Source organism: Rhinichthys klamathensis, unplaced genomic scaffold (assembly GCF_029890125.1).
Source record: "Rhinichthys klamathensis goyatoka isolate OS25496 unplaced genomic scaffold, OSU_Roscu_1.1 h1tg000042l_1, whole genome shotgun sequence".
NCBI classification, from domain to species: Eukaryota; Metazoa; Chordata; class Actinopteri; order Cypriniformes; family Leuciscidae; genus Rhinichthys; species Rhinichthys klamathensis.
The window spans coordinates 152,146-224,234 of record NW_026606589.1 but is presented as its reverse complement, the minus strand read 5'-3'; positions in this window follow the sequence as shown (position 1 = coordinate 224,234).

Here is a 72,089-nt window from a genome sequence, read left to right as displayed (position 1 = left end):
ATGTGTGTCAATTCTTGGAATATGTGACCTTTATTGCATGGGCTTATCTTACATTTGGAAAGTTGCGTGCATTCTTCTAGCCATTCTTAACTAGGCACTAAGTTTAGTTTCACAAACCATACTGGGAAAAGCAAGTAGTGTAACCATAAGTGTCATTGTGAATAACTAAATAAACGGTTGGTATTATTTTCTGTAAAGATTTAAATATGCAACAATGGTGCTTTAAAATCACTTCAAAGGCCCCCTCTAATTTGCTTACTTTATCCAATGTGCTAAATGGTATTTAAACTAAAAATAATCGTTATTTTTAATTCACATTTTTATCACCTCTCACAATATTGTTTCTAGGCAGCATAAAAAAAAAAACTTAATTGTACAAGACATTATCAAAGATGACTGTCAAAGTAATGTACTTGTAGCAAAAATATAGGTTACAGTTGCATATGGCAGTTAACCCATGTAATTCCAATTTCTTTTCCCTGAGATAACATGTATGAATACATAAGGATATTAAACAATCTTTAACAATTACGTCAAAAATATATATCAAAATCCATACAAAAAACTTGATTATTCGTCAGGTCACAATTGTGACCATTAGTAGAACAAAGGGAGGCTAGGTATATGGTGTTAATGGATTTATAAACTGACAAACTTCTACAGTTTAAAGACCAGGTTCAATAATTGTTTTAAGCTTTAGTTAATAGTGTTGTATTACATCAAAGACACACCATGCAAAATTTCCATTTGTCAAACAGTGACCCCTAGAGTCGCTGTGGAGTACTTGTATTTTTTCTGAATATTAACTTAATGACCTAATATCTAATATGCCCATGACAATTTAGAAACTGAAAATAGAACATAAAAATATGTATTAGATCTAATGTAACAAAATTACAAGATTATAAAATGCATTGCGTGAATTCTTGTTTAAAGAGAAGTGTTTAATCTACAATTAAACTAGGAATGTTTGACAGAATAGTGAATATTATCAGGAAACCTGCTCCAGACTTTAGGACCCACATGCAAAAACAAAACATTCTCTCCTTTAGTGCAGTTCAATATCCTAAGTAGTACCAAACGTCCAGAATTGTAAGATTCTTACAAGAACCTGTTAATCTTAATGTTGTAAAATAATATTTTATTGATCTATATACTGCATCTTGGACTAACTTTATTTGTTAAAGGTGCAGGACAACCACCTAACAGTGAATCACAATAATATCAACTAAACTCATTAAACGTAACATGCTGTCCATTTAAATACTAAATCTTCATTTTGAGTTATTTCTCATTTGAACTATGGAACTTCTACATCTATGGAAACACATGACTTCCCAGGGGCTCAATGAGTGACAGGCATATGACCCAGAGATTGTGGGTTCAAGTCCTTTGTCTTACAACTTTATAAAGTTGTGTCATTTCAATTTCTTTATCATACTGAAAAGCATTGTACTATTCTTTCTTCCTATTAAATACAACGTGTGTTTCATTTATATGCAAAGTCTTTATTTTGAGTTCATTCTCTTTTTTACTACTGAACCTCGGCAGCTGGATGATCTCATTTCTTTTGTGAGGTAAGAAGTTAATGAGTAAGAACACTTTGGTTATTAAAGTTTCTTTTAAAGTTTTGAAAGCAAAGTATTTTTAAGTACCTTTTGAACCCATGGAACCATTGAAGGCTTGGCCCCGTAAGGCTGCTTGCAGCTTTAATTATTATTATTATTCTTCTTCTTCTTCCGCAAATGGAAGTCTATGGCAGCCCTATGAACCGTACATAGGAAAATGATGAAATTTGGCACACTTGTAGTGATGCTAATGAATAGTAATTGGACCAATTTTTGACCCTCTAGGACCATCTCTATAGCGCCACCACCAGTTCAAAAATTCAACATTGAAATGGTTATAACTTTTGAACCCTTTGATCTAGAGACATGAAACTTAGTACACCTGATTCCACTCATCATGCTGATCACAACCAATACCTTACATTAAGACCCCGCCCATTACAGTAGTGGCCATTTTGAAATGTACAGTATTCAGTTATTTCGCTACTCCTCCTTCAAATTTTGTCCAATTTTCTCCAAACATGCACTCAAATGATCTTCAGACTGAGCCGCATAAAAGTACTGTTCCCGATTTTTTTGTTATACTGGAAAAAAAAAGTTATAATGTCGCAAACTTAACGAGGTCCACCCAAAATTGGCTAAGAGGCTGTATCTCGGCCAAAGTTTGATCAATCGAAACGAAAATTGGTACACTTCATCGGAAGCATGTTCTGAGGTCCCATGCCAAAGTTGGGAATAGCGCCACCTACGGGTCATGAGATATGACAAATTGCTATTTTGGCCAATAACTTTTGAACAGTTTGTCAGAAATTCATAATTGTGGTATCTATGGATTCCTTGCGTCATGCCGAATCCGTGGATATCGATTTTGCCATGATGGGATGTACCACGTGTCCGCCATTTTGAATTTTGTCATAAATTGCAATATCTTTTAAACTATTTGACATATCAGCACACAATTTGGTAGGGATGACCGACACCATGTCCTAAAGCGACATGAGAAGTTTGATCACAGCGCCACCTAGTGTTCCAGATATATCATTGTTTTTTGAAAAAACGCTTATAACATTTGAAAATATTGTTCAAATTTTGAGTTCTTTATGACATTATGTTCCTTGGTTTATGCCGATTTAGACGATATCTCATTTGTCATTTTCCAACAATGTGACTGGCCGCCATATTGGAGCGAATGTAAAACAGTTTTTTCGCTACTCCTCCTTCAAAATTTGTCCAAAATTGTCCAAAATTTGCTCAAATGATCTTCGGACCGAGCCGCATAAAAGTACTGTTCCCGATTTTTTTGCTATACTGTAATAAAAAAGTTATGATGTCACAAATTTAACAAGGTCAACCCAAAATTGGCTAAGAGGCTGTAACTTGTGAACAGTTTGTCACAAAATCATAAAATTGGTGTCTATCGATTCCTTGCATCATGTCGAATCCGACGATATCTATTTTGCCAGGATTGGATGTACCACGTTATAAGCTAAATTAGCATTAAGCTAGCTTAGCATGCTTATCTGGTTAACATGTCATGGAACTTTTTGTGAACTCATTCTCACACTGAAACCTCTACTCAGCAGGCTGGTGAACGTGCATGAGTGATTAGCTCAACGTGTTACACCACGGATCCCGATGTTCAGCGTCGTGGGTTCGCCACTCAGTGTGACATGTGCCCAGACTGCATGAGGTACTGTGGCAGGAAAAGATGCAGAAGTTGCATCTGTTCCAGGCATTGTGCATAAGAATGATCTCATCTGAAGCTGCCACACACAACATGCAGTGCTTTTACGTCCAATTCATTGTTGTTCTTCTTCCAGAAGGGTAGTCAATGGCAGCCCTATGAACCACAAGTTAGAAAATTGGCACACTTGTAGTGATGGTAATGAGTAGTAATCTGACCAATTTTGGATGATTTAATCTAAACTTTTTAAATACAAAATGTTCTCCATTTACTTCAAAATTCTTAATTTTGACTTGATTCTCTCTTGAAAATATTGAATTTCGGCAGCTGTGTAGATGCATGTCTGGCAAGTGGCTCAACGAGATGAGTGACAGGCATCTAACCCATAGATAGTGGGTTCGAGTCCCGTGTGGGACAACTTTAAAATTGTGTATTATGAAATTAATTGATTATGAAACACTTGTAGTGAGTAGTCCAACGTGTGATCAGATGATCTTTGGACCGAGCTGCACAGAAATGATGAACAGGTTTTTGATAGTAGCCCCCATACCAAAGATCTTCCTCTCTGCAGTTGACCTAGCCTGTGTTTGTTGCCTTATCTTAGTTAGCTTAGCATACTAATTGGTTAGCATGCTAGCCAGATGCCATTCTTTCTAATGTGGCTCTTCAGTTATCAGGCTAAACCATAAGGCTTTAAGTGGTGGACAAGTTGCTTCTGTTCCAGGTGAAGGAGCTAGTAGAATAGAACACACAGATAATTTATTTAAAAATTCTTCATTTTGAGTTGCTTCTCACTTGAACTATGGATCTTCTGCATCTTGGCCAAAACACAACTTCCAAGTGGTGCAATGAGATGAGTGACAGATATCTGACCCAGAGATAGTGGGTTCAAGCCCCATGTGGGACAACTTTAATTTAAAAAAAAAATGTGTTAAGTTGTCATTTCAATTCCTTTATTATCCAGATAAGCATTGTTGTAATCTTTCTTTTGGGATTAGAAATGTGTTTTTGTTCATTCTATGTTGATTCTTACCTGAAGTCTTAAATATCCAGAAAGGTTTGTGAACAAATGAGCAGTCATTGACTTTCAACTATTCTAATTGCATTGTAAGCAGTTACATAAATTGGTTGTTTTCTTCCTATGTATAGTCGTATCCTCTTTTTTTTTTTGCCTCCATGTGTTAATTCTCAACTTCATATATGTGTTTGTGCATTGTGTGTAAAGTAGTGAACTGGAGAGCAGAAGGGTATGATAAGATGTTTGTGGTGGTCTAGGTAAACCTCTATTTTTTTAAATTGTGCTGCCTTTTTTACATTTCAAGTTAAATACATAAAGCTTCAAACAGAACACAAATGCCTATTCAATTGATCAACCACTGGCAACATTTTATTGCAAAGTATATAGTAAAGAATACTTTCAATTCCATACAAGAAATGGTTTGACCAACTCCACAATATTAACTGATCTGACATTAAACATTTGAATGTGTACATATGCATATCTTTTAATTATTTTAAGTCCCATAAACATTAGACTTACTTAGTGACTTGAATATCAGTTTTTCCTTCTCGTCATGTGGACAATAAATAAAAGTAATTTTATCATAATAGTAAACCATAAAATCACATTAAAATACATGAACATTTTTGTATTATCTAACATTAAGAATTGTTTTAAAAAATAAATTGTAATTGTAAATAGAAGTTAATTAGTTACTACATGAATGTTAAATTACAAATAGTTACTATTCTAACAGTACATTATTTGGATCAACATCAATTAGTTGAGGTATATTGCCAAAAAGACTAGTAAAAGCTAACCTAAAGAATTTACATAATGTATACAATTATTTATTCTCAAATAAGCAACAAAATATCATTACACATCAAACAATACACTATCATTATACACAGAGCTGCACTCCAGGTTTATTGCTGCTCCTGATGCTTTGAATATTTTCCCAAAACAATCAGAGTAAAGCTTAATTAAGTTCAAGAGGCTTCATTTCTCCATCCCTAAAAGGCATTATACAAGTAAATTTACCTTTCAATTATTTCCAGCAGACTTTCAGATCCATTTCTTGCCTCCACTAAACCAAGCTTCCCAATTCTAAAATGATTAACTCAGCAATTTGATGAATGTATTACTAATTCCTGCAATCACCCTAATTGAATCGTTTGTTAATTGCATACCAAGCATTGTCAATTTCTGTTCTAGTAGGCCTAATCTACTATAAATCACACCACTTGCAAACCTCTTTTTTCATGCAACAGCAAAAATGAACAAATATTTAAATAGACCAGAGACCAGTGAATCTGACAACTGCATTTATGTTTACATTCATGCAGTTTCCAGAGTGCAACTGTCTAGAACAAACTCAAAGTTTTTTAATGCAACTTTGCAAACAGGTCGCAGTGAATATCACCAAGCTGTCATCTTTGCGCACGAAAAACATCAAACTTGGACAACATTAGCATTAAATCGGACAGCGGTTAAACTGTCAAACATAACAAAAAAGCCAAGTAAGTGGTAGTCTAGCTATTTAATCCTGTTTTCTATCTGATAAACTTTCAGTAATCGTATTCCTTTCAAATTCATTGTACAAACAAGCCCATATCAATTCTCACTTTTTTCATTCTTTAGGCCTCAATAATTCTGAATATTTCATTCAGTGTGATCGGAGTACTGCTGTGGAAGTCGCAACATCTACATTTCCCCACAAACCACCAAAAGAGATAGAAAAACTCACTGTAGAAGAAGCAAAAACTCTGGGATCACGACAATTGGTAAGCTGTTTTTTTTTCAACCTTCTCACTGTGTAAATAGCCTACAGGGTTGTTTACTTGTTGTAGTAATGCTCTGGAGAGTAGTACAATCACATATATTAGCCCTCTGTAGATTGTGCAAAATCGTTTTTATGGGGAGAAAAACATTTTAAAGTAGCCTGACGTTCAAAAAAATGCTAAAATGTGAAAGATTTTTCAGATGCACAGGCAAAGATTACTCTGCTTCTCAGTTATCTTTGCTAGATGCTTTACAAACATGATTAATGCGTTTCAAATTGGTTAATGTGTGGAAAAGTTTGGCTATTTCCTCTTCTTATGACCACAACAGCAGTTGTATACATTTCCCTTGTAATCATGTTTATTGATGTATATTTTTGATTGTACATGTACGATTTTCTTTAAATTTTCAGATCACTAAAATATCTGCAACAGTATGCAAGCTAAACAACGCAACTACTGTAAAGGCCTGGGGTACAGACTGTGAGATCCAAGAATGTTCCTTGCAAGATCCATCTGGAGAAATTCAACTTACTCTTTGGGAAAACCAAGTTTCAAAACTGCAACTAGGTAACTCCTACACCTTTACCAATCTTAAAACTAGACTGTACAACAGCCTTAAGAGCCTCACAACAACCCTGAAAACAACCATGGAACCTATTGCACAGGACCAAGTTTTCCCACCTGGTCAAGGCCCTAAAATCAGTAAAGAACCCTCTCTACCTAATACAGTGGTGAAACAAAAGCCAATAGGGGTGCAAATAAACATTAAAAAACAATGTCCAAAATGCCACAAATCACAAGAACAATTCAACATCAAACAGCAATTTCACCGTTGCCCGACTTGCAAAATTCTACGGAACACAAAAAGCTATATAACAAAATGCAATGGAATAATTGAGATAAATCAAGACAGTCAAATAACTTCTCTTACGGTTTCGAACTCAACTTTGTCAAAATTCATAGCACCAGAACTTGAACTGTCAACTTGTGATTCACAAGATATAGAAGAACTCTTTCTATCCTCCGATGAACTGACTTTAACATATAATAACTGTTTGGAAGTCACCAATATTGAAAACGCTTCATCCGCTCATCCCAGTGATGAGGATTTATTTGAAGTGAATATCGATGAAATCAACCCTGTCCTCTGTGTCACAGAGACACAAAGCACTCCAGAACCCAAGTCTCCAGTTAAAAGACCATCTGAGCCAACAACGCCTCCTATTACACCAGCTAAAAAACCTTTGACTAAGAAGAGTGCTGTAAAAATAATACAAAAATGACTTTGTATTGAAATGCACAACTAAGATGGTTGTGTGTGTGTGTGTATATATATTGAAATGATGGTATTGGTGTTTTTTTTTTTTGTTTTTTTTTTAATGAATGGCAAATATTGATTTAAGTCATGTTTTCTATTGAAATTAGGTTAATTTTGTCCATTTATGTTCTGAAATGCTACTGATTGATTTTTATTTCATTTTTATGGCAAAGCTTTGTTAAATGTTGTTTAATGTGTTTTTTTTTTATTAAAACAAATGTGTGTCAATTCTTGGAATATGTGACCTTTATTGCATGGGCTTATCTTGCATTTGGAAAGTTGCGTGCATTCTTCTAGCCATTCTTAACTAGGCACTAAGTTTAGTTTCACAAACCATACTGGGAAAAGCAAGTAGTGTAACCATAAGTGTCATTGTGAATAACTAAAGAAACGGTTGGTATTCTGTTCTGTAAAGATTTAAATATGCAACAATGGTGCTTTAAAATCACTTCAAAGGCCCCCTCTAATTTGCTTACTTTATCCAATGTGCTAAATGGTATTTAAACTAAAAATAATCGTTATTTTTAATTCACATTTTTATCACCTCTCACAATATTGTTTCTAGGCAGCATAAAAAAAAAAACTTAATTGTACAAGACATTATCAAAGATGACTGTCAAAGTAATGTACTTGTAGCAAAAATATAGGTTACAGTTGCATATGGCAGTTAACCCATGTAATTCCAATTTCTTTTCCCTGAGATAACATGTATGAATACATAAGGATATTAAACAATCTTTAACAATTACGTCAAAAATATATCTCAAAATCCATACAAAAAACTTGATTATTCGTCAGGTCACAATTGTGACCATTAGTAGAACAAAGGGAGGCTAGGTATATGGTGTTAATGGATTTATAAACTGACAAACTTCTACAGTTTAAAGACCAGGTTCAATAATTGTTTTAAGCTTTAGTTAATAGTGTTGTATTACATCAAAGACACACCATGCAAAATTTCCATTTGTCAAACAGTGACCCCTAGAGTCGCTGTGGAGTACTTGTATTTTTTCTGAATATTAACTTAATGACCTAATATCTAATATGCCCATGACAATTTAGAAACTGAAAATAGAACATAAAAATATGTATTAGATCTAATATAACAAAATTACAAGATTATAAAATGCATTGCGTGAATTCTTGTTTAAAGAGAAGTGTTTAATCTACAATTAAACTAGGAATGTTTGACAGAATAGTGAATATTATCAGGAAACCTGCTCCAGACTTTAGGACCCACATGCAAAAACAAAACATTCTCTCCTTTAGTGCAGTTCAATATTCTTAGTAGTACCAAAAGTCCAGAATTGTAAGATTCTTACAAGAACCTGTTAATCTTAATGTTGTAAAATAATATTTTATCGATCTATATACTGCATCTTGGACTAACTTTATTTGTTAAAGGTGCAGGACAACCACCTAACAGTGAATCACAATAATATCAACTAAACTCATTAAACGTAACATGCTGTCCATTTAAATACTAAATCTTCATTTTGAGTTGATTCTCATTTGAACTATGGAACTTCTACATCTATGGAAACACATGACTTTCCAGGGGCTCAATGAGTGACAGGCATATGACCCAGAGATTGTGGGTTCAAGTCCTTTGTCTTACAACTTTATAAAGTTGTGTCATTTCAATTTCTTTATCATCCTGAAACGCATTGTACTATTCTTTCTTCCTATTAAATACAACGTGTGTTTCATTTATATGCAAAGTCTTTATTTTGAGTTCATTCTCTTTTTTACTACTGAACCTCGGCAGCTGGATGATCTCATTTCTTTTGTGAGGTAAGAAGTTAATGAGTAAGAATACTTTGGTTATTAAAGTTTCTTTTAAAGTTTTGAAAGCAAAGTATTTTTAAGTACTTTTTGAACCCATGGAACCATTGAAGGCTTGGCCCCGTAAGGCTGCTTGCAGCTTTAATTAGGGGCCAAGCACCGAAGGTGCAGAGGCACCTATTGTATCTGTTGGTTTTCTTATTATTATTATTATTCCGTGAATGGGAGTCTATGGCAGCCCTATGAACCGTAAGTAGGAAAATGATGAAATTTGGCACACTTGTAGTGATGCTAGTGAATAGTAATTGGACCAATTTTTGACCCTCTAGGACCAACTCTATAGCGCCACCAGCAGTTCAAAAATTCAACATTGAAATGGTTATAACTTTTGAACCCTTTGATCTAGAGACATGAAACTTAGTACACCTGATTCCACTCATCATGCTGATCACAACCAATACCTTACATTAAGACCCCGCCCATTACAGTAGTGGCCATTTTGAAATGTACAGTATTCAGTTATTTCGCTACTCCTCCTTCAAATTTTGTCCAATTTTCTCCAAACATGCACTCAAATGATCTTCAGACTGAGCCGCATAAAAGTACTGTTCCCGATTTTTTTGTTATACTGGAAAAAAAAAGTTATAATGTCGCAAACTTAACGAGGTCCACCCAAAATTGGCTAAGAGGCTGTATCTCGGCCAAAGTTTGATCAATCGAAACGAAAATTGGTACACTTCATCGGAAGCATGTTCTGAGGTCCCATACCAAAGTTGGGAATAGCGCCACCTACGGGTCATGAGATATGACAAATTGATATTTTGGCCAATAACTTTTGAACAGTTTGTCAGAAATTCATAATTGTGGTATCTATGGATTCCTTGCATCATGCCGAATCCGTGGATATCGATTTTGCCATGATGGGATGTACCACGTGTCCGCCATTTTGAATTTTGTCATAATTTGCAATATCTTTTAAACTATTTGAAATTTCCTCACCACATTTGGTATGGATCATCATTAGCATGGCCCGAAGGTACATGAGAAGTTTGATCACAGCGCCACCTAGTGTTCCAGAGATATCATTGTTTTTTGAAAAAACGCTTATAACTTTTGCTATCATTGCTTGAAATTTGATTTCTTTATGTCAATATATTCCTTGGCTTATGCCGATTTCAACGATATCTCATATGCTATTTTCCAACAATGTGACTGGCCGCCATATTGGAGCGAATGTAAAACAGTTTTTTCGCTACTCCTCCTTCAAAATTTGTCCAAAATTGTCCAAAATTTGCTCAAATGATCTTCGGACCGAGCCGCACAGAAGTACTGTTCCCGATTTTTTTGCTATACTGGAAAAAAAAAAGTTATGATGTCGCAAATTTAACAAGGTCGACCCAACATTGGTTCAGAGGCTGTAACTTGTGAACAGTTTGTCAAAAAATCATAAAATTGGTGTCTATCGATTCCTTGCATCATGTCAAATCCGACGATATCTATTTTGCCAGGATTGGATGTACCACGTTATAAGCTAAATTAGCATTAAGCTAGCTTAGCATGCTTATCTGGTTAACATGTCATGGAACTTTTTGTGAACTCATTCTCACACTGAAACCTCTACTCAGCAGGCTGGTGAACGTGCATGAGTGATTAGCTCAACGTGTTACACCACGGATCCCGATGTTCAGCGTCGTGGGTTCGCCACTCAGTGTGACATGTGCCCAGACCGCATGAGGTACTGTGGCAGGAAAAGATGCAGAAGTTGCATCTGTTCCAGGCATTGTGCATAAGAATGATCTCATCTGAAGCTGCCACACACAACATGCAGTGCTTTTACGTCCAATTCATTGTTGTTCTTCTTCCAGAAGGGTAGTCAATGGCAGCCCTATGAACCACAAGTTAGAAAATTGGCACACTTGTAGTGATGGTAATGAGTAGTAATCTGACCAATTTTGGATGATTTAATCTAAACTTTTTAAATACAAAATGTTCTCCATTTACTTCAAAATTCTTAATTTTGACTTGATTCTCTCTTGAAAATATTGAATTTCGGCAGCTGTGTGGATGCATGTCTGGCAAGTGGCTCAACGAGATGAGTGACAGGCATCTAACCCATAGATAGTGGGTTCGAGTCCCGTGTGGGACAACTTTAAAATTGTGTATTATGAAATTAATTGATTATGAAACACTTGTAGTGAGTAGTCCAACGTGTGATCAGATGATCTTTGGACCGAGCTGCACAGAAATGATGAACAGGTTTTTGATAGTAGCCCCCATACCAAAGATCTTCCTCTCTGCAGTTGATCTAGCCTGTGTTTGTTGCCTTATCTTAGTTAGCTTAGCATACTAATTGGTTAGCATGCTAGCCAGATGCCATTCTTTCTAATGTGGCTCTTCAGTTATCAGGCTAAACCATAAGGCTTTAAGTGGTGGACAAGTTGCTTCTGTTCCAGGTGAAGGAGCTAGTAGAATAGAACACACAGATAATTTATTTAAAAATTCTTCATTTTGAGTTGCTTCTCACTTGAACTATGGATCTTCTGCATCTTGGCCAAAACACAACTTCCAAGTGGTGCAATGAGATGAGTGACAGATATCTGACCCAGAGATAGTGGGTTCAAGCCCCATGTGGGACAACTTTAATTTAAAAAAAAAATGTGTTAAGTTGTCATTTCAATTCCTTTATTATCCAGATAAGCATTGTTGTAATCTTTCTTTTGGGATTAGAAATGTGTTTTTGTTCATTCTATGTTGATTCTTACCTGAAGTCTTAAATATCCAGAAAGGTTTGTGAACAAATGAGCAGTCATTGACTTTCAACTATTCTAATTGCATTGTAAGCAGTTACATAAATTGGTTGTTTTCTTCCTATGTATAGTCGTATCCTCTTTTTTTTTTTGCCTCCATGTGTTAATTCTCAACTTCATATATGTGTTTGTGCATTGTGTGTAAAGTAGTGAACTGGAGAGCAGAAGGGTATGATAAGATGTTTGTGGTGGTCTAGGTAAACCTCTATTTTTTTAAATTGTGCTGCCTTTTTTACATTTCAAGTTAAATACATAAAGCTTCAAACATAACACAAATGCCTATTCAATTGATCAACCACTGGCAACATTTTATTGCAAAGTATATAGTAAAGAATACTTTCAATTCCATACAAGAAATGGTTTGACCAACTCCACAATATTAACTGATCTGACATTAAACATTTGAATGTGTACATATGCATATCTTTTAATTATTTTAAGTCCCATAAACATTAGACTTACTTAGTGACTTGAATATCAGTTTTTCCTTCTCGTCATGTGGACAATAAATAAAAGTAATTTTATCATAATAGTAAACCATAAAATCACATTAAAATACATGAACATTTTTGTATTATCTAACATTAAGAATTGTTTTAAAAAATAAATTGTAATTGTAAATAGAAGTTAATTAGTTACTACATGAATGTTAAATTACAAATAGTTACTATTCTAACAGTACATTATTTGGATCAACATCAATTAGTTGAGGTATATTGCCAAAAAGACTAGTAAAAGCTAACCTAAAGAATTTACATAATGTATACAATTATTTATTCTCAAATAAGCAACAAAATATCATTACACATCAAACAATACACTATCATTATACACAGAGCTGCACTCCAGGTTTATTGCTGCTCCTGATGCTTTGAATATTTTCCCAAAACAATCAGAGTAAAGCTTAATTAAGTTCAAGAGGCTTCATTTCTCCATCCCTAAAAGGCATTATACAAGTAAATTTACCTTTCAATTATTTCCAGCAGACTTTCAGATCCATTTCTTGCCTCCACTAAACCAAGCTTCCCAATTCTAAAATGATTAACTCAGCAATTTGATGAATGTATTACTAATTCCTGCAATCACCCTAATTGAATCGTTTGTTAATTGCATACCAAGCATTGTCAATTTCTGTTCTAGTAGGCCTAATCTACTATAAATCACACCACTTGCAAACCTCTTTTTTCATGCAACAGCAAAAATGAACAAATATTTAAATAGACCAGAGACCAGTGAATCTGACAACTGCATTTATGTTTACATTCATGCAGTTTCCAGAGTGCAACTGTCTAGAACAAACTCAAAGTTTTTTAATGCAACTTTGCAAACAGGTCGCAGTGAATATCACCAAGCTGTCATCTTTGCGCACGAAAAACATCAAACTTGGACAACATTAGCATTAAATCGGACAGCGGTTAAACTGTCAAACATAACAAAAAAGCCAAGTAAGTGGTAGTCTAGCTATTTAATCCTGTTTTCTATCTGATAAACTTTCAGTAATCGTATTCCTTTCAAATTCATTGTACAAACAAGCCCATATCAATTCTCACTTTTTTCATTCTTTAGGCCTCAATAATTCTGAATATTTCATTCAGTGTGATCGGAGTACTGCTGTGGAAGTCGCAACATCTACATTTCCCCACAAACCACCAAAAGAGATAGAAAAACTCACTGTAGAAGAAGCAAAAACTCTGGGATCACGACAATTGGTAAGCTGTTTTTTTTTCAACCTTCTCACTGTGTAAATAGCCTACAGGGTTGTTTACTTGTTGTAGTAATGCTCTGGAGAGTAGTACAATCACATATATTAGCCCTCTGTAGATTGTGCAAAATCGTTTTTATGGGGAGAAAAACATTTTAAAGTAGCCTGACGTTCAAAAAAATGCTAAAATGTGAAAGATTTTTCAGATGCACAGGCAAAGATTACTCTGCTTCTCAGTTATCTTTGCTAGATGCTTTACAAACATGATTAATGCGTTTCAAATTGGTTAATGTGTGGAAAAGTTTGGCTATTTCCTCTTCTTATGACCACAACAGCAGTTGTATACATTTCCCTTGTAATCATGTTTATTGATGTATATTTTTGATTGTACATGTACGATTTTCTTTAAATTTTCAGATCACTAAAATATCTGCAACAGTATGCAAGCTAAACAACGCAACTACTGTAAAGGCCTGGGGTACAGACTGTGAGATCCAAGAATGTTCCTTGCAAGATCCATCTGGAGAAATTCAACTTACTCTTTGGGAAAACCAAGTTTCAAAACTGCAACTAGGTAACTCCTACACCTTTACCAATCTTAAAACTAGACTGTACAACAGCCTTAAGAGCCTCACAACAACTCTGAAAACAACCATGGAACCTATTGCACAGGACCAAGTTTTCCCACCTGGTCAAGGCCCTAAAATCAGTAAAGAACCCTCTCTACCTAATACAGTGGTGAAACAAAAGCCAATAGGGGTGCAAATAAACATTAAAAAACAATGTCCAAAATGCCACAAATCACAAGAACAATTCAACATCAAACAGCAATTTCACCGTTGCCCGACTTGCAAAATTCTACGGAACACAAAAAGCTATATAACAAAATGCAATGGAATAATTGAGATAAATCAAGACAGTCAAATAACTTCTCTTACGGTTTCGAACTCAACTTTGTCAAAATTCATAGCACCAGAACTTGAACTGTCAACTTGTGATTCACAAGATATAGAAGAACTCTTTCTATCCTCCGATGAACTGACTTTAACATATAATAACTGTTTGGAAGTCACCAATATTGAAAACGCTTCATCCGCTCATCCCAGTGATGAGGATTTATTTGAAGTGAATATCGATGAAATCAACCCTGTCCTCTGTGTCACAGAGACACAAAGCACTCCAGAACCCAAGTCTCCAGTTAAAAGACCATCTGAGCCAACAACGCCTCCTATTACACCAGCTAAAAAACCTTTGACTAAGAAGAGTGCTGTAAAAATAATACAAAAATGACTTTGTATTGAAATGCACAACTAAGATGGTTGTGTGTGTGTGTGTATATATATTGAAATGATGGTATTGGTGTTTTTTTTTTTTGTTTTTTTTTTTTTAATGAATGGCAAATATTGATTTAAGTCATGTTTTCTATTGAAATTAGGTTAATTTTGTCCATTATGTTCTGAAATGCTACTGATTGATTTTTATTTCATTTTTATGGCAAAGCTTTGTTAAATGTTGTTTAATGTATTTTTTTTTTTTTATTAAAACAAATGTGTGTCAATTCTTGGAATATGTGACCTTTATTGCATGGGCTTATCTTACATTTGGAAAGTTGCGTGCATTCTTCTAGCCATTCTTAACTAGGCACTAAGTTTAGTTTCACAAACCATACTGGGAAAAGCAAGTAGTGTAACCATAAGTGTCATTGTGAATAACTAAAGAAACGGTTGGTATTCTGTTCTGTAAAGATTTAAATATGCAACAATGGTGCTTTAAAATCACTTCAAAGGCCCCCTCTAATTTGCTTACTTTATCCAATGTGCTAAATGGTATTTAAACTAAAAATAATAGTTATTTTTAATTCACATTTTTATCACCTCTCACAATATTGTTTCTAGGCAGCATAAAAAAAAAAACTTAATTGTACAAGACATTATCAAAGATGACTGTCAAAGTAATGTACTTGTAGCAAAAATATAGGTTACAGTTGCATATGGCAGTTAACCCATGTAATTCCAATTTCTTTTCCCTGAGATAACATGTATGAATACATAAGGATATTAAACAATCTTTAACAATTACGTCAAAAATATATCTCAAAATCCATACAAAAAACTTGATTATTCGTCAGGTCACAATTGTGACCATTAGTAGAACAAAGGGAGGCTAGGTATATGGTGTTAATGGATTTATAAACTGACAAACTTCTACAGTTTAAAGACCAGGTTCAATAATTGTTTTAAGCTTTAGTTAATAGTGTTGTATTACATCAAAGACACACCATGCAAAATTTCCATTTGTCAAACAGTGACCCCTAGAGTTGCTGTGGAGTACTTGTATTTTTTCTGAATATTAACTTAATGAACTAATATCTAATATGCCCATGACAATTTAGAAACTGAAAATAGAACATAAAAATATGTATTAGATCTAATATAACAAAATTACAAGATTATAAAATGCATTGCGTGAATTCTTGTTTAAAGAGAAGTGTTTAATCTACAATTAAACTAGGAATGTTTGACAGAATAGTGAATATTATCAGGAAACCTGCTCCAGACTTTAGGACCCACATGCAAAAACAAAACATTCTCTCCTTTAGTGCAGTTCAATATCCTAAGTAGTACCAAAAGTCCAGAATTGTAAGATTCTTACAAGAACCTGTTAATCTTAATGTTGTAAAATAATATTTTATTGATCTATATACTGCATCTTGGACTAACTTTATTTGTTAAAGGTGCAGGACAACCACCTAACAGTGAATCACAATAATATCAACTAAACTCATTAAACGTAACATGCTGTCCATTTAAATACTAAATCTTCATTTTGAGTTGATTCTCATTTGAACTATGGAACTTCTACATCTATGGAAACACATGACTTCCCAGGGGCTCAATGAGTGACAGGCATATGACCCAGAGATTGTGGGTTCAAGTCCTTTGTCTTACAACTTTATAAAGTTGTGTCATTTCAATTTCTTTATCATCCTGAAACGCATTGTACTATTCTTTCTTCCTATTAAATACAACGTGTGTTTCATTTATATGCAAAGTCTTTATTTTGAGTTCATTCTCTTTTTTACTACTGAACCTCGGCAGCTGGATGATCTCATTTCTTTTGTGAGGTAAGAAGTTAATGAGTAAGAATACTTTGGTTATTAAAGTTTCTTTTAAAGTTTTGAAAGCAAAGTATTTTTAAGTACTTTTTGAACCCATGGAACCATTGAAGGCTTGGCCCCGTAAGGCTGCTTGCAGCTTTAATTAGGGGCCAAGCACCGAAGGTGCAGAGGCACCTATTGTATCTGTTGGTTTTCTTATTATTATTATTATTCCGTGAATGGGAGTCTATGGCAGCCCTATGAACCGTAAGTAGGAAAATGATGAAATTTGGCACACTTGTAGTGATGCTAGTGAATAGTAATTGGACCAATTTTTGACCCTCTAGGACCAACTCTATAGCGCCACCAGCAGTTCAAAAATTCAACATTGAAATGGTTATAACTTTTGAACCCTTTGATCTAGAGACATGAAACTTAGTACACCTGATTCCACTCATCATGCTGATCACAACCAATACCTTACATTAAGACCCCGCCCATTACAGTAGTGGCCATTTTGAAATGTACAGTATTCAGTTATTTCGCTACTCCTCCTTCAAATTTTGTCCAATTTTCTCCAAACATGCACTCAAATGATCTTCAGACTGAGCCGCATAAAAGTACTGTTCCCGATTTTTTTGTTATACTGGAAAAAAAAAGTTATAATGTCGCAAACTTAACGAGGTCCACCCAAAATTGGCTAAGAGGCTGTATCTCGGCCAAAGTTTGATCAATCGAAACGAAAATTGGTACACTTCATCGGAAGCATGTTCTGAGGTCCCATACCAAAGTTGGGAATAGCGCCACCTACGGGTCATGAGATATGACAAATTGATATTTTGGCCAATAACTTTTGAACAGTTTGTCAGAAATTCATAATTGTGGTATCTATGGATTCCTTGCATCATGCCGAATCCGTGGATATCGATTTTGCCATGATGGGATGTACCACGTGTCCGCCATTTTGAATTTTGTCATAATTTGCAATATCTTTTAAACTATTTGAAATTTCCTCACCACATTTGGTATGGATCATCATTAGCATGGCCCGAAGGTACATGAGAAGTTTGATCACAGCGCCACCTAGTGTTCCAGAGATATCATTGTTTTTTGAAAAAACGCTTATAACTTTTGCTATCATTGCTTGAAATTTGATTTCTTTATGTCAATATATTCCTTGGCTTATGCCGATTTCAACGATATCTCATATGCTATTTTCCAACAATGTGACTGGCCGCCATATTGGAGCGAATGTAAAACAGTTTTTTCGCTACTCCTCCTTCAAAATTTGTCCAAAATTGTCCAAAATTTGCTCAAATGATCTTCGGACCGAGCCGCACAGAAGTACTGTTCCCGATTTTTTTGCTATACTGGAAAAAAAAAAGTTATGATGTCGCAAATTTAACAAGGTCGACCCAACATTGGTTCAGAGGCTGTAACTTGTGAACAGTTTGTCAAAAAATCATAAAATTGGTGTCTATCGATTCCTTGCATCATGTCAAATCCGACGATATCTATTTTGCCAGGATTGGATGTACCACGTTATAAGCTAAATTAGCATTAAGCTAGCTTAGCATGCTTATCTGGTTAACATGTCATGGAACTTTTTGTGAACTCATTCTCACACTGAAACCTCTACTCAGCAGGCTGGTGAACGTGCATGAGTGATTAGCTCAACGTGTTACACCACGGATCCCGATGTTCAGCGTCGTGGGTTCGCCACTCAGTGTGACATGTGCCCAGACCGCATGAGGTACTGTGGCAGGAAAAGATGCAGAAGTTGCATCTGTTCCAGGCATTGTGCATAAGAATGATCTCATCTGAAGCTGCCACACACAACATGCAGTGCTTTTACGTCCAATTCATTGTTGTTCTTCTTCCAGAAGGGTAGTCAATGGCAGCCCTATGAACCACAAGTTAGAAAATTGGCACACTTGTAGTGATGGTAATGAGTAGTAATCTGACCAATTTTGGATGATTTAATCTAAACTTTTTAAATACAAAATGTTCTCCATTTACTTCAAAATTCTTAATTTTGACTTGATTCTCTCTTGAAAATATTGAATTTCGGCAGCTGTGTGGATGCATGTCTGGCAAGTGGCTCAACGAGATGAGTGACAGGCATCTAACCCATAGATAGTGGGTTCGAGTCCCGTGTGGGACAACTTTAAAATTGTGTATTATGAAATTAATTGATTATGAAACACTTGTAGTGAGTAGTCCAACGTGTGATCAGATGATCTTTGGACCGAGCTGCACAGAAATGATGAACAGGTTTTTGATAGTAGCCCCCATACCAAAGATCTTCCTCTCTGCAGTTGATCTAGCCTGTGTTTGTTGCCTTATCTTAGTTAGCTTAGCATACTAATTGGTTAGCATGCTAGCCAGATGCCATTCTTTCTAATGTGGCTCTTCAGTTATCAGGCTAAACCATAAGGCTTTAAGTGGTGGACAAGTTGCTTCTGTTCCAGGTGAAGGAGCTAGTAGAATAGAACACACAGATAATTTATTTAAAAATTCTTCATTTTGAGTTGCTTCTCACTTGAACTATGGATCTTCTGCATCTTGGCCAAAACACAACTTCCAAGTGGTGCAATGAGATGAGTGACAGATATCTGACCCAGAGATAGTGGGTTCAAGCCCCATGTGGGACAACTTTAATTTAAAAAAAAAATGTGTTAAGTTGTCATTTCAATTCCTTTATTATCCAGATAAGCATTGTTGTAATCTTTCTTTTGGGATTAGAAATGTGTTTTTGTTCATTCTATGTTGATTCTTACCTGAAGTCTTAAATATCCAGAAAGGTTTGTGAACAAATGAGCAGTCATTGACTTTCAACTATTCTAATTGCATTGTAAGCAGTTACATAAATTGGTTGTTTTCTTCCTATGTATAGTCGTATCCTCTTTTTTTTTTTGCCTCCATGTGTTAATTCTCAACTTCATATATGTGTTTGTGCATTGTGTGTAAAGTAGTGAACTGGAGAGCAGAAGGGTATGATAAGATGTTTGTGGTGGTCTAGGTAAACCTCTATTTTTTTAAATTGTGCTGCCTTTTTTACATTTCAAGTTAAATACATAAAGCTTCAAACATAACACAAATGCCTATTCAATTGATCAACCACTGGCAACATTTTATTGCAAAGTATATAGTAAAGAATACTTTCAATTCCATACAAGAAATGGTTTGACCAACTCCACAATATTAACTGATCTGACATTAAACATTTGAATGTGTACATATGCATATCTTTTAATTATTTTAAGTCCCATAAACATTAGACTTACTTAGTGACTTGAATATCAGTTTTTCCTTCTCGTCATGTGGACAATAAATAAAAGTAATTTTATCATAATAGTAAACCATAAAATCACATTAAAATACATGAACATTTTTGTATTATCTAACATTAAGAATTGTTTTAAAAAATAAATTGTAATTGTAAATAGAAGTTAATTAGTTACTACATGAATGTTAAATTACAAATAGTTACTATTCTAACAGTACATTATTTGGATCAACATCAATTAGTTGAGGTATATTGCCAAAAAGACTAGTAAAAGCTAACCTAAAGAATTTACATAATGTATACAATTATTTATTCTCAAATAAGCAACAAAATATCATTACACATCAAACAATACACTATCATTATACACAGAGCTGCACTCCAGGTTTATTGCTGCTCCTGATGCTTTGAATATTTTCCCAAAACAATCAGAGTAAAGCTTAATTAAGTTCAAGAGGCTTCATTTCTCCATCCCTAAAAGGCATTATACAAGTAAATTTACCTTTCAATTATTTCCAGCAGACTTTCAGATCCATTTCTTGCCTCCACTAAACCAAGCTTCCCAATTCTAAAATGATTAACTCAGCAATTTGATGAATGTATTACTAATTCCTGCAATCACCCTAATTGAATCGTTTGTTAATTGCATACCAAGCATTGTCAATTTCTGTTCTAGTAGGCCTAATCTACTATAAATCACACCACTTGCAAACCTCTTTTTTCATGCAACAGCAAAAATGAACAAATATTTAAATAGACCAGAGACCAGTGAATCTGACAACTGCATTTATGTTTACATTCATGCAGTTTCCAGAGTGCAACTGTCTAGAACAAACTCAAAGTTTTTTAATGCAACTTTGCAAACAGGTCGCAGTGAATATCACCAAGCTGTCATCTTTGCGCACGAAAAACATCAAACTTGGACAACATTAGCATTAAATCGGACAGCGGTTAAACTGTCAAACATAACAAAAAAGCCAAGTAAGTGGTAGTCTAGCTATTTAATCCTGTTTTCTATCTGATAAACTTTCAGTAATCGTATTCCTTTCAAATTCATTGTACAAACAAGCCCATATCAATTCTCACTTTTTTCATTCTTTAGGCCTCAATAATTCTGAATATTTCATTCAGTGTGATCGGAGTACTGCTGTGGAAGTCGCAACATCTACATTTCCCCACAAACCACCAAAAGAGATAGAAAAACTCACTGTAGAAGAAGCAAAAACTCTGGGATCACGACAATTGGTAAGCTGTTTTTTTTTCAACCTTCTCACTGTGTAAATAGCCTACAGGGTTGTTTACTTGTTGTAGTAATGCTCTGGAGAGTAGTACAATCACATATATTAGCCCTCTGTAGATTGTGCAAAATCGTTTTTATGGGGAGAAAAACATTTTAAAGTAGCCTGACGTTCAAAAAAATGCTAAAATGTGAAAGATTTTTCAGATGCACAGGCAAAGATTACTCTGCTTCTCAGTTATCTTTGCTAGATGCTTTACAAACATGATTAATGCGTTTCAAATTGGTTAATGTGTGGAAAAGTTTGGCTATTTCCTCTTCTTATGACCACAACAGCAGTTGTATACATTTCCCTTGTAATCATGTTTATTGATGTATATTTTTGATTGTACATGTACGATTTTCTTTAAATTTTCAGATCACTAAAATATCTGCAACAGTATGCAAGCTAAACAACGCAACTACTGTAAAGGCCTGGGGTACAGACTGTGAGATCCAAGAATGTTCCTTGCAAGATCCATCTGGAGAAATTCAACTTACTCTTTGGGAAAACCAAGTTTCAAAACTGCAACTAGGTAACTCCTACACCTTTACCAATCTTAAAACTAGACTGTACAACAGCCTTAAGAGCCTCACAACAACCCTGAAAACAACCATGGAACCTATTGCACAGGACCAAGTTTTCCCACCTGGTCAAGGCCCTAAAATCAGTAAAGAACCCTCTCTACCTAATACAGTGGTGAAACAAAAGCCAATAGGGGTGCAAATAAACATTAAAAAACAATGTCCAAAATGCCACAAATCACAAGAACAATTCAACATCAAACAGCAATTTCACCGTTGCCCGACTTGCAAAATTCTACGGAACACAAAAAGCTATATAACAAAATGCAATGGAATAATTGAGATAAATCAAGACAGTCAAATAACTTCTCTTACGGTTTCGAACTCAACTTTGTCAAAATTCATAGCACCAGAACTTGAACTGTCAACTTGTGATTCACAAGATATAGAAGAACTCTTTCTATCCTCCGATGAACTGACTTTAACATATAATAACTGTTTGGAAGTCACCAATATTGAAAACGCTTCATCCGCTCATCCCAGTGATGAGGATTTATTTGAAGTGAATATCGATGAAATCAACCCTGTCCTCTGTGTCACAGAGACACAAAGCACTCCAGAACCCAAGTCTCCAGTTAAAAGACCATCTGAGCCAACAACGCCTCCTATTACACCAGCTAAAAAACCTTTGACTAAGAAGAGTGCTGTAAAAATAATACAAAAATGACTTTGTATTGAAATGCACAACTAAGATGGTTGTGTGTGTGTGTGTATATATATTGAAATGATGGTATTGGTGTTTTTTTTTTTTGTTTTTTTTTTAATGAATGGCAAATATTGATTTAAGTCATGTTTTCTATTGAAATTAGGTTAATTTTGTCCATTTATGTTCTGAAATGCTACTGATTGATTTTTATTTCATTTTTATGGCAAAGCTTTGTTAAATGTTGTTTAATGTGTTTTTTTTTTATTAAAACAAATGTGTGTCAATTCTTGGAATATGTGACCTTTATTGCATGGGCTTATCTTGCATTTGGAAAGTTGCGTGCATTCTTCTAGCCATTCTTAACTAGGCACTAAGTTTAGTTTCACAAACCATACTGGGAAAAGCAAGTAGTGTAACCATAAGTGTCATTGTGAATAACTAAAGAAACGGTTGGTATTCTGTTCTGTAAAGATTTAAATATGCAACAATGGTGCTTTAAAATCACTTCAAAGGCCCCCTCTAATTTGCTTACTTTATCCAATGTGCTAAATGGTATTTAAACTAAAAATAATCGTTATTTTTAATTCACATTTTTATCACCTCTCACAATATTGTTTCTAGGCAGCATAAAAAAAAAACTTAATTGTACAAGACATTATCAAAGATGACTGTCAAAGTAATGTACTTGTAGCAAAAATATAGGTTACAGTTGCATATGGCAGTTAACCCATGTAATTCCAATTTCTTTTCCCTGAGATAACATGTATGAATACATAAGGATATTAAACAATCTTTAACAATTACGTCAAAAATATATCTCAAAATCCATACAAAAAACTTGATTATTCGTCAGGTCACAATTGTGACCATTAGTAGAACAAAGGGAGGCTAGGTATATGGTGTTAATGGATTTATAAACTGACAAACTTCTACAGTTTAAAGACCAGGTTCAATAATTGTTTTAAGCTTTAGTTAATAGTGTTGTATTACATCAAAGACACACCATGCAAAATTTCCATTTGTCAAACAGTGACCCCTAGAGTCGCTGTGGAGTACTTGTATTTTTTCTGAATATTAACTTAATGACCTAATATCTAATATGCCCATGACAATTTAGAAACTGAAAATAGAACATAAAAATATGTATTAGATCTAATATAACAAAATTACAAGATTATAAAATGCATTGCGTGAATTCTTGTTTAAAGAGAAGTGTTTAATCTACAATTAAACTAGGAATGTTTGACAGAATAGTGAATATTATCAGGAAACCTGCTCCAGACTTTAGGACCCACATGCAAAAACAAAACATTCTCTCCTTTAGTGCAGTTCAATATTCTTAGTAGTACCAAAAGTCCAGAATTGTAAGATTCTTACAAGAACCTGTTAATCTTAATGTTGTAAAATAATATTTTATCGATCTATATACTGCATCTTGGACTAACTTTATTTGTTAAAGGTGCAGGACAACCACCTAACAGTGAATCACAATAATATCAACTAAACTCATTAAACGTAACATGCTGTCCATTTAAATACTAAATCTTCATTTTGAGTTGATTCTCATTTGAACTATGGAACTTCTACATCTATGGAAACACATGACTTTCCAGGGGCTCAATGAGTGACAGGCATATGACCCAGAGATTGTGGGTTCAAGTCCTTTGTCTTACAACTTTATAAAGTTGTGTCATTTCAATTTCTTTATCATCCTGAAACGCATTGTACTATTCTTTCTTCCTATTAAATACAACGTGTGTTTCATTTATATGCAAAGTCTTTATTTTGAGTTCATTCTCTTTTTTACTACTGAACCTCGGCAGCTGGATGATCTCATTTCTTTTGTGAGGTAAGAAGTTAATGAGTAAGAATACTTTGGTTATTAAAGTTTCTTTTAAAGTTTTGAAAGCAAAGTATTTTTAAGTACTTTTTGAACCCATGGAACCATTGAAGGCTTGGCCCCGTAAGGCTGCTTGCAGCTTTAATTAGGGGCCAAGCACCGAAGGTGCAGAGGCACCTATTGTATCTGTTGGTTTTCTTATTATTATTATTATTCCGTGAATGGGAGTCTATGGCAGCCCTATGAACCGTAAGTAGGAAAATGATGAAATTTGGCACACTTGTAGTGATGCTAGTGAATAGTAATTGGACCAATTTTTGACCCTCTAGGACCAACTCTATAGCGCCACCAGCAGTTCAAAAATTCAACATTGAAATGGTTATAACTTTTGAACCCTTTGATCTAGAGACATGAAACTTAGTACACCTGATTCCACTCATCATGCTGATCACAACCAATACCTTACATTAAGACCCCGCCCATTACAGTAGTGGCCATTTTGAAATGTACAGTATTCAGTTATTTCGCTACTCCTCCTTCAAATTTTGTCCAATTTTCTCCAAACATGCACTCAAATGATCTTCAGACTGAGCCGCATAAAAGTACTGTTCCCGATTTTTTTGTTATACTGGAAAAAAAAAGTTATAATGTCGCAAACTTAACGAGGTCCACCCAAAATTGGCTAAGAGGCTGTATCTCGGCCAAAGTTTGATCAATCGAAACGAAAATTGGTACACTTCATCGGAAGCATGTTCTGAGGTCCCATACCAAAGTTGGGAATAGCGCCACCTACGGGTCATGAGATATGACAAATTGATATTTTGGCCAATAACTTTTGAACAGTTTGTCAGAAATTCATAATTGTGGTATCTATGGATTCCTTGCATCATGCCGAATCCGTGGATATCGATTTTGCCATGATGGGATGTACCACGTGTCCGCCATTTTGAATTTTGTCATAATTTGCAATATCTTTTAAACTATTTGAAATTTCCTCACCACATTTGGTATGGATCATCATTAGCATGGCCCGAAGGTACATGAGAAGTTTGATCACAGCGCCACCTAGTGTTCCAGAGATATCATTGTTTTTTGAAAAAACGCTTATAACTTTTGCTATCATTGCTTGAAATTTGATTTCTTTATGTCAATATATTCCTTGGCTTATGCCGATTTCAACGATATCTCATATGCTATTTTCCAACAATGTGACTGGCCGCCATATTGGAGCGAATGTAAAACAGTTTTTTCGCTACTCCTCCTTCAAAATTTGTCCAAAATTGTCCAAAATTTGCTCAAATGATCTTCGGACCGAGCCGCACAGAAGTACTGTTCCCGATTTTTTTGCTATACTGGAAAAAAAAAAGTTATGATGTCGCAAATTTAACAAGGTCGACCCAACATTGGTTCAGAGGCTGTAACTTGTGAACAGTTTGTCAAAAAATCATAAAATTGGTGTCTATCGATTCCTTGCATCATGTCAAATCCGACGATATCTATTTTGCCAGGATTGGATGTACCACGTTATAAGCTAAATTAGCATTAAGCTAGCTTAGCATGCTTATCTGGTTAACATGTCATGGAACTTTTTGTGAACTCATTCTCACACTGAAACCTCTACTCAGCAGGCTGGTGAACGTGCATGAGTGATTAGCTCAACGTGTTACACCACGGATCCCGATGTTCAGCGTCGTGGGTTCGCCACTCAGTGTGACATGTGCCCAGACCGCATGAGGTACTGTGGCAGGAAAAGATGCAGAAGTTGCATCTGTTCCAGGCATTGTGCATAAGAATGATCTCATCTGAAGCTGCCACACACAACATGCAGTGCTTTTACGTCCAATTCATTGTTGTTCTTCTTCCAGAAGGGTAGTCAATGGCAGCCCTATGAACCACAAGTTAGAAAATTGGCACACTTGTAGTGATGGTAATGAGTAGTAATCTGACCAATTTTGGATGATTTAATCTAAACTTTTTAAATACAAAATGTTCTCCATTTACTTCAAAATTCTTAATTTTGACTTGATTCTCTCTTGAAAATATTGAATTTCGGCAGCTGTGTGGATGCATGTCTGGCAAGTGGCTCAACGAGATGAGTGACAGGCATCTAACCCATAGATAGTGGGTTCGAGTCCCGTGTGGGACAACTTTAAAATTGTGTATTATGAAATTAATTGATTATGAAACACTTGTAGTGAGTAGTCCAACGTGTGATCAGATGATCTTTGGACCGAGCTGCACAGAAATGATGAACAGGTTTTTGATAGTAGCCCCCATACCAAAGATCTTCCTCTCTGCAGTTGATCTAGCCTGTGTTTGTTGCCTTATCTTAGTTAGCTTAGCATACTAATTGGTTAGCATGCTAGCCAGATGCCATTCTTTCTAATGTGGCTCTTCAGTTATCAGGCTAAACCATAAGGCTTTAAGTGGTGGACAAGTTGCTTCTGTTCCAGGTGAAGGAGCTAGTAGAATAGAACACACAGATAATTTATTTAAAAATTCTTCATTTTGAGTTGCTTCTCACTTGAACTATGGATCTTCTGCATCTTGGCCAAAACACAACTTCCAAGTGGTGCAATGAGATGAGTGACAGATATCTGACCCAGAGATAGTGGGTTCAAGCCCCATGTGGGACAACTTTAATTTAAAAAAAAAATGTGTTAAGTTGTCATTTCAATTCCTTTATTATCCAGATAAGCATTGTTGTAATCTTTCTTTTGGGATTAGAAATGTGTTTTTGTTCATTCTATGTTGATTCTTACCTGAAGTCTTAAATATCCAGAAAGGTTTGTGAACAAATGAGCAGTCATTGACTTTCAACTATTCTAATTGCATTGTAAGCAGTTACATAAATTGGTTGTTTTCTTCCTATGTATAGTCGTATCCTCTTTTTTTTTTTGCCTCCATGTGTTAATTCTCAACTTCATATATGTGTTTGTGCATTGTGTGTAAAGTAGTGAACTGGAGAGCAGAAGGGTATGATAAGATGTTTGTGGTGGTCTAGGTAAACCTCTATTTTTTTAAATTGTGCTGCCTTTTTTACATTTCAAGTTAAATACATAAAGCTTCAAACATAACACAAATGCCTATTCAATTGATCAACCACTGGCAACATTTTATTGCAAAGTATATAGTAAAGAATACTTTCAATTCCATACAAGAAATGGTTTGACCAACTCCACAATATTAACTGATCTGACATTAAACATTTGAATGTGTACATATGCATATCTTTTAATTATTTTAAGTCCCATAAACATTAGACTTACTTAGTGACTTGAATATCAGTTTTTCCTTCTCGTCATGTGGACAATAAATAAAAGTAATTTTATCATAATAGTAAACCATAAAATCACATTAAAATACATGAACATTTTTGTATTATCTAACATTAAGAATTGTTTTAAAAAATAAATTGTAATTGTAAATAGAAGTTAATTAGTTACTACATGAATGTTAAATTACAAATAGTTACTATTCTAACAGTACATTATTTGGATCAACATCAATTAGTTGAGGTATATTGCCAAAAAGACTAGTAAAAGCTAACCTAAAGAATTTACATAATGTATACAATTATTTATTCTCAAATAAGCAACAAAATATCATTACACATCAAACAATACACTATCATTATACACAGAGCTGCACTCCAGGTTTATTGCTGCTCCTGATGCTTTGAATATTTTCCCAAAACAATCAGAGTAAAGCTTAATTAAGTTCAAGAGGCTTCATTTCTCCATCCCTAAAAGGCATTATACAAGTAAATTTACCTTTCAATTATTTCCAGCAGACTTTCAGATCCATTTCTTGCCTCCACTAAACCAAGCTTCCCAATTCTAAAATGATTAACTCAGCAATTTGATGAATGTATTACTAATTCCTGCAATCACCCTAATTGAATCGTTTGTTAATTGCATACCAAGCATTGTCAATTTCTGTTCTAGTAGGCCTAATCTACTATAAATCACACCACTTGCAAACCTCTTTTTTCATGCAACAGCAAAAATGAACAAATATTTAAATAGACCAGAGACCAGTGAATCTGACAACTGCATTTATGTTTACATTCATGCAGTTTCCAGAGTGCAACTGTCTAGAACAAACTCAAAGTTTTTTAATGCAACTTTGCAAACAGGTCGCAGTGAATATCACCAAGCTGTCATCTTTGCGCACGAAAAACATCAAACTTGGACAACATTAGCATTAAATCGGACAGCGGTTAAACTGTCAAACATAACAAAAAAGCCAAGTAAGTGGTAGTCTAGCTATTTAATCCTGTTTTCTATCTGATAAACTTTCAGTAATCGTATTCCTTTCAAATTCATTGTACAAACAAGCCCATATCAATTCTCACTTTTTTCATTCTTTAGGCCTCAATAATTCTGAATATTTCATTCAGTGTGATCGGAGTACTGCTGTGGAAGTCGCAACATCTACATTTCCCCACAAACCACCAAAAGAGATAGAAAAACTCACTGTAGAAGAAGCAAAAACTCTGGGATCACGACAATTGGTAAGCTGTTTTTTTTTCAACCTTCTCACTGTGTAAATAGCCTACAGGGTTGTTTACTTGTTGTAGTAATGCTCTGGAGAGTAGTACAATCACATATATTAGCCCTCTGTAGATTGTGCAAAATCGTTTTTATGGGGAGAAAAACATTTTAAAGTAGCCTGACGTTCAAAAAAATGCTAAAATGTGAAAGATTTTTCAGATGCACAGGCAAAGATTACTCTGCTTCTCAGTTATCTTTGCTAGATGCTTTACAAACATGATTAATGCGTTTCAAATTGGTTAATGTGTGGAAAAGTTTGGCTATTTCCTCTTCTTATGACCACAACAGCAGTTGTATACATTTCCCTTGTAATCATGTTTATTGATGTATATTTTTGATTGTACATGTACGATTTTCTTTAAATTTTCAGATCACTAAAATATCTGCAACAGTATGCAAGCTAAACAACGCAACTACTGTAAAGGCCTGGGGTACAGACTGTGAGATCCAAGAATGTTCCTTGCAAGATCCATCTGGAGAAATTCAACTTACTCTTTGGGAAAACCAAGTTTCAAAACTGCAACTAGGTAACTCCTACACCTTTACCAATCTTAAAACTAGACTGTACAACAGCCTTAAGAGCCTCACAACAACTCTGAAAACAACCATGGAACCTATTGCACAGGACCAAGTTTTCCCACCTGGTCAAGGCCCTAAAATCAGTAAAGAACCCTCTCTACCTAATACAGTGGTGAAACAAAAGCCAATAGGGGTGCAAATAAACATTAAAAAACAATGTCCAAAATGCCACAAATCACAAGAACAATTCAACATCAAACAGCAATTTCACCGTTGCCCGACTTGCAAAATTCTACGGAACACAAAAAGCTATATAACAAAATGCAATGGAATAATTGAGATAAATCAAGACAGTCAAATAACTTCTCTTACGGTTTCGAACTCAACTTTGTCAAAATTCATAGCACCAGAACTTGAACTGTCAACTTGTGATTCACAAGATATAGAAGAACTCTTTCTATCCTCCGATGAACTGACTTTAACATATAATAACTGTTTGGAAGTCACCAATATTGAAAACGCTTCATCCGCTCATCCCAGTGATGAGGATTTATTTGAAGTGAATATCGATGAAATCAACCCTGTCCTCTGTGTCACAGAGACACAAAGCACTCCAGAACCCAAGTCTCCAGTTAAAAGACCATCTGAGCCAACAACGCCTCCTATTACACCAGCTAAAAAACCTTTGACTAAGAAGAGTGCTGTAAAAATAATACAAAAATGACTTTGTATTGAAATGCACAACTAAGATGGTTGTGTGTGTGTATATATATTGAAATGATGGTATTGGTGTTTTTTTTTTTTGTTTTTTTTTTAATGAATGGCAAATATTGATTTAAGTCATGTTTTCTATTGAAATTAGGTTAATTTTGTCCATTATGTTCTGAAATGCTACTGATTGATTTTTATTTCATTTTTATGGCAAAGCTTTGTTAAATGTTGTTTAATGTGTTTTTTTTTTATTAAAACAAATGTGTGTCAATTCTTGGAATATGTGACCTTTATTGCATGGGCTTATCTTGCATTTGGAAAGTTGCGTGCATTCTTCTAGCCATTCTTAACTAGGCACTAAGTTTAGTTTCACAAACCATACTGGGAAAAGCAAGTAGTGTAACCATAAGTGTCATTGTGAATAACTAAAGAAACGGTTGGTATTCTGTTCTGTAAAGATTTAAATATGCAACAATGGTGCTTTAAAATCACTTCAAAGGCCCCCTCTAATTTGCTTACTTTATCCAATGTGCTAAATGGTATTTAAACTAAAAATAATCGTTATTTTTAATTCACATTTTTATCACCTCTCACAATATTGTTTCTAGGCAGCATAAAAAAAAAAACTTAATTGTACAAGACATTATCAAAGATGACTGTCAAAGTAATGTACTTGTAGCAAAAATATAGGTTACAGTTGCATATGGCAGTTAACCCATGTAATTCCAATTTCTTTTCCCTGAGATAACATGTATGAATACATAAGGATATTAAACAATCTTTAACAATTACGTCAAAAATATATATCAAAATCCATACAAAAAACTTGATTATTCGTCAGGTCACAATTGTGACCATTAGTAGAACAAAGGGAGGCTAGGTATATGGTGTTAATGGATTTATAAACTGACAAACTTCTACAGTTTAAAGACCAGGTTCAATAATTGTTTTAAGCTTTAGTTAATAGTGTTGTATTACATCAAAGACACACCATGCAAAATTTCCATTTGTCAAACAGTGACCCCTAGAGTCGCTGTGGAGTACTTGTATTTTTTCTGAATATTAACTTAATGACCTAATATCTAATATGCCCATGACAATTTAGAAACTGAAAATAGAACATAAAAATATGTATTAGATCTAATATAACAAAATTACAAGATTATAAAATGCATTGCGTGAATTCTTGTTTAAAGAGAAGTGTTTAATCTACAATTAAACTAGGAATGTTTGACAGAATAGTGAATATTATCAGGAAACCTGCTCCAGACTTTAGGACCCACATGCAAAAACAAAACATTCTCTCCTTTAGTGCAGTTCAATATTCTTAGTAGTACCAAAAGTCCAGAATTGTAAGATTCTTACAAGAACCTGTTAATCTTAATGTTGTAAAATAATATTTTATCGATCTATATACTGCATCTTGGACTAACTTTATTTGTTAAAGGTGCAGGACAACCACCTAACAGTGAATCACAATAATATCAACTAAACTCATTAAACGTAACATGCTGTCCATTTAAATACTAAATCTTCATTTTGAGTTGATTCTCATTTGAACTATGGAACTTCTACATCTATGGAAACACATGACTTTCCAGGGGCTCAATGAGTGACAGGCATATGACCCAGAGATTGTGGGTTCAAGTCCTTTGTCTTACAACTTTATAAAGTTGTGTCATTTCAATTTCTTTATCATCCTGAAACGCATTGTACTATTCTTTCTTCCTATTAAATACAACGTGTGTTTCATTTATATGCAAAGTCTTTATTTTGAGTTCATTCTCTTTTTTACTACTGAACCTCGGCAGCTGGATGATCTCATTTCTTTTGTGAGGTAAGAAGTTAATGAGTAAGAATACTTTGGTTATTAAAGTTTCTTTTAAAGTTTTGAAAGCAAAGTATTTTTAAGTACTTTTTGAACCCATGGAACCATTGAAGGCTTGGCCCCGTAAGGCTGCTTGCAGCTTTAATTATTATTATTATTATTCTTCTTCTTCTTCCGCAAATGGAAGTCTATGGCAGCCCTATGAACCGTACATAGGAAAATGATGAAATTTGGCACACTTGTAGTGATGCTAATGAATAGTAATTGGACCAATTTTTGACCCTCTAGGACCAACTCTATAGCGCCACCACCAGTTCAAAAATTCAACATTGAAATGGTTATAACTTTTGAACCCTTTGATCTAGAGACATGAAACTTGGTACACCTGATTCCACTCATCATGCTGATCACAACCAAAACCTTACATTAAGACCCCGCCCATTACAGTAGTGGCCATTTTGAAATGTACAGTATTCAGTTATTTCGCTACTCCTCCTTCAAATTTTGTCCAATTTTCTCCAACCATGTGCTCAAATGATCTTCGGACTGAGCCGCATAAAAGTACTGTTCCCGATTTTTTTGTTATACTGGAAAAAAAAAGTTGTACTGTCGCAAACTTAACGAGGTCCACCCAAAATTGGCTAAGAGGCTGTATCTCGGCCAAAGTTTGATCAATCGATACGAAAATTGGTACGCTTAATCGGAAGCATGATCTGAGGGACCCTGCCAAAGTCAGGAACAGCGCCACCTACGGGTCATGAGATATGGAAAAATGCTATTTTGGCCAATAACTTTTGAACACTTTGTCAGAAAATCATAATTGTGGTATCTATGGATTCCTTGCATCATGCCGAATCCGTGGATATCGATTTTGCCATGATGGGATGTACCCCGTGTCCGCCATTTTGAATTTTGTCATAATTTGCAATATCTTTTAAACTATTTGAAATTTCTTCACCAAATTTGGTATGGATCACCATTAGCATGGCCCGGAGGTACCTGAGAAGTTTGATCACAGCGCCACCTAGTGTTCCAGAGATATCATTGTTTTTTGAAAAAACGCTTATAACTTTTGCTATCATTGCTTGAAATTTGATTTCTTTATGTCAATATATTCCTTGGCTTATGCCGATTTCAACGATATCTCATATGCTATTTTCCAACAATGTGACTGGCCGCCATATTGGAGCAAATGTAAAACAGTTTTTTCGCTACTTCTCCTTCAAAATTTGTCCAAAATTGTCCAAAATTTGCTCAAATGATCTTCGGACCGAGCCGCACAGAAGTACTGTTCCCGATTTTTTTGCTATACTGGAAAAAAAAAAGTTATGATGTCGCAAATTTAACAAGGTCGACCCAACATTGGTTCAGAGGCTGTAACTTGTGAACAGTTTGTCACAAAATCATAAAATTGGTGTCTATCGATTCCTTGCATCATGTCGAATCCGATGATATCTATTTTGCCAGGATTGGATGTACCACGTCATAAGCTAAATTAGCATTAAGCTAGCTTAGCATGCTAATCTGGTTAACATGTCATGGAACTTTTTTGTGAACTCATTCTCACACTGAACCCTCTCCTCTGCTGTTTTGAAATTCACGTCCTCTGAGTGGCGCAATCAGCTAAACCATGCATCTCGAATCCCGAACCATTCTGGTCGTGGGTTCGAGTCCCATGTGGGACGACTTTAAAATTGTGTATAAAGTTGTCATTTCAATTCCTTCCGGCTCTGCTCTGCTGTTGGTGCTTAAATGCTAGCTGTGCTTCATTTACATGTATATTCAATTTGTGCTGTTTTTGTTCTTGCGGCTCTGCACTGCTATTGGTGCTTAAATGCTTGATGCGCTGCTGTACTTGCAGTACTTGCTGTACTTGCTGTGCTTGCTGTACTTGCTGTACTTGTTGTACTTGCTGTACTTGCTGTACTTGCTGTGTTTGCTGTGCTTGCTGTACTTGCTGTGCTTGCTGTACTTGCAGCTTGCTGTACTTGCAGTTTGCAGTACTTGTTCTGCTTGCGGTGCCAAGCCTTTGAACTTTGCTGTACTTGTTCTAATTGCGGTGCCAAGCCTTTGAACTTTGCTGTAATTGTTCTAATTGCGGTGCCTTGCAGGGCTTGGCCCTGTGTTGCTGCTTGCAGCTATATTTATTAGGGGCCAAGCACCGAAGGTGCAGAGGCACCTATTGTATCTGTTGGTTTTCTTATTATTATTATTAGGGGCCAAGCACCGAAGGTGCAGAGGCACCTATTGTATCTGTTAGTTTTCTTATTAGGGGCCAAGCACCGAAGGTGCAGAGGCACCTATTGTATCTGTTAGTTTTCTTATTATTATTATTCCGTGAATGGAAGTCTATGGCAGCCCTATGAACCGTACATAGGAAAATGATGAAATTTGGCATACTTGTAGTGATGCTAATGAATAGTAATTGGACCAATTTTTGACCCTCTAGGACCAACTCTATAGCGCCACCACCAGTTCAAAAATTCAACATTGAAATGGTTATAACTTTTGAACCCTTTGATCTAGAGACATGAAACTTAGTACACCTGATTCCTCTCATCATGCTGATCACAACCAATACCTTACATTAAGACCCCGCCCATTACAGTAGTGGCCATTTTGAAATGTACAGTATTCAGTTATTTCGCTACTCCTCCTTCAAATTTTGTCCAATTTTCTCCAAACATGCACTCAAATGATCTTCAGACTGAGCCGCATAAAAGTACTGTTCCCGATTTTTTTGTTATACTGGAAAAAAAAAGTTATAATGTCGCAAACTTAACAAGGTCCACCCAAAATTGGCTAAGAGGCTGTATCTCGGCCAAAGTTTGATCAATCGAAACGAAAATTGGTACACTTCATCGGAAGCATGTTCTGAGGTCCCATGCCAAAGTTGGGAATAGCGCCACCTACGGGTCATGAGATATGACAAATTGCTATTTTGGCCAATTACTTTTGAACAGTTTGTCAGAAATTCATAATTGTGGTATCTATGGATTCCTTGCATCATGCCGAATCCGTGGATATCAATTTTGCCATGATGGGATGTACCCCGTGTCCGCCATTTTGAATTTTGTCATAATTTGCAATATCTTTTAAACTATTTGAAATTTCCTCACCACATTTGGTATGGATCATCATTAGCATGGCCCGAAGGTACATGAGAAGTTTGATCACAGCGCCACCTAGTGTTCCAGAGATATCATTGTTTTTTGAAAAAACGCTTATAACTTTTGCTATCATTGCTTGAAATTTGATTTATTTATGTCAATATATTCCTTGGCTTATGCCGATTTCAACGATATCTCATATGCTATTTTCCAACAATGTGACTGGCCGCCATATTGGAGCGAATGTAAAACAGTTTTTTCGCTACTCCTCCTTCAAAATTTGTCCAAAATTGTCCAAAATTTTCTCAAATGATCTTCGGACCGAGCCGCACAGAAGTACTGTTCCCGATTTTTTTGCTATACTGGAAAAAAAAAAGTTATGATGTCGCAAATGTAACAAGTTCGACCCAACATTGGTTCAGAGGCTGTAACTTGTGAACAGTTTGTCAAAAAATCATAAAATTGGTGTCTATCGATTCCTTGCATCATGTCAAATCCGACGATATCTATTTTGCCAGGATTGGATGTACCACGTTATAAGCTAAATTAGCATTAAGCTAGCTTAGCATGCTTATCTGGTTAACATGTCATTCTCACACTGAAACCTCTACTCAGCAGGCTGGTGAACGTGCATGAGTGATTAGCTCAACGTGTTACACCACGGATCCCGATGTTCAGCGTCGTGGGTTCGCCACTCAGTGTGACATGTGCCCAGACCGCATGAGGTACTGTGGCAGGAAAAGATGCAGAAGTTGCATCTGTTCCAGGCATTGTGCATAAGAATGATCTCATCTGAAGCTGCCACACACAACATGCAGTGCTTTTACGTCCAATTCATTGTTGTTCTTCTTCCAGAAGGGTAGTCAATGGCAGCCCTATGAACCACAAGTTAGAAAATTGGCACACTTGTAGTGATGGTAATGAGTAGTAATCTGACCAATTTTGGATGATTTAATCTAAACTTTTTAAATACAAAATGTTCTCCATTTACTTCAAAATTCTTAATTTTGACTTGATTCTCTCTTGAAAATATTGAATTTCGGCAGCTGTGTGGATGCATGTCTGGCAAGTGGCTCAACGAGATGAGTGACAGGCATCTAACCCATAGATAGTGGGTTCGAGTCCCGTGTGGGACAACTTTAAAATTGTGTATTATGAAATTAATTGATTATGAAACACTTGTAGTGAGTAGTCCAACGTGTGATCAGATGATCTTTGGACCGAGCTGCACAGAAATGATGAACAGGTTTTTGATAGTAGCCCCCATACCAAAGATCTTCCTCTCTGCAGTTGATCTAGCCTGTGTTTGTTGCCTTATCTTAGTTAGCTTAGCATACTAATTGGTTAGCATGCTAGCCAGATGCCATTCTTTCTAATGTGGCTCTTCAGTTATCAGGCTAAACCATAAGGCTTTAAGTGGTGGACAAGTTGCTTCTGTTCCAGGTGAAGGAGCTAGTAGAATAGAACACACAGATAATTTATTTAAAAATTCTTCATTTTGAGTTGCTTCTCACTTGAACTATGGATCTTCTGCATCTTGGCCAAAACACAACTTCCAAGTGGTGCAATGAGATGAGTGACAGATATCTGACCCAGAGATAGTGGGTTCAAGCCCCATGTGGGACAACTTTAATTTAAAAAAAAAATGTGTTAAGTTGTCATTTCAATTCCTTTATTATCCAGATAAGCATTGTTGTAATCTTTCTTTTGGGATTAGAAATGTGTTTTTGTTCATTCTATGTTGATTCTTACCTGAAGTCTTAAATATCCAGAAAGGTTTGTGAACAAATGAGCAGTCATTGACTTTCAACTATTCTAATTGCATTGTAAGCAGTTACATAAATTGGTTGTTTTCTTCCTATGTATAGTCGTATCCTCTTTTTTTTTTTGCCTCCATGTGTTAATTCTCAACTTCATATATGTGTTTGTGCATTGTGTGTAAAGTAGTGAACTGGAGAGCAGAAGGGTATGATAAGATGTTTGTGGTGGTCTAGGTAAACCTCTATTTTTTTAAATTGTGCTGCCTTTTTTACATTTCAAGTTAAATACATAAAGCTTCAAACAGAACACAAATGCCTATTCAATTGATCAACCACTGGCAACATTTTATTGCAAAGTATATAGTAAAGAATACTTTCAATTCCATACAAGAAATGGTTTGACCAACTCCACAATATTAACTGATCTGACATTAAACATTTGAATGTGTACATATGCATATCTTTTAATTATTTTAAGTCCCATAAACATTAGACTTACTTAGTGACTTGAATATCAGTTTTTCCTTCTCGTCATGTGGACAATAAATAAAAGTAATTTTATCATAATAGTAAACCATAAAATCACATTAAAATACATGAACATTTTTGTATTATCTAACATTAAGAATTGTTTTAAAAAATAAATTGTAATTGTAAATAGAAGTTAATTAGTTACTACATGAATGTTAAATTACAAATAGTTACTATTCTAACAGTACATTATTTGGATCAACATCAATTAGTTGAGGTATATTGCCAAAAAGACTAGTAAAAGCTAACCTAAAGAATTTACATAATGTATACAATTATTTATTCTCAAATAAGCAACAAAATATCATTACACATCAAACAATACACTATCATTATACACAGAGCTGCACTCCAGGTTTATTGCTGCTCCTGATGCTTTGAATATTTTCCCAAAACAATCAGAGTAAAGCTTAATTAAGTTCAAGAGGCTTCATTTCTCCATCCCTAAAAGGCATTATACAAGTAAATTTACCTTTCAATTATTTCCAGCAGACTTTCAGATCCATTTCTTGCCTCCACTAAACCAAGCTTCCCAATTCTAAAATGATTAACTCAGCAATTTGATGAATGTATTACTAATTCCTGCAATCACCCTAATTGAATCGTTTGTTAATTGCATACCAAGCATTGTCAATTTCTGTTCTAGTAGGCCTAATCTACTATAAATCACACCACTTGCAAACCTCTTTTTTCATGCAACAGCAAAAATGAACAAATATTTAAATAGACCAGAGACCAGTGAATCTGACAACTGCATTTATGTTTACATTCATGCAGTTTCCAGAGTGCAACTGTCTAGAACAAACTCAAAGTTTTTTAATGCAACTTTGCAAACAGGTCGCAGTGAATATCACCAAGCTGTCATCTTTGCGCACGAAAAACATCAAACTTGGACAACATTAGCATTAAATCGGACAGCGGTTAAACTGTCAAACATAACAAAAAAGCCAAGTAAGTGGTAGTCTAGCTATTTAATCCTGTTTTCTATCTGATAAACTTTCAGTAATCGTATTCCTTTCAAATTCATTGTACAAACAAGCCCATATCAATTCTCACTTTTTTCATTCTTTAGGCCTCAATAATTCTGAATATTTCATTCAGTGTGATCGGAGTACTGCTGTGGAAGTCGCAACATCTACATTTCCCCACAAACCACCAAAAGAGATAGAAAAACTCACTGTAGAAGAAGCAAAAACTCTGGGATCACGACAATTGGTAAGCTGTTTTTTTTTCAACCTTCTCACTGTGTAAATAGCCTACAGGGTTGTTTACTTGTTGTAGTAATGCTCTGGAGAGTAGTACAATCACATATATTAGCCCTCTGTAGATTGTGCAAAATCGTTTTTATGGGGAGAAAAACATTTTAAAGTAGCCTGACGTTCAAAAAAATGCTAAAATGTGAAAGATTTTTCAGATGCACAGGCAAAGATTACTCTGCTTCTCAGTTATCTTTGCTAGATGCTTTACAAACATGATTAATGCGTTTCAAATTGGTTAATGTGTGGAAAAGTTTGGCTATTTCCTCTTCTTATGACCACAACAGCAGTTGTATACATTTCCCTTGTAATCATGTTTATTGATGTATATTTTTGATTGTACATGTACGATTTTCTTTAAATTTTCAGATCACTAAAATATCTGCAACAGTATGCAAGCTAAACAACGCAACTACTGTAAAGGCCTGGGGTACAGACTGTGAGATCCAAGAATGTTCCTTGCAAGATCCATCTGGAGAAATTCAACTTACTCTTTGGGAAAACCAAGTTTCAAAACTGCAACTAGGTAACTCCTACACCTTTACCAATCTTAAAACTAGACTGTACAACAGCCTTAAGAGCCTCACAACAACCCTGAAAACAACCATGGAACCTATTGCACAGGACCAAGTTTTCCCACCTGGTCAAGGCCCTAAAATCAGTAAAGAACCCTCTCTACCTAATACAGTGGTGAAACAAAAGCCAATAGGGGTGCAAATAAACATTAAAAAACAATGTCCAAAATGCCACAAATCACAAGAACAATTCAACATCAAACAGCAATTTCACCGTTGCCCGACTTGCAAAATTCTACGGAACACAAAAAGCTATATAACAAAATGCAATGGAATAATTGAGATAAATCAAGACAGTCAAATAACTTCTCTTACGGTTTCGAACTCAACTTTGTCAAAATTCATAGCACCAGAACTTGAACTGTCAACTTGTGATTCACAAGATATAGAAGAACTCTTTCTATCCTCCGATGAACTGACTTTAACATATAATAACTGTTTGGAAGTCACCAATATTGAAAACGCTTCATCCGCTCATCCCAGTGATGAGGATTTATTTGAAGTGAATATCGATGAAATCAACCCTGTCCTCTGTGTCACAGAGACACAAAGCACTCCAGAACCCAAGTCTCCAGTTAAAAGACCATCTGAGCCAACAACGCCTCCTATTACACCAGCTAAAAAACCTTTGACTAAGAAGAGTGCTGTAAAAATAATACAAAAATGACTTTGTATTGAAATGCACAACTAAGATGGTTGTGTGTGTGTGTGTATATATATTGAAATGATGGTATTGGTGTTTTTTTTTTTTTTTTTTTTTTTTTTTAATGAATGGCAAATATTGATTTAAGTCATGTTTTCTATTGAAATTAGGTTAATTTTGTCCATTATGTTCTGAAATGCTACTGATTGATTTTTATTTCATTTTTATGGCAAAGCTTTGTTAAATGTTGTTTAATGTATTTTTTTTTTTTTATTAAAACAAATGTGTGTCAATTCTTGGAATATGTGACCTTTATTGCATGGGCTTATCTTACATTTGGAAAGTTGCGTGCATTCTTCTAGCCATTCTTAACTAGGCACTAAGTTTAGTTTCACAAACCATACTGGGAAAAGCAAGTAGTGTAACCATAAGTGTCATTGTGAATAACTAAAGAAACGGTTGGTATTCTGTTCTGTAAAGATTTAAATATGCAACAATGGTGCTTTAAAATCACTTCAAAGGCCCCCTCTAATTTGCTTACTTTATCCAATGTGCTAAATGGTATTTAAACTAAAAATAATAGTTATTTTTAATTCACATTTTTATCACCTCTCACAATATTGTTTCTAGGCAGCATAAAAAAAAAAACTTAATTGTACAAGACATTATCAAAGATGACTGTCAAAGTAATGTACTTGTAGCAAAAATATAGGTTACAGTTGCATATGGCAGTTAACCCATGTAATTCCAATTTCTTTTCCCTGAGATAACATGTATGAATACATAAGGATATTAAACAATCTTTAACAATTACGTCAAAAATATATCTCAAAATCCATACAAAAAACTTGATTATTCGTCAGGTCACAATTGTGACCATTAGTAGAACAAAGGGAGGCTAGGTATATGGTGTTAATGGATTTATAAACTGACAAACTTCTACAGTTTAAAGACCAGGTTCAATAATTGTTTTAAGCTTTAGTTAATAGTGTTGTATTACATCAAAGACACACCATGCAAAATTTCCATTTGTCAAACAGTGACCCCTAGAGTTGCTGTGGAGTACTTGTATTTTTTCTGAATATTAACTTAATGAACTAATATCTAATATGCCCATGACAATTTAGAAACTGAAAATAGAACATAAAAATATGTATTAGATCTAATATAACAAAATTACAAGATTATAAAATGCATTGCGTGAATTCTTGTTTAAAGAGAAGTGTTTAATCTACAATTAAACTAGGAATGTTTGACAGAATAGTGAATATTATCAGGAAACCTGCTCCAGACTTTAGGACCCACATGCAAAAACAAAACATTCTCTCCTTTAGTGCAGTTCAATATCCTAAGTAGTACCAAAAGTCCAGAATTGTAAGATTCTTACAAGAACCTGTTAATCTTAATGTTGTAAAATAATATTTTATTGATCTATATACTGCATCTTGGACTAACTTTATTTGTTAAAGGTGCAGGACAACCACCTAACAGTGAATCACAATAATATCAACTAAACTCATTAAACGTAACATGCTGTCCATTTAAATACTAAATCTTCATTTTGAGTTGATTCTCATTTGAACTATGGAACTTCTACATCTATGGAAACACATGACTTCCCAGGGGCTCAATGAGTGACAGGCATATGACCCAGAGATTGTGGGTTCAAGTCCTTTGTCTTACAACTTTATAAAGTTGTGTCATTTCAATTTCTTTATCATACTGAAAAGCATTGTACTATTCTTTCTTCCTATTAAATACAACGTGTGTTTCATTTATATGCAAAGTCTTTATTTTGAGTTCATTCTCTTTTTTACTACTGAACCTCGGCAGCTGGATGATCTCATTTCTTTTGTGAGGTAAGAAGTTAATGAGTAAGAACACTTTGGTTATTAAAGTTTCTTTTAAAGTTTTGAAAGCAAAGTATTTTTAAGTACCTTTTGAACCCATGGAACCATTGAAGGCTTGGCCCCGTAAGGCTGCTTGCAGCTTTAATTTGTATTATTATTATTTAAAAGAAGAAGAATGTCATTTTTATTATTTTGTCAGTCTGAATTATTTTTTGGTCATTGAAAGCCTTTCATTACTGAACCCAGTCCGTGCGCACCTGCCGGGCCTAACTCTGAAACGTCAGGTAAAGTGCACAGGCTCGCAACTGAAGGAATACATATGCCTACAAATCAAATGCTTTGGTAAAGTCACACAAATTAAACATTGAAGTCCATGTTGCACAAAAATAAACACTGAAGTTTATAATTACTATGTTGCTGTTTTTTTTTACAGTGGGTCATAATATATCATATCTTTTAGTTTGTCAGTGCGTTTTGTGGTGCTAGGAATTGTTTTTCTGTGCATTTCCACACTAACTCAAAACGTGCGTACATGTACACCACCTCCTGAGCTGGCGTAGGATTTGAGCGTGCCGTACGCCAACGTCCATATTGATAAATCTCAAAGTCACCGTGGTTTTGGGTGTACGCCAGGTGTACGCTGGAAATTTGGTGTACGCACTTTTGGTAAATGAGGGCCATTGTATTTCTGAGAAAAAAAAATTGATGACCCAAAAAATTTTTGTGTCTTAATAGTGATAAGACAGAGGCCTTGATTATTGGCTCTCCTAATCAGCTTCGTAAAGCTGGTTCACTAATGTTAAACTCTGTTTTGGAGTTCCAAACTAAATAAAACAAATTAGGGGTTATATTTGAGTTTGTCTTTTGACCACCATGTTAAAGGGGGGGTGAAACACTCAGTTTCAGTCAATCTCATGTTAATCTTGAGTACCTATAGAGTAATATTGCATCCATCATATCTCCAAAAAGTCTTTGGTTTTATTATATTTATAAAATAAAGATAGGCTGTACCGAGTCTTTCCGGAAAAAGCCGAGCAGGTGGAGGCGTGCCGTGTGGGCGGAGCTAACACGCCGATAGACACACACAGATATTTGAAGCAGTTCTACTCACCGCCTGCGGTTCCAACGCAAGACCGTTAACCTTTAGTGTTGGGACTGCTCCATCCTTGATAACTAAACGATTAGCAAATCCGGCTTCGAACTGGGCCTTGTTTATAAAAAAAATCATCCTCGAAATGCATGGAACAAACAAGAAAACTTGCACAACTGTGTTGATGTTCTGGAAAAACAAACTCCATCCACTGGTCCCTTAACGCTTGATTCTTTGGGAATCTGTGCAGTGTTGTCTTGCCTTGGCAACCGAAAACACACTTCTTTGGTGACATATTGAGCGCAGCCGATGCACAGCGCTTTGATGGGCATAGGTTACGGCTATCGCTCTACAGCTGCGCGCGCGCCCTTCCGAGAGAAGTGCCCTTAGGACCGTATAAGGAAATTCCGGCGCATCTGACGTCATACGCGCCCATACTCGAAAAAAACTTTCCGAAACTTGTGACAACCAGGAAGGAGTATTTTGAGAACAGAAATACTCAATCAAACGTACAACTTAATTTTTGAAACTTTGTCCATGTTTAGCATGGGAATCCAACTCTTTAACAGTGTAAAAAACTCACTATGCATGTGTGGCAGGCAGTACAAGAGAGGGAGGATAGAGAGAGAGTAAGAGAGAGAGAGACAGAAAGAAAAATCGACTACGCCACCCTGGTCGCTAAGCCAGGGAAGTGTCCTATTAAAGACACACAGGTTCGGTGTTTCCCTTACATAATTACTCCGAGACGTGGATATGGAAAAATACAAAAATATATTCTTTATTTAGACAAAGATAAAATACTGGCGTGCCAGTCAGTTAGGTTCAATTATAACATCACACAATAGACAGCTCACAGGACTCGTGGTCACCCGAAGCAGGACGAGCTAGTGCCAGACGTCGCTAGTCTCAGCGATGGTAAAAGAGCACCCACACGTGCACTACACGTCACTCAAATCACGTCAACCAAGACCAATCACTATGGATTGCAGACCACACACTGTGTCTCATCAGGACCCGCCACCTTAATTGGACAACTAGCCCTCCTGCTCCGGGCTCACAGTGCCTGAAACACAAGAAATAAAGAATTACAAAAAAATAAATCAAAGCAAATAAATCAAACAATTATCCTCACCTATGGGTACCCATATACAGGACACAACATGCGAGACATACAATAATATACGTAGCTAAAAGGAAAACACTCCGCAATCCACTCAAACCTGCACTCATCAGTGTCAGTGATGGTGAATGGATCGCTACGGGCCAACAGGAACAATCTCCCCAGGCCGGTTACCACTCACAATCCCTCTTTCCCTTGTGACCAGTCGGGGATAATCTCACAGTGAGCAAAGAAAATAAACAGTAATTATAATACAAATAAAGCACAAAACAACACCCAAAACTAAGAAAACAAAACACCAATTACCAAGCAAACTGATAAATCAACAAACAAACCCAAAAAAACACAAAAGGTAAATAACACAGAAAAACAAAACAGAATTACACACGCAAGCAAAATAACTCAAACAAAAACATTAATAGGAACAGAACAGCAGCGATGACAAGTCCTAGAGCAGGCAAGTGTAGTCTTCAAGTGCCCTTAAAACGGCAGATCGATCCACCTGCAAAAGCCGGACTATGAGCTAAAATATGCATAGCATTAATTTACTGTTGTACAATTGATCGCACATACCAAACATGCGGAGATCGCGCCACTCGCCCAGTCGGCAAGAGATGAAAAAAGCCCAATGATACGCTGGAATACACAGACCCCATAATATTAACTATTCGCTCATTAATTAAATACAGCCAAAAGGCCAAAGAGAGACCTACCAGGAAGTCAAGCAGCAATACACCCCCGATGCTGAATGCAATTCATACCGAAACGGTGGTATCCGGAAAACAGCGCGTGTTGCCAGGCATGCAACCCTCAGCACAACGTGTGCTTTTCTGCGAACAGCCCAGAACCTGACAAGAGTAACACTCAATCTAATGTTCATTAGGCTCAAGCATAAAAACCAGCCGCCACACTCACCTCAGCCAGAGCACCAGACAGTCGCAACCATAATGACGTGCTAGAACGCGGTCGCACCTTCACGCAATCTCCGGTGACAACACCGCCACCTTAATATACCCCTTGGAAGGAATTACCATAATTATTATCAATGAATTGAATGCTGATCACCTGCATGCATCTAGGGCGGAGTCTCACTCTACAGAGAGGACGTCAACAAACAGCGGCACTTCACTACACATGAAATAGCATTTCACCCCCCCTTTAAGAATTCCTTTTTTCATCTCAGAAATATTGCTAAACTTCACCCTATGCTATCTTTTCCTGTGACTGAAAGGCTTATCAATACTTTAGTTTTTTTCCCCCCACATTGACTATGCTGTCAAGTTCAAGGCCAAGTTCCTTGGCATGTTCGCACACATAATTCACAGCCGGTCACACACAAAGGTGTTCCCATTAGCGCTGACTCAGTGCAGCATCTCGTTCCCGCTTTTTCAGGGAACAGGTTTACAGTCAAATAACCCAAGATGTTTTTCATGTGCAAAGTATGTTTTGACGTGTTTTTGCACATGTGAAATTTGTGTGGTTTTAATTTAATAAATTATTTAAACTGTTCTGTGAAGAGGGTTGTGATCAAACCTTGATTAATCAAAATAAAACCAAAACTCACAATATGGCTTAGTGCGAATATCAAACGGCAAATGCTCTGATTTAATTAAATAAATACATGTGCTGTGTGTTTCAGACTGAAGCGTGTCACTGCGTTAATTGACGTGAGCAGCTCCATCAGTCACTTTAACGTGCATTTGTGAACAAAACATGCACAGACCATCTTCATAAACTTGTAATTGGAAGCGCTTATCAACCAAACTAAAAGCTCAATGTTTTAACTTTATGAAAATACAGAAATTAAAACAGAAGTAAATATTAACAACGTACATTAACACTTAATATCGTAATACTGTTGTGCTGTAAAATCAATGAATTACTAAAAATTATTAATTAATTAATTTTACAACAACAACCAACAACTAGAATAATATCTCCATATTAATTTTTTTTTATTTTTTCAGTGAAATATAACAATACTAATTTACAATATTTATTTTGTTGAACTTTTAATAATGTATGATTAGATTTTAAAGTCAAACTTTTTAAAGTTTTTATTATTGCTGTATAATTGTTGCAAATAATATACATTTTATAAGACGTTTTTAAAATATATGTGTGTGTGTGTGTGTGTGTGTGTGGGTGTGTCTACTCTCAACTTTAAAACTTGCCATCTCATCTTTGGACCCTGCATGTAATCACATTTAACGTATCTAATATTAAACACATTTCTTACCAATTAAACTTCATATGAAATGTATGCCAAAAATGTGTGTAATATGTCACAAACAAAACAACTTGAATTATTCTGTTTATGTTCACTTGAACTCTACCAACATCTAGCTTTAAAATTTATCGCGAGGACTTGCCACCCTGGGTCACATGACCATAAATGATAAAATAACTTCCTTGAAGTGATCATCATGTGTAACCTTCGCTAACAGACTTGTGGAAGGGCCCTCATGAAGGGATTCAATTGTTCACTTTCATTTGGAAAGTGATATCAGGTGATATTCACTCACAAATGGCGTCCTCTTCCCGGAGTGCCCTTCAAGGGAGCGAAAATGCTGTTTGAAATGTGCCCACTTTCACTACAGACTGTGACGTCAAAGACAGCAGACAGGGAAGTTGAAGAAAGATAAAACAGTTAAACTTAAAAAAACAGGTTAAATTGAATGTCAAGAACAGCAGTGAGGAGAGGACCTGATAGAAGTCATTGATAGTAACCGCGTTCAGGGAAAGAGCGAAGGTTAAGGCTAATTTATATTTCTGCGTCGGACCTACAGCGCTTTAGGCTACGCGTCGGTTTTCATTTATACTTCTACGTCGTTATCCACGTTGACGTGCAATTACACATGCAGAGGGAGCAAGTGAAAACCGAGGGAGGGGCTCTAGCAGACCAATCACAGCGTTTGCGGTCCGTGTAGAATTGACGCGTTGTTACCAAGGGGGTAATCCATCAGCCGGAAGTTGAAGCCTCGCGGGAGCCGCCATTGTAGCAGAACTTCACCTGCTGTTAGCATTCCATTGACTCCCATTCATTTTGGCGTCACTTTGACAGCGAATAAGTTTACATCTGAGGCGTCCAAAGACTCCATTTATCCATTATTTATTTCTAAAGAAACACAACAATGTATAAAAGGCTCCATTACCTTGTATCTTACGTTATGGCCCCGTAGAAGCAGTTTTTGTAAAAATAGGCTAACTATTGCGTCATAACGAATCGACTCTCCGTCGCACAGTCGAGAAATTACCGTATAGACAGGAGGAGAAACTCGCAGGCAATTGGGGGGACGTGGAGGCATAAAGTCAAGGGAGAAGCCCATAGAGAGTCATAAAGTTGATCCTGCTGCTAGCTCATGGACAGCTAATAGTCACTCTCCCCGTCTCTTTGAGATTCGGAAGGGAATTATTCAGATTTCACTCGGCACAGCTACTAGAAGACGTACAGATTGCTCACGTGACAGGCTCAGTTTGAGCCTGCGCAGTACGCCTGGCTATCAGCTTTTAACGGGCTTCAATTTTCTCCGTTGAAATCAATGGGGTCGCTGTGTCCATTTCTTTTACTGTCTATGGTTGTTACATTTTTGGAGAGGTGCACGTCAGGGTATGACGTCTACGACGTGAGTTGGACGCAGAAGTATAAATTGGGCTTTAGACTCGATTAAAGATGAATAAAAGTGGATGCAGATCTGTTCAAATGACGCGTCCTGAAGAACAGGATCTATTGTTCATCTCAGACATGGTGGCAAATTAATGTATTTGATCGTTCATCAGTGAGATCTCTAACATCTGCAAGAAATCAAGACCGAACACAAGAAACAACAGCACATTATAGAGACAAATTCAGCAGTCAAGTGTGTGCTAAATCAGCACTGATGATCGTCTCTGTGCAAAACAATGCAAACAAAGACCAATGATCACAAATACAGATCACACTCGCCCATCAGATGAGCATTAAGAGATCCATATTCACAGCTCCATCAAAGCCTGACGGCGCAGGCAGCCTTCAGCAGAGACAGCAGTGTGTGTGTGTGTGTGTGTGTGTGTGTGTGTGTGTGTGTGTGTGTGTGTGTGTGTGTGTGTGTGTGTGCGTGTGTGCGTATGCGTGTGTGTGTGTGCGTATGCGTGTGTGTGTGTGTGTGTGTGTGTGTGTGTGTGTGTGTGTTGGTTGATCTTACTTTGAGGTTGCAGAACTGAAAGTCAATGGAACATTTTCCCTCCAGAGACCTGCGCAAAAAAACACAAACTTTTCATATGAGAAACTATATGAAAATATACAAACAGTCATCATGATTAAACTTATGTGATTCTTTAAAATGTGTGAAAGAGAGAGATTTAACAAGAGTTTTTATTATTTATTTATTTATTACAATTGAAAATAACTATGTCTATGTGAATGTATATTAAAATGTAATTTATTCCTGTGGTGCAAATCTAAATCAGCATCATTTATCCAGTCTTCACTTTCACATGATCCTTCAGAAATCATTCTAATATGATGATTTGATGCTCAAGGAAAATTTTATCTATTATTCTTATTCTTATTATTTCTTCTTATTATTTTTAGGATTCTTTGATGAACAGAAAGCTCAAAAGAACAGCATTTACTTGAAATAGAAGTCTTTTGTAACATTACAAATGCCCATTTTGATAAATTTAATGCATTCCTGCTAAATAAAAAGGATTTATGTATTTAAAAAAAAAAGAGTCTTAGAGACTCCATAATATATACATTGTGAATCTCCATGCTGCAACACATACAACAACAGATCTAAGTGACCACGACTGTTAAACTCTAAAAAGGGCAAAAAAAAAGCTCTTTCAGTCATGGTCACGTTGATCTGTTTTAGTATAGAAAAAAGCGACATGGAGAAACGGCATCATTTGTGCACCCTCATTTTAAAATTGATGACAGAATCTTAATTTTTTGGTAACTATCCCTTTAATCACTGACATGCCACTCAGATATGTAATTGTTATGATGTTTCATCTGTATCTTGTAGAAATAAAAATATGCATAATGATGACTCATTTGAATTTCATTTGGCAGTAGTCGTATTGAAAAGCGACTCTGACATTTTAGGATAATTGTGCCGTAACATTGTTATTTTTCATTAGAAATGTTGATTATATGCTTGGAGGAACACAAAATGTGACCAGCAAGCCTCAATACATCAAATTTAGGATGAATAGAGACATTTCTCTCTGGATAGAAATTATATTGTCAGGTATCTCTGTGTGCGTGTCCTTAAAACTGATCCACACCTCTAACAAGAACATCAAGATTAAGGGTTTATGGCAAATTAAACTCTGTCTTCAGTTTTTGTATTTTTGAACTTTTAAATTTCATTTCCATTATCGACAAACATCAGGGTCAGTTAGGATGTGCTCGTGAAGTCAGATTTTACTACACTGAGAGGCCGATTTTGGCCCATAATGTAGGTTAAAACTATACATGCAGGCTGAAATATTCAAAATCAAACACAATGTTTGGAAATATTTCAGATGAAAACAGATGTGGTGGGTTGTGAATCGGGAAATAAAATTTTTGTAACCTGCAAAATGTTAATAAAAAAAATAAAATAACAACAACAGGGATATTTTCAACTAGTACTGCCCTGAATAAGCTATTTCACATTACAGATGTTAAAATTTTTTATTCCCTTTTATGTTGTTAAAATAATACAATTTTGCTCATTCTGATTGCTGATCTATGTGAAGGGTTTGTGCACTTTTGCGTCCATTTCTTTTTTCTTTTTTTTTTAACCAGAAATTAAATACAGAAAATGCAGTTCCCTTTCGAGGGAACTCGCGATGCGTCATCGACGCTTTGGGAACGCCCCCAGCGTGAATGCGTCTGAGGATCAATGTCAACTAGTCCAATGGAAAGAATGAGCGTCACGGGCGGGTGACGTCATGACCAGGAAGGCATAAGAGCACATCCGGTGAAACGCGGCAATAGCTTCTGTGTCTCAGCAAGCGATCTGTGTTACTCTGTCTCTGTCTATTTATTGTTGTCTGTTCGATATTATTGGGAAGAGTTATGGCGAAACAACTTTACAAACTCTGTGCTTCTCCCTGCCCGCGTTATTTAACAGGTGGGGACACACACGAGCTTTGTGTAGTTTGTTTGGGAGTGGAGCATGCGGTGTCAGCCTTCGAGGGGGCTGATTGCCAGCATTGCGAGATGCTTCCGCTCCGCATGCTCCGCTCTCGCCTGGCGCTTTTCGAGGAAAGTGGCCAGGCTCGCGATCCTCAGGGTGCAGGATCCGCGTCTGCCGAGGCAGCGCGGAGAATGCATTCCTGTGGATCGCGAATAGGATCTCTTTACGGGGTTGGAGACGGGTCCGCGGATCTTATCTCCTCCCTTTCCACGAGGGATCCAGTGCTCTCTCGCCGGTCTCGGAAGCCCGCGCTGCGGTCTCTTCCGCCCGGGGAGAGAAATCAATGCTTTAGTGCTCTACCTCCGAGGAGGTAGATGTGCTGGGCATTGAAAGTGACACAATCATGGGGGAAGTGGATTTGCCATCTCTTCCCCAGCGTATGAGAATTATATATAGCCTATATATATATATATATATATGATAGTTTATATATTATATATAAAATAAAGTGTATATATATAAAGAATGTATATATAAAAAATATATATAATAATAAGCTGGTGGAGGTGTTTACTAAGGCTGTAGATAAATTTAATATTTAATGGCCAGCAGAAATAAGGGGGCACTCGTCCTTAAAATAAATTGAACGAGTTTCCTTCCCTCTATTTTTCCACCTCCATCACGGGGCCTTCCATTTTTCCCGATCTGCACAGCGAGCTGTCTAGATCATGGAAAAAGCCTTACTCATTTTTTAGCCCCACATTCATGTATATTCAGATATTTGGGGGTTAAGAGAGTATGGCTATGGGGCAATACCCCGGGTAGAACAGACACTTGCGAGCTATGTCTCCCGGTTCAGTATCGTCCCTGAAGGCGTCGGCTTCTCTCACTAAACCATTAAAGAAAACTATTTTTTAATCTAGTGGGAAAAGCATATATGACAGTGGGTCTAGCATGAGCCTGCTTGCACACTATAGCAGTGCTGCAAGCATATCAGGCTGACCTGCTGTGGTATTTGGACAGAAGTGAGGGAGTTTGGCCCGATGGGGTTTGAGAACTCCGTCGGGCCTCAGATTTATCTCTCAGGGATGGCAGCCCTTGTGGTCACTGAGAGACACCTCTGGCTCAATTTGATGGGAATCATGGAGAAAGATACAAGATAATCTCTCCCTCTCTATGTCCAACCCACTGGGGCTGCTGGGCGTGAGCAGCTCCAGCCGGCTAGTTTCTCATACACAACACAGCAGCCAAAGCCTTCAAAGCAGAAGCCGGATCCGAGGACCGTTCATCATGCTGAGAAGGCTGCGGCTCAAAAGAAAAGGTCTGGCGCCACGGCGTCAGACCGGTGAGGGCAGCCCCAACCGTGGTGGAATGGTGTACACCTCATTATACGGTGCCCTTTCCATCTCTGTGCCCTCAGGGGACCGTTCTGCCAACCCCGCCACCCTTGGTGCTTCGGGGCGCAGCGTTCTCCAGCGAGCTTCTGGCGCAGCGTCAACTCGACATTGCGTCGGACTCGCGCCCTCTGAGGGGGGTTCGAAAACAGTCAGTTCGGGTGGTTCCTGCCATTATGTTTCAGGTCCCCGAACTGGCTGTCTTTATTACACCAGAGGCCAGCCTCGAGGGGCTGGTTCCCTTGGTAGATTTTCTGGCAGCGCGGAAGCTACTGCCAAATATATCTCTATGGGTAATGGTAATCTCTCTGGTAATGGAGCAAGGGGTAAAGGCCCTGTTAGCAAAGAAAGCTATAGAGCAGGTGTACTCACCCGACATTGCGTCGGGTCTTTACAGTCGTTATCTCATTGTTCCAAAAAAGGATGGAGAGCTGCGTCACATACTAGATCTTCGTCTGTTGGAGTGTTTGGTGCTGGAACTCAAGTCCAAGATGCTGACACTCAAACAGATCGTGACTCAAATCAGATCCGAGGACTGGTTTGTCACGATAGATCTAAAAGACGTATACTTCCATATCTCCATCCTCCCTCAGCACAGGAGGTTCCTGAGGTTTTCTTTGGGGCAAAGAACACCAGTATCAGGCACTTCCTTTCGGTCTAGCTCTATCACCCCGCACATTCACGAAGTGTGTAGACGCAGCTCTGGCCCCGCCAGGCTGCAGTGTATACGCATTCTGAATTGCATAGATGACTGGCTGATTCTAGCGGAATCAGAACAGTTAGCGGTTCGGCACCGAGGTGTTGTTCTCGCTCATATGCAGATGTTGGGGTTGAGGCTCAATGCCAAGAAGAGTGTGCTTTCTCCAGTACAGAGAACCACTTTCCTTGGTGTGGTATGGGATTCAGTGACGATGCGGGCCACTCTGTCGCCCGTTCGTGTAGCTGCTATCCTAACAGCCACAAAAGAGCTGAGGCTAGGCCAGTCACGCACTGTAAAACAGTTCGAGAGACTGTTGGGTCTTGTGGCAGTAGAGTCCAACGGGATACCTTTTGGCCTGCTGTACATGAGACCTTTGCAGTGGTGGCTCAGGACCAGAGGGTTCTCCCCGAGGGGAAACCTACTTCGTATGATCAAGATCACGCGGCGGTGCCTTCGTGCCTTGGTTATATGGAGGAAACACTGGTTCTTAACCCAGGGTTCGGTGTTGGGAGCTCTTTGCCATCGAGTTGCTATCTCGACAGATGCTTCCCTCACTGGCTGGGGAGCGGTATTGGAAGGCCGCTCAGCTCAGGGCTTGGGAGGAGTCATCATCTCGCTTGGCACATGAATTGCCTAGAGATGATGGTCGTCTTCAATGCGTTGAGACATCTCCTCCCAGACCTGAGGGGCCATCATGTGTTGTTCTGAAACAGTGACTGTTAGGCCTCAGGGCAGCAGCGTTCAATGTGATACCCTTTGACCTGCTGTACGTGAGACCTTTACAGTGGTGGCTCAGGACCAGAGGGTTCTCCCTGAGGGGAAACCCACTCCGTACGATCAAGATCACGCGGCAGTATCCCCGCGCCTTGGTTATATGGAGGAAACTCTGGTTCTTGACCCACAGACAACACGTTGGTGGCCTATTATTTTGGTCCCTCAGGAAATTAAGCTGTCTGAGGGCAGTGTATATTCCAGGGGGGGCAGAATATTGGAGCAGACACCCTGTCGAGGCAGGGGCTGAGGCCAGGGGACTCCACCCCGAGGCGGTGGAGCAAATATGGGAGTTTTATGGCCAGGCAGAAGTGGATTTGTTCTCGTCTCAGCATACGACGCACTGTCCACTCTGGTTATCCCTCACTCAACCAGTCCCCTCGGGGCTGGTTGCTATGGTGCAGACGTGGCTGAGGCTACGTCTGTACGCATTTCCCCCTGTTGCTCTGCTCCCAGGAGTTCTGGAGTGATTCCGCCAGGATGGAATAAGCCTATTTAGTAGCACCACCCTGGCCGAGCTGAATTTGGTTTGCGGACCTAATTTTTCTCCTCGACGGACCTCCCTCGAGGTCCCGATCAGGAGAGACCTTCCGTCTCAGGCAGGGGATGCAATATTGCACCCCCGGCAGGGGATTTGGAAACTGTGGGTTTGGCCTCTGAGGGGGCCCAACTCATAGAGAGTGGTCTCTCAACCGAGGTTGTTGAGACCATTCTAAGCTCCAGAGCTCCCGCTACGAGGAAACTATATTCACTATTTCGAGAGTTTTTCACTTCTTGGTGTTACCAGCGTCAGTGGGATCCGGTTAACTGTTCAGTAAACACAGTATTCGAGTTTCTGCAAGAACGCTTTGTATCAGGTCTATGTCCTTCCACGCTTAAGGTATACGTGGCGGCCATTGCGGCTTTCCACGCCCTGGTGGGTAGTACATTTTTGGGTCGAGACCCCCTGATCACTCGTTTCCTTCGTGGCACTTTGAGGCTGAGGCCTGCAACTTGCACTAGGGTGCTGGCTTGGGACCTTGCAATAGTTCTAGAAGGCCTATCTGGGGCTCCCTTCGAGCCCTTAGATTTGGTCTCAGAGAAGTTCCTTTCTTTTAAGTCTATTTTCTGCTAGCTATTTCGTCCCTATTAGAGTCAGACCTTCAGGCCCTTTCGGTCCCCACCTGCCTTGAGTGCACCGGGGATGGCCAAGGCATTCTTACCCGAAACATGGATATGTTCCAAAGGTGCCTACCATTATTCCGAGGCCTATTGTGCTGCAGGTTTCTGTCCTCCTTTTACATCTGCGGACCAGGAAAGGCTGAACCTCTTGTGTCCAGTGCGAGCACTGGATACTTATGTTCATCGGACATCTTCAATGAGGAAGTCCGACCAGTTATTTATTTGCTTTGGATCACCTAAGAAGGGTCTTCCTGCTTCTAAACAGACGGTTAGTAAGTGGATAGTTGAGGCTATTTCACTTGCATACGAGTACTCTGACCAGCCGTGTCCTTTGGTGGTCAGAGCTCACTCTACGAGGGGTATGGCGGCCTCTAAAGCCTTATTATTTGGAGTTTCTCTTCAAGACGTATGTGATGCGGCAGGCTGGTCCTCACCGCTCACGTTCGTCAGGTTTTACAGTTTGGACCTGGATGCTGCCCCAGGTTCTCAGGTGCTTAGTGCTTAGTTCCAACTGACTAACACTCAGGTACTTGGAATTCTGGCGTTTTGGGTATTCTCGTTCCCAAAGCGTCGATGACGCATCGCGAGTTCCCTCGAAAGGGAACGTCTCAGGTTACGACTGTAACCATAGTTCCCTGAGAAAGGGAACGAGACGATGCGTCACCCTGCCATACTTCCTGCATCCCTGTGATCGGCTTGCTTCGACTTTTTGAAGCTATTGCCCCGTTTCACCGGATGTGCTCTTATGCCTTCCTGGTCATGACGTCACCCGCCCGTGACGCTCATTCTTTCCATTGGACTAGTTGACATTGATGCTCAGACGCATTCACGCTGGGGGCGTTCCCAAAGCGTCGATGACGCATCGTCTCGTTCCCTTTCTCAGGGAACTATGGTTACAGTCGTAACCTGAGACGTTCCCTTTCTAAGGCACTTGACGCTGCATCATGACACTAACTATGGGAACGCTTCTGTGTGAACCGTGTCTAAAGTACATATGAAAACACGCCAATTTCATTGGCCAAAGACCATAAATAGATGCCTGAAATAAACATCACCAGCTTCTTTGTCTTCAGGAAGCCTCATGTTTGAGTGTGTGTGTGTGTGTGTGTGTGTGTGTGGGGGAAAGAAAATATATTAAAAAGATAAAATTTGTCTATTGAAATAACATCCAGCAAACTGCTCACAATGAGGACAATCAGCTCTTTCTCTCAAAAAAAGTATTAATTAAATAAAACAAACTTGTGCGTGTTGACACGACAAAACCTGACAACTCAACTAAGAACAAAGAACTAAAATACAAAGTGATGATGACTAAATAACGAACAGGTGTGATGACTAAATAACGAACAGGTGTGATGACTAAATAACGAACAGGTGTGATGATTGAATGAATATCCATGACAACTGGCAGGAAAGTAAAACAAAGGAAACGGGTAACCAAAGAGAAACAAACTAAAAGTCCATGAAAATGAAACTAAAGACAAATTTAAGCTCATTTAAATATTTACAATGAATTATAACTCATAATATAATAACTTGACCACATGTGCATGTTTACAGCTGAGGAAAACAAATACTTTCTTCTCAACAGCCCAATGTGCCTATTTAATACACTTTTATTAGTCCAGCCAGTCCATTTGAACTGCATTTGAAACCTGCATTAAACACAGTAACATTCAACGATGTGATTCTCAGCACTAAATCCATTCATTTGCATCAAGTTCAGCAGTCATGTGCTCCCCGCTGGGAATCCTACAATCCCCTGCAGCAGCTTTTATAGAGAATATAATGAAAATGTCGACTCGGCTCCAGCCATTCTGTGCCAGTGGACATGTATGGTCATTATTGCAACATGTACAGTATAATCATCATTATTATTATAATCGTAATCAATATTCAAAGAACAAGGACTAAGTCAAGTCAAGTCACCTTCATATATAAAGCGCTTTTAACAGTATGGATTGTTTCAAAGCAGCTTAACAGTTATAATAGAAATTACAGTAACAGATTGTTTAGGCTTTACAACAGCATTAGGATAAAGGTATTGTCCAGCTAAAGTTAGTTTTGATTGATTCACTTCCGTTGTGAAGATCATTAGTTATTAACTTAGGGGCCGCTGACATAACACCATTCTAACAGAAAAACTCTTAACGTTAGAGTCCGCCCATCCGCACAAAACAGTGCCTGGTGTCTCGAGAATGCACTCCCTGAAATAGGTTCGAAGGTGCAAACGATTATCCGTTATCTCTGCGCAAACCTCAAAAACGCAAACCTGTGAAAACGCAGACGGCGCGCACATGCGCATCACGTGTTCGGTCCATAGGTATTCGCGTTTGAATATATATGTGTGCAGGCGTGTAGTCCTTCCTCACAAATCAGCCCTCAACAAACTACTTGTCTGGTCTTAAAAATGTATACAGAAATTTTTGTCACGTCTGCGTAGCCACGCGAACCGGAATTATCCCGACAACGTTTTATCTACAGAGGTAAAGGGAGGGAGGCCTTCACAGGGGAGAGACTAGTTAACACTTCAGGACTGCATTGTTGTCGTGTCCAGGCAAGAATAAATCCTTCATCAGATCTATTCTCACTATATTCGTCATATATTTGTCATCACTATATTCGTCATATATTTGTCATCACTATATTGCGTAAAAACTGTTGATGATTTTTAGCATCCAAATGTCATTGTGCTGAATGTCAACCTGTAGGCCAGAAAATTTGGTGCTATATAAAGCAAAATGTATGTTTACATGCACTGATTTTCATTAATGTGAATTAATCCAATCCAATTCCTGATATCCGAAACTGCAAGTCAATTCAATGCAATACATCTACAGGTCCTTCTCAAAAAATTAGCATATTGTGATAAAGTTCATTATTTTCCATAATGTAATGATAAAAACTAAACTTTCATATATTTTAGATTCATTGCACACCAACTGAAATATTTCAGGTCTTTTATTGTTTTAACCCTTTAGGCGCCAGAGGTTTTTTCCTAAAACGTTCGATTTTGACATCTTAATTTCAAAAGGCTATATCTTAAAAGTGATAAAAGATAGAGACTTTCTGTAAATTAGAGAAATATTAAGGATGACCCAAAGTTTATGTAGGGATTACATTTTCCCATCTAATTAGCATATTATGACGTCATATGGTGGTGGCAATCTTGGATTATAGAATTTTCATGAAAAGTCACATGTTTAAATGATAAAATGCAGCACTTCTTTCCCCAAAAAATGTCCATCACCTTCTGTATGCTATATTGCACAATACTGAATGCTCAGGTATATAGTAAGTAGTAAACAAACTGTGTAAATCATTACTAATAAATGGTAGAAACAAACCGAATGCATGTAGTGGTTGGCCTTTTGCTGTAGAGATTTTCCATTTACTAAATACAGTAGGCACTCTGATTCCATGTATGGGGCACATATATATTATTCATATGACATACAAACACAAGTAGACAAGACCTGTTTAGTTCAAAAGCTCACTCGCACAGATCATGAGTGACATGATACGAGCAGCGCGGCCAGATCTGCCTCGCGCGCGCGCCGAGTGTGCACTGCTCGGACTACTGTCATTGTCATTGCGACTCCTCACCCTGCCTCCACGTTGTCTCCTAACTGTCCTATGAATACTTCGACCTCGTCTAACATACCCAGTGGTATTAGACAAAGTCTCCACCACAATACTGTTGCCGCGATTGCGGAGAGGATCTGATAAAATGGCTCACTCGCACACTAGCTCCGCTTTTGATCGCACTGATTCAATGCGCTCTAACTCAAACATTTTGTATAGAAACATGACGTTTTTTTGATTCGGGGATGAAGTATGACATGTCTGCCATCCAGTGGAGTGGAGGTCGAACGAAATTTGACACCCAATTTGACAAAATCGGCCGTTTTATTCAGTGCCGCATCTTGTCGAGTAAACTCGACCGTGGCGCCTAGAGGGTTAATAGTGATGATTTTGGCATACAGCTCATGAAAACCCAAAATTCCTATCTCAAAAAATTAGCATATCATGAAAAGGGTCTCTAAACGAGCTATTAACCTAATCAACTGAATCAACTAATTAACTCTAAACACCTGCAAAAGATTCCTGAGGCTTTTAAAAACTCCCAGCCTGTTTCATTACTCAAAACCGCAATCATGGGTAAGACTGCCGACCTGACTGCTGTCCAGAAGGCCATCATTGACACCCTCAAGCAAGAGGGTAAGACACAGAAAGAAATTTCTGAACAAATAGGCTGTTCCCAGAGTGCTGTATCAAGGCACCTCAGTTTGAAGTCTGTGGGAAGGAAAAGGTGTGGCAAAAAAACGCTGCACAACGAGAAGAGGTGACCGGACCCTGAGGAAGATTGTGGAGAAGGACCGATTCCAGACCTTGGGGGACCTGCGGAAGCAGTGGACTGAGTCTGGAGTAGAAACATCCAGAGCCACCGTGCACAGGCGTGTGCAGGAAATGGGCTACAGGTGCCGCATTCCCCAGGTCAAGCCACTTTTGAACCAAAAACAGCGGCAGAAGCGCCTGACCTGGGCTACAGAGAAGCAGCACTGGACTGTTGCTCAGTGGTCCAAAGTACTTTTTTCGGATGAAAGCAAATTTTGCATGTCATTCGGAAATCAAGGTGCCAGAGTCTGGAGGAAGACTGGGGAGAAGGAAATGCCAAAATGCCTGAAGTCCAGTGTCAAGTACCCACAGTCAGTGATGGTCTGGGGTGCCATGTCAGCTGCTGGTGTTGGTCCACTGTGTTTATCAAGGGCAGGGTCAATGCAGCTAGCTATCAGGAGATTTTGGAGCACTTCATGCTTCCATCTGCTGAAAAGCTTTATGGAGATGAAGATTTCATTTTTCAGCACGACCTGGCACCTGCTCACAGTGCCAAAACCACTGGTAAATGGTTTACTGACCATGGTATTACTGTGCTCAATTGGCCTGCCAACTCTCCTGACCTGAACCCCATAGAGAATCTGTGGGATATTGTGAAGAGAAAGTTGAGAGACGCAAGACCCAACACTCTGGATGAGCTCAAGGCCGCTATCGAAGCATCCTGGGCCTCCATAACACCTCAGCAGTGCCACAGGCTGATTGCCTCCATGCCACACCGCATTGAAGCAGTCATTTCTGCAAAAGGATTCCCGACCAAGTATTGAGTGCATAACTGAACATAATTAATTGAAGGTTGACTTTTTTTGTATTAAAAACACTTATTTTATTGGTCGGATGAAATATGCTAATTTTTTTAGATAGGAATTTTGGGTTTTCATGAGCTGTATGCCAAAATCATCAGTATTAAAACAATAAAAGACCTGAAATATTTCAGTTGGTGTGCAATGAATCTAAAATATATGAAAGTTTAATTTTTATCATTACATTATGGAAAATAATGAACTTTATCACAATATGCTACTTTTTTGAGAAGGACCTGTATTTGGAACAAAACATCAGCACATACGTCAGTCACCATATTGTGATCGGGCGCACCGTTTTTACCTGCTGTACAATAAAACAGGTTAAGAAAAATTCCTCATACGCACATTGAAGAATGGGCACATCTACAGATCAGAAGATCAGAGAGATGTATAGGGCTCTGTGAAATTCATTTGAACTTTTACCAAATTTTATTTATTTACTTACTTATTTCTGGATTCCATTTTTTTTTTCCAATTATATTTTTCTGGATTCCATTTTAATGGTTTAACTAAATTTTAATAATTAAAAATCATCTCTAAACAATTTAATTTCCATAGAATATTTTGATGTAATCAATTGAATAATTAATTACATTTTTTAACAATAATTGGGCCCTGTGACTTTTTTTTTCAAAAAGTTTGTGTTTGGTGTACAGATGTATTATAAAACAAAGATAATCTAAACAAAGGAACACATGTCATGAATGAAAACAAACTAAAAGGCACAGTTTAAAACTAAGACAAACCAAACAAGACTGTGACAGTACACCCCCCTCCAGTAAGGCGCAACCTCATGCCATAACGGAACAAAGGGAGGTCTGGAGGGGGTTTTGGAGGTGGACGAGGAGATGGAGAAGTGATGGTGAGAGCTGGAGTGACGGGATGGTGATGGCGACGAACTTCATATGTAGGGTGCTTGGTGGCGCAGACCCAGAGCTCACCAGTGCCAACAGTCCACGGCGGACTCAAGGAGCCGAGATGGTGTAGCGATGACTGTTGGCATCTGCGGGACGACCAACGGAGACTCAGCAGATGGATCCATTGGCACAGACGGAGAGCCGATGGACTCAAGCGACATCGCTGGCTCTGGAGATCTCGGCAATGCCATGGCGACGAACACCGGAGGTGGAGCCAGAGTACCCGAGGGCTGAGGCGGAGCCGGTGTGACTAAGGACAGAGGCAACGCCGAGGGGAAGGAAAAGACCACTGCAGATGTAGGGGTGGAGGAATGAAGTGTAGCGGATGGCCCGCAAGTCCGTGGCGGAAGCAGAGTGATGACTGACCAAGGGGAAGCCGGCTGGACAAGGGGAACTCGATGGAGCCGCAAGTCCAAGCGTCTCTGGGTGAGCCGAAGGTGGGAGGAGCCAGGATGGAGCCGACAGGTCAACATGCCGAGATGGAGCGAAGAGGACGAAGACAGGAGGCAGAGCCACTGGATCCTCTTGCACGGGCCATCACCTGTCCTGATGACGATGAATACATTTAAAACTACCGCTGATGTATTGCGCTGTTTGAATTTCTGTTTTTTTTGCGGTAGCTCTGTATTTATATGGCATCACTGTCGAAGAGCAATTAGCTAGTGAATTGGATTTACTTATTGTATGAGTGTGTGAGTTAACGGAAGTTATCATGGGCGTTGTAATGTTTGAAGTGGATGTCATAACAAATGTCAATAGACCGTGAAAATTTTAAAAGGAGCGGTTCAATCATGAATCTGTAAGAGATTCCCTTCATGCTGTGGAAATACAAACCGGAAAACAGAACACAATGAGCGCAGCGCTGAAAAGGCTACCAATTGCAAGCTTTTCTGATTGTATGAATCGTAAAATGGCGAAATTTAAAATAAATTAGTTAGGTTAGAGTTTGGCGTAGGATCGATCTGTTATTGGACTTTTGAAAAAAAAATAGGATAGCAAGTGAGCACAAACTTAATTCCTCTGCTGTATTTGAATTGTGTCATTGCAATGAGATTAAAAATTGTACAGTTTAATTTTGTTTTTGCATCGAATTAATATTGGGATTATATTCTGCCATATTTAAAAGACAATAGAATTAATATTAAAGGGATAGTTCACCCCAAAATGAAAATTCTGTCAGTAATTACTCACCCTCATGTTGTTCCAACCCCGTAAGACTTTCGTTCATCTTTGGAACACAAATTAAGATATTTTTGATTAGATCTGAGAGCTGTCTCACTCCTCCATAGGCTTCTAAGGGATCGAAACTTGATGACCCAGAAAAGTTAAAGACATCATTAAAATAGTCCAAGTGACTACAGTGGCTCTATCTTTAAGTTTATCAAGCGACGAGAATACTTTTTGTGCGCAAAAAAACAAACAAAAATAACGACTTTATTCATTATTCAACTATTCATTTCCTTCTCTGTGGGCCTCGAGATTTCACGTAGTGTAACTGCGCAAAGCTTCTGTGTTATACGTCACACTAGTAGGCTCACTATTGGCCGGCGCTGGTTATGTGTGTGATGCGTGTGACTTACAACACATGAAGTTTTATTAACTAAGTTCGGGAGGAGCACGTTCAGATAATTAACACGAGTGGACAGCACTCAGCAATCAATGATAAGAGGGTATATATAGACTCAGCAGTCTTACCTCGATCCATTGACAGTTTGCAGCATTCCCCCACCACCCCTTCTCCACACTCCTAGTTCTAAAACACTTACAGGGGGGAGTACTCTGGGTTCGGGCTGAATTCCGAGCTCGGAGCCCTCCCTCCGGACAGCACGCCAAATACGCATTAAATCTTACTCACTCAAAATTATATGTAAGTGTGAACTCGTGAAAGGAGCTTTGCGCAGTTACACTACGTGAAATCTTGTTTGTTTTTTTGTGCACAAAAAGTATGCTCGTCGCTTGATAAACTTAAGCCACTGAGCCACTGTAGTCACTTGGACTATTTTAACGATGTCTTTAAGGGTGTATTCACACCAGGAAAGTCCGATAGTTCACTTGCTTTGGTCCGGACCAAAGATTTTTTTTTTTTTTTTTTTTTGGTACGGTTCGCTTTCACACTGCTCTTTTTGCAAGTGAACCAAAATTTGTAAACAAAACCACACGTGTGCTAAGGTCGTCCATTCATTGGACAAGGATTCTCAAGTAGGGAAATCAGGAAGTGCAAAAAAGGCTCAGCATGGAGATATTTCGTACTGCAATATTTGTTATTTTACTAATTTTGTGTTATTCTGTACAAACGCAATATGAAGAAACTGCGCAGAAGACGGATAAGGTATAAAGTTTTCATTCATAGAGAGGGGCTATGTTCACACATTCAAATAATGAGATTCTTATTGTATATACTGCTAACAAGTGCTGTCAATGTTAACGCTTGCGATTAAGTTTGTCCAGTTTAACGCAGCATCATCCTTGTATTGTAACTATCGTTACATTATATGAACTGCAAAAGCTTTTTTTGCATCTATGTGCGATTAGACTAAAGAGAACGCTCTGTATGTGAATGTCCTGATGCACACACTCATTCATTCATTCCATTAAAAAAATTTTCAATCGAACCAAACAGGCAGGTGTGAATACACCCTAACTTTTCTGGGCCTGCAAGTTTCGATCCCTTAGAAGCCTATGGAGGAGTGATCCAGCTCTCAGATTTAATAAAAAATGTCTTAATTTGAGTTCCGAAGATGAACGAAAGTCTTACAGGGTTGGAACAACATGAGGGTGAGTAATTACTGACAGAATTTTCATTTTGGGGTGAACTAACCCTTTAAAGTCCCTGTAAAGTCAAAATTAAGTATGTGTTCTGTGTAATGTGTTCACACCACAGAAAAATTTGTTATTAGCCACCCAGCCAAATTTGAATGATAAAAAAGTCGCCAAAATAAAATAAGCTATCAAAATCTTGAAAAAATGAGCAGTATTCTCTGCTCTCAAAAGCTGGGAGCATGTCTGCTGGCTGCGCTGAAACCACACCCACTCTTGGAAAAGCTGCCGATGGTGATATTAGGGGATACTGCTTTCGGGACGGGAGGATGAAGGCAGAGGCGGGAGATAGTCGGTTCGGCCCTATTCACCAGTAACAGCGGATTATCAGTGAATCCCAGTTGTCTCCGACGAAAGTTTATAAAACTATCCCGTGTAAAATGACTACAGAGGCGGGTGTTGGCGGTGATCCTCAGCTCTCCATCAAGGTGTCTCTTCACAAAATTAATCCACCTCTTCTTGATATGATCGTTTTTCGGAAATTTAAATAAGGACACCGATCTGTTTTGTAAGTGATACCATCCAGGTAATACGCATTTCCGTGACGAAGGCATAGTTAGCTACTAGCAAACTGTAGGCTGTAGTAACGCGATTGAGAGGTGAACTGATGCGAATGTGCTCTATTGTTAGTGGAGGGGCCAGCCTCAGTGGCTCCAGTGCGTCATCGACAGTAGGGGCGCCCAAAAAATCCTGAACACAGCAATGGTGAAAAACTTTTTAACGGTCTAACTCCACAATTCAGTACTTCACAGTTCACAGTCTTTGTAATGTGTTTTAGCAATACATTTCTAACATTTATAATGTGTCTAGAATTTTTTTTTAGAATTGCCTTTACAGGGACTTTAACTGGGTCAAAAAGTCTAATCTAATTTCATATCAATTTACACTATAATACATTTTTATTCATTGCAATTAACATGCAGTTAAGTCTTAAAACATTACATGCAGTTCACAGTTAAGCCTTTTTTTTTTAAATGTATTCATTGAAATTAACATGCAGTTAAGTCTTAAAACATTACATGCAGTTCTCTTACGAGAGTATCTCTCGTACTGCGTAATAGCTTACGCTAGGGGAAAAACTCTTTTCCGCGAGATATTGAAGCCAAAAATTATCCTTAATTTTTTATTAATGTAAAACGCTTTGCAGCAGCAAGCAGACCTAGGCGAAACAGCTCGCGCGCCTATTGGTTGCTCTGCAGCAAATGCAGCAGCCTATCGAGAGAGACTCTGCGTGACGTAATGACCAATGGGGGCAATTCGCGCCCATATCGTCACGTCCCGCCAGAAGGGGCGTGGTCTCACCCTATAAATATGCTCGTTAGGCTGATACAAGCTGATTTTTACCTCTTCAGCGAAGCACACGCATCGCTGGATCCGGAGTGAGAAGCCGCGCCGTCGAAGCAAGCCTTTCAGCGGGACGAGCTCTGGAGTCGCTGGCCTCGCCGCCTTCAACTGCCGTACCTGCTGCGCTTTCCGGCGTTCTATATCCTTTTCATACTCTGTGTGTATTTACTCTGTTGAGAGTGTGCGCTCGCTTACTTGACGCGACTCACACTTCTCTCACAAAAAGAGCTGCGTCTTTTTAAAGATGCCTTCCTGTGGCTCGTGCCGCGCCTCGCTCAGCGATGGAGACCGGCACGTCATCTGTGTTTCCTGCCTGGGTGAGGATCACGCGGCTCTCGCGCTCGCTGACGGCGGATGCCCTCATTGCGAGCTTTTGCCCATGGTGACTCTGAGGACTCGCCTGGCATCATTCTCCGAGCCTTCACCGCAGCCCGCCGTGGTGCCGCGCCGCAAGAAGCGCCGCGCCCAGCGCGCTCCCGAGCTTTCTCCAGCCCGCCAAAGCTCGCCGGTTCGCCCGCCAGCTTCGCCGGTTTCGCTCGAGTCGCTCACTGACGGACAACGGCCGCCGCCTGCCGCCGCGTCCATCCACGAGTTTGACGAACCCACCGAGGCGTGTTCTCTTCTGGCATCCGATAGCGAGGATTGGGCGAGCTCCGTGGATCTCCCCTCCGCTAGCGTTTCCCGCCAGCCCACTGGTAAGAGAGCCGGCATTGAGACTGAGCTGATGCGTCTGCTCTCTCAGGCCGTGGAAAGCATCGGCCTCGATTGGGAGGCGCCCGCGCAGCCGCCGCGCAACAGAATGGACGGACGCTTTCTCGGAAATGACGAGGCTCCGACGAAATCGCGGCCCGCGCCCTTCCTCCCGGAACTTCACGAGGAAGTGACTAAATCGTGGAACGCCCCCTTCTCCGCCAGGCTGCGTACCTCTGCCTCTGCTGCTTTCTCCTCGGTGGATGGCGCGAAGGACAGAGGATACCTTTCTGTTCCTCCTGTGGAACCAGCTGTAGCGTCTCATCTCTGCCCGCCCTCCGCTGGACGGCGCGCTCACACGACGCTACCCTCTAAAGCCTGCCGAGTGACGTCAACCATGCACGGTCGCGCTTACACCGCCGCCGGGCAAGCAGTTTCAGCGCTGCACACTATGGCTATCCTGCAGATCTACCAAGCCGACCTTCTCCTTAAATTGGACGAGGAAGGACCCGGAGCGATCTGCGTGGCGGACCTGAGAAGCGCTACAGACCTCGCTCTTCGCGCTACTAAAGCCGCTGCACAGGCCATAGGACGGAACATGGCCTCTCTCACCGTGGCTGAGAGACATTTATGGCTGACGCTGTCCGAGATGACGGAAGCCGAGCGCTCTGTGTTCCTCGACGCGCCCATTTCACAAGCGGGCCTTTTCGGATCTGCCGTCAAAGATTTCGCGGACAGATTCATGGAGGTGCAAAAGACTTCGCAGGCCATGAAGCACTTCCTTCCGAAGCGCTCGAGCTCCGCTGCAGGTCGCTCAAAACAGCCGTCTGCTCGCAGTTCTCAGCCGCAGCCAGCGCCGCCACGCCCGAGACCAAAGACCGCGCTCTCGCTCTGCCGGACGCCGCCCCCCTCAGCGCGGGCCCCGGCCGAGGATTGAGATCAAACCCGAGGCCTCAAAATCTTCCTAGCCATTCTAGGAAAGCGACGGTGTTCAGATCCCGCTGCGGCCGGATTTCCACCAAAACTTCTCGCTCGGTCAGTTCCAAACATCGCGACTGTCCCAGTGTATTTCGCAGTGAGCCAGCCGGTGTCTCAGCCCGTTTGCCTGCGCACAAAAGCCGTTTTTACGGCTACCCAGATAAATCCAATAAAGAGTGCATTTTCTGGTGTTCCGGCCACGGCCGATGGTGTTATAAGTGTTGTAAGAATGCCCACCCAGTGCCCATTCACACACACAGACACAGCCCGCCACGGTGCAGGGCTAGCACAAATAAAATCGACTCCGGTCGATTGTGCAAACAATGTAGTAAACGCGCCCATGTCACCATGCCCGCTCACACTACATGCTGCGTGTCCCTTGGTTTCTGTAAAAACGAAACCAACACACATTCAGTCGGCCATGAACGACAGTGTTTTCAGTGTAATAAATGTGCCCGCAGCCCCGCGCCCACATTTTGTCACAGACACGCCGATTCCTACGGGATCTCCCCCGCTCGCTTTTTCTGCACAATCTGCCAAAAAAAGCTGAGCGCGGTCAGGCCGCCCGCTGTGATCAGCGCGCCCCCCGCCTCGAACGCTGTAAACACGGTGTTGTGTTCCCAGTATGCCCGGGCTCTCGAGCTGCCGTTTTGCCGCGACCAGAGCACGGATTTCATTCTGCCCCTAGCTATTCATGCAGATGCGTGGTCAAAGCTTCCCGGGGTATCAGAATGGGTGCTGAACACTATAAAGAGAGGCTATTCGCTACAATTCGCTCGACGCCCGCGCCGTTATACGGCGCGCGTCGAAACTACGGCGAAAAACGAAGTGTCTCATCTACTTCGTGCCGAGATAGCGAAACTACTGAGCAAAGGGGCTATAGAACCTTTATCTCAGGCTCAGAGCGAAGGGGGCCTATACAGCAGATATTTTCTGGTACCGAAAAAGGATGGGGGTCTCAGACCCATTTTAGATCTACGACAGCTGAACAGAGTGCTTGTCAAACGCCAGTTCAGAATGCTTACGACCAGGAAAATCCTCGCGCAAGTGCGCCACGGGGACTGGTTTATGTCGATAGATCTGAAAGACGCCTATTTCCAAATACAAATAGCGTCCCATCACAGGCGATTTTTGACATTCGCCTTCGAGGGCCAGGCATATCAATACACAGTCCTGCCGTTCGGCCTGTCCCTAGCACCTCGTACATTTACGAAGTGCATGGACGCGGCGCTCGCACCCCTGAGACTTCAGGGCATGCGAGTCCTGAACTACTTGGACGATTGGCTGATTCTAGCTCGATCACGATCGGAGCTCATAGAACACAGGGCCGCATTACTCGAGCACCTCGAGGAGCTGGGCCTCACAGTCAATTGGACGAAGAGCTCACTGTCTCCCAGTCAGAAAATTTCCTTTCTGGGAACCGTGTTGGACTCGCTGTCCATGACAGCACGCCTGTCACCAGAGCGCGTGCTAAATATTCAGCGCGGCGTGAAATCCTTCCGCCATGGCGCGATAGTTCCGCTCAAAAGGTTTCAGAAAATGCTGGGGCTGATGGCCTCAGCAGCCTCTGTACTCCAGTTGGGCTTGCTCCGCATGCGCCCACTGCAGATGTGGATGAAAGCGCGCGTTCCACCCAGGGCATGGACAGCGGGTCTGTTTCGCCTCAGGGTCGACCTTCAGTGTGTTTCAGCTCTGGAACCTTGGAAAATAACCGACTGGTATCAGTCAGGTGTGAGTCTGGGGACCGCTTCGAGTGTGAAGGTGGTGTCTACGGACGCCTCCACCTCGGGGTGGGGAGCGCTGCTCGAGGGCAGACCGCTAGCTGGCCTGTGGTCAGAACGGGAAAAGCTCCTTCACATAAACTGCTTGGAGATGATAGCAGTCGACAAAGCGCTACGGCGTTTTTGTCCCCAGGTAACAGGCCACCACGTCTTGGTCCGGTCGGACAACATGTCAGTGGTGGCATACATAAATCGCCAGGGCGGCGTCAGGTCACGAAACCTTCACAGGCTGACGGAATGCCTTCTGGTCTGGGCTCAGCACAACCTGCTCTCACTGAGAGCGGCGCACGTGCCTGGTCACCTGAATGTGGGACCAGACAGACTGTCCAGGAACAATGTTCCAGCAGGGGAATGGTCGCTGCACCCGCAGACGGTCCAGCTGCTGTGGAAAACGTTCGGCAGAGCACAGGTGGACCTATTCGCGTCCCACGAAAACGCTCATTGCCCGGAGTTTTTCTCGAAAAGCAAGGACGCGCTGGCTCATGTTTGGCCCCGCTGCCCCCTATATGCTTTTCCTCCTGTCTCGCTCCTGCCTCAGGTGTTGGAACGAATCAGGGAGAACGGATGCCCAGTGCTGCTCGTAGCTCCGCTCTGGACAAACCAGACGTGGTTCCCTGCCCTGATGCAGCTGACCAGCACTGCCCCATGGCCTGTACCATTGAGGAGAGACCTCCTCTCTCAGGCGGAGGGCTCGATTTGGCACCCTCGCCCGGAGTTGTGGTCCCTGCACGCATGGGCCATCAACGGGTACCCGCTAGCCTCACAGAAGGAGTGTTAAACACGATCGCGCAGGCTAGAGCTCCGTCTACCAGGCGGCTCTACTCCTCGAAATGGTCTGTTTTCTCTGCATGGTGTCAAGCCCAGAGCTTTTCACCTGTGGAATGCGGGGTTTCGGAAGTGCTTTCCTTCCTTCAAGAGCTACTGAATAAGGGCAGGACCCCATCCACGCTCAAAGTATATGTGGCGGCCATAGCAACGTTTGCAAAACCGGTGTCTGGCCAGTCGCTGGGGAAAAACGACTTAGTCGTGCGTTTCCTTAGGGGAGCTCGGAGGCTGAACCCTCCCAGGCCCCCTTCAGTCCCGACGTGGGACCTTTCCACGGTCCTGGAGGCCATGAAAGGCGCCCCGTTCGAGCCAATCCAGCTGGTGGACATGAAACACCTGTCGTTCAAAACAGTGTTTCTCATGGCTCTCGCTTCAGTGAAGCGCATAGGGGACTTACAGGCGCTTTCAGTAAGCGCGTCGTGTATGGAGTTTGGGCCTAATGACTCGAAGGTCATTCTCAAACCGAAGCACGGGTATGTCCCGAAATCCCTCAATACACCGTTCAGGGCCCAGGTAATTTCCCTGTCCGCCCTTCCGGTTCTCAGTGAGGAGGAGGACGCGAGTCTCCTTTGCCCCGTCAGGGCATTGAGAGCTTATGTGTCACGCTCGTCTGTTTTCAGACAGACGGAGCAGCTTTTTGTTTTGTTTGGCGGGCGTTCCAAGGGACTCGCCGCCTCAAAACAGAGCCTATCCAGATGGATAGTGGATGCCATTGCGCTCGCTTACTCTGCGAAGGGCCTACAGTGCCCCTTGGGTGTCAGGGCGCACTCCACGAGAGGCGTGGCCTCTTCGTGGGCATGGTCGAGCGGGGTTTCCCTGCAAGATATCTGTACGGCCGCGGGCTGGGCCTCGCCGTCTACATTTATAAAATACTATAACCTGGAGGTACCCGCCTTACAAGCTAAGCTTTTGGCGGTCTAAATTCAGTGTTATCTGCCCCGCTGTGCGGCCCAGATGCTAAGTTTACTGCAGCCCCATGAGTGTTGACACACGTATGGCCACCCAGATCAGGCTGAAAGCTTTCACCCTGGCTGCGCGTTTTATTGTCATATAATAGCCCCGCTGGGTGCTTTTTTATAGGGAATGACGCTTCCAGCCTCTCTTCCTCCACTCTATGTGAGTTTATGGTGATTATGCATTACATGAGCCCTGGGCTTCGGCCCCCGGGACTTTGGTGTTGGATCCCTGTACGCACGGCGTGTTGCATTGTGTTCCCCTAGCGTAAGCTATTACGCAGTACGAGAGATACTCTCGTAAGAGAACGTACTCGGTTACTAACGTAACCTCGGTTCTCTCTAGAGAGGGAACGAGTACTGCGTATCTTGCCGTGCTTGGAATACGCTCTGGTTCGCTTCAGTGATAAAAACCAGCTTGTATCAGCCTAACGAGCATATTTATAGGGTGAGACCACGCCCCTTCTGGCGGGACGTGACGATATGGGCGCGAATTGCCCCCATTGGTCATTACGTCACGCAGAGTCTCTCTCGATAGGCTGCTGCATTTGCTGCAGAGCAACCAATAGGCGCGCGAGCTGTTTCGCCTAGGTCTGCTTGCTGCTGCAAAGCGTTTTACATTAATAAAAAATTAAGGATAATTTTTGGCTTCAATATCTCGCGGAAAAGAGTTTTTCCCCTAGCGTAAGCTATTACGCAGTACTCGTTCCTTCTCTAGAGAGAACCGAGGTTACGTTAGTAACCGAGTACGTTCACAGTTAAGCCTTTTTTAAAAATATATTATTCTGTAACAAACACTCTTTGTAAAGTATATGCTAAAGTGTACGTTTTTCACAAGGGTTGTTTTGTGATGTTGTGATGTTGATATGTTGTCTGATTTGAAGCTGTATTTGGTGGATCTGTTCATTATGGTGTATATTTTTTTTGCCAACGTCTGTCAGAAGTTCATTTGCAAACAGGAGGCATTTGACTTTCTCTTTCATTTCAGCTTTAATTTGTGCCCCTTCACAGAGAAATTAACCCCTCTTCATTTCCCATCACTGTCAAGAGCGGGTCGCTACGGAAACGGTTACTGTGGCAACAAAGGGAGGCGGTGACCGGAGACCCTCCTCCTCTGAGCTCTCTATGAGGGGCTCATTACAAAAATGGGCTCAGCCATGTTGAATTAGCACTAATTAGGATAATTACGCTAGTCTCTCTCTACTGGGGAAAATGGCTTTCGTTGAAAGTGGATGAATAAATTAGACCGAAAGCCACGGCGCTGTGGCATTTCACAATCACAAGGCATTGTGGGTGACGCAGTCAGCACCTGACTGAAAAACCAGAGTTGTTTGCATTACGCCAAACGAACGTTACAAATCACGGCTCTTTTAAAACGTTTTACTGCAATGATGAACTCCTGTGACAGTTCCAGTAAACAAATCCAACCCAGTAATATTCCTGCGGCTGCACAACCAGAGGATGCTGGAGGAGCTCCAGAGATGCTCTCAGAGCTTTGGCAGACCAACACATTTAGCTGGGAGCTGGATTTGTCCAAATGTTTTCTGGGCTCTGGAACGAACATGCGTGTGTGTGTGTTCCAAAATTAAGCTTTACAATCATTTTGTTCTTAATGCCATAATGTAGCAAATAATATGAAGAAGGCAGTATGGGTGGGAATCACTTGAGGCTCCACGATATGATTTTATAACGGGTCTTAAGCCACCGTACGATATTATTGTGATTTTAAACATTTTTGCGATATGCTAAGTATTGCAATAAAATGTATTGTAATGTATTTCATTTTTTCAACTGCAAATGTCCATGTGTTTTTATCTAAAAAGATCAAGTTCTCAGTCTATTCATCTGACATCTTCCTATCCATCTCTTCTATCTCTTCCTTATTCAAAAGTATGCCATGAGAATATTTTGCTAATGTTATAAAAAACGTTATGTTTAAATGTTCTCTGAATGTTTAGTTTTTTAAATGTTTGTAAAAAGTTTTTTTTTTTTTCATAAGCAAATATTAACAGAGATTGTTATCATATTGCAAACATGGGAATGTTTCAGAGAACATTTAAAGTAGCGTAAAAAAAATAATTAAAAAAAAACATTAGATGAACGTCCATCTAAAACATTTCAAGAAAAAAAGTAGGTAACACTTTATTTTACAGTGTCCTTGTTACATATGTTACATGTGATTGTAGCAAGTGGCTCTTTTTTAGCGATATAGGATGGGCTGCGCTCTCCCATACAGAGCTCTAATTAATGACGACTACGCCACCCCAGCATTTAACCAGCTGGGGTAAAAAACCCATAAAAGGGCACACAAGTTCGTTCTCCTTCCCACAATCACAAAACACTGAGACGTGATTACAGAAAAGTCTCTTTATTCAATGATCATAAATAGTTTAAAATACCACTAGGGTCAGCAAAATAGTTGATATGGAAAACCAGGCCACTGATTTATATTTGAGCTAATTTGTATATGAGCAACTAGGTCCGACAAGGGAACAAATGCAGGCTCTCGTCATG